General features: G+C 43.8%; 3 protein-coding genes and 1 non-coding gene across 6 annotated transcripts in view; 1 reads left to right on the top strand and 3 right to left on the bottom strand.

The window, feature by feature from the left end:
* Positions 1-5,405: 5,405 nt before the first annotated feature.
* Positions 5,406-29,632, bottom strand: KAT14 (lysine acetyltransferase 14). 2 transcript variants are annotated; one of them, XM_016211986.2, is made up of 10 exons: positions 29,372-29,632; positions 27,381-27,499; positions 26,513-26,634; positions 21,684-21,865; positions 19,306-19,725; positions 18,617-19,185; positions 12,816-12,952; positions 11,698-11,873; positions 10,185-10,375; positions 5,406-7,786 (listed from the first exon to the last, which is right to left on the bottom strand). In XM_016211986.2, exons 1-10 carry the CDS (start codon positions 29,628-29,630, stop codon positions 7,613-7,615), a joined length of 2,349 nt encoding a protein of 782 aa, XP_016067472.2. In that variant the 5' UTR covers positions 29,631-29,632; the 3' UTR covers positions 5,406-7,612. The 2 variants fall into 2 exon arrangements, with proteins under 2 accessions (XP_016067472.2, XP_016067474.2); XM_016211988.2 differs by having other exon boundaries at positions 19,306-19,722.
* On the bottom strand, positions 17,926-18,032 carry LOC148092730 (U6 spliceosomal RNA). The gene has a single exon (XR_015714866.1). It is a non-coding gene; the product is annotated as a U6 spliceosomal RNA (small nuclear RNA).
* Positions 29,633-29,937: 305 nt separating the features above from the next.
* On the bottom strand, positions 29,938-33,547 carry PET117 (PET117 cytochrome c oxidase chaperone). 2 transcript variants are annotated; one of them, XM_087818889.1, is made up of 2 exons: positions 33,447-33,547; positions 29,938-30,100 (listed from the first exon to the last, which is right to left on the bottom strand). In XM_087818889.1, the coding sequence occupies exons 1-2, from the start codon at positions 33,540-33,542 to the stop codon at positions 29,942-29,944; spliced, it is 255 nt and encodes an 84-aa protein (XP_087675015.1). In that variant the 5' UTR covers positions 33,543-33,547; the 3' UTR covers positions 29,938-29,941. The 2 variants fall into 2 exon arrangements, 1 of the variants encoding a protein (XP_087675015.1); XR_015714812.1 differs by lacking the exon at positions 33,447-33,547 and adding an exon at positions 33,069-33,440 and having other exon boundaries at positions 30,014-30,100.
* A 26,165-nt stretch (positions 33,548-59,712) lies between these two features.
* Positions 59,713-65,092, top strand: part of OVOL2 (ovo like zinc finger 2) — a 19,599-nt gene continuing 14,219 nt past the window's right edge. Inside the window, exons 1-2 of the mRNA XM_087819299.1 lie at positions 59,713-59,812; positions 60,472-60,692. Of these exons, the coding sequence (XP_087675425.1) occupies positions 59,713-59,812; positions 60,472-60,692 (321 nt within the window). The remainder of the gene's footprint in view (positions 59,813-60,471; positions 60,693-65,092) is intronic.

Genomic DNA, 65,092 nt, shown 5'->3' with positions numbered 1-65,092 from the left:
TTCGCACAATGAGAACACCCATCCTCCTGCTACACTCAGCAGCATGACTGAGTCTCACATACGTGGTGTGGAGCCCAAAAAGCCAGAGCTGGCAGAGTGCACGCCATGGGGTTCCATTTGCATCAAGTGTGACAACAGGCCGAGCTCTTCCGGGCAGTCGGATGTCCTCTCGGACAGCGGTTACGTTGGGGTTGGGAGTGACCAGGAAGGGCTAGTGTTAGGGTGTGTTCAGCTTGGAAATATTCATTACATTGTATACTTACAATACGCTTTTCTGAGTTTTTTCTCATAATTTTTTTTAGTGCAAAAATATATCACATAAAAACAAATGATTACAAAAGACCTGGCATAGTGGGAGGAGCTAACATTAGAATCATCAAATGGCCTACTTTCCCATAGACACTGAGCTGTCAAGGAGAGGTGAATCCTGGGTCTCACTGGCCCACAGCAAGTAGGTTCAGGTAGGGGAGCACCCCAAAGGCGTCTTTCTTGACACCATCCCAATTCCCAAATAAAACTGACCTGCCTCCTTAATACTCATAGTACATCCCATACAAAATCCGTTCCTTGCATTTATTTACTTAAACAAATACCCCTTCCTCTGCATTAATATTAATTCATTTAATCCTCATAACAACCTTTTGAGGAAGGTACTATTAGCATACACATTCTACAGATGAGGAAACTGAGGCACGGAGAGGTTAAAAAACTTGGCCACAGTCTCCCAGACAGTAAGTGGCAGAATGGTCAGGGAGGGTGAGGAAGGTCAGCGTGGCAGGTGGAGCGGGGCCCAGGGCATGGTGCAGGGGAAATGGCCTGTTGTGGAGAAGTTCAGCTCCCAGTGCTGAACCCGAGTGACCCCTGACCCTTGAGTTAGCCATCCTCAGGGCTGCAGAGAGGATGGGTGTCTCGGGACCCAGTAGAGACCCCACTGCCTGTCAGTGTCCAATCAGCATGTCAGAACGGAAACCTTCCTCCCCGGCCCGATCTCCTCCCCTGCTCCTGCCGGCTCTCCTGCGAAGTGGCATCCCCCAAAGCCCCTGCCCCTGGCTACTCCTCTTGCCCTCCAGTGCCACAGGGATTCAACTGCCAAGTCCAATATGGGCACCACCACCTGCTAGCCAAGAGATTTGGGCACATTACTGCTCTGAGCCCCAGTTCCTCCATCTGTAAGTGACAGGAAATGATCTTTGGATGGCTGGGCTTCAAGTGCTAATATTGGCATATAATAACAACTTGAACCAACCCTATCTCCTTGATCTCGCTCAGGTTTGGCCTCTGCCCATGTCCCAGCTGCTGGGTTCTCTCCTCATGAGGGCTGTGCTTGTCTGCTCACCAGTCCTCTGCCTCTGCCCTTCCCTTAGTCTGTTCACTCTGTGGCCAGGGTGGTTTTCCTAACTCCAGATATGACCCTGTCATTCCTCTGCTTAAAACTCCTTTCTGTGAAGCTTTATGCTTGTGGGAAATGAGCCACTGGGACCCAGAATGGAGAGAAGAGCCATTTGGAGCTGGTATATCCCTGTAGTAGAAGTAAACATGTAATTAACTTTTAGGAAAAGTAAAATTGTTACTTGCAGACAATGCAACTGTATATCTGAGAAACCCAAGAGAATCAACTGAAAACTTAATAGAAATAAGAACACTCAGTAATGCAAATTTAATATGCAAAAAAGCCCTACACTTTTTGATGTGCAAATAATCTGTTAGAATAATATAAGACAAATCCCATTTCCATTACTTACAAAAGACAGAATACCTAAGTATAAACTCAATTAAAATGAATTTATATGAACCAAAACTTTAAAGCATTAGCAAATAATCTTTTTTTTTTAATTGAATGAATAGCAAGATATATCCTACTTTCAAATAGGAAGAACTAATATATTTTTTCTCCCTAAATTTATCTAAAAAATTAATGCAAAGTGAATGAAAATATCTACTTTTTAATTAGACAAGATGATTCTAAAGTTCATGTGCAAGTAAAATATGCAAGAATAGTTGAGAAAATGCTACAAAAGAAAGCTAATAGGGAGAGACTATTCTTTCCAAATAATAAGAGGCATTATAGAACTATTCTTAAAGAAGCTTCAAATAGCATGTGACTGTACAGCTAGACCAATGGAACAAATTAGAGGGCCCAAAAATAGATCCAAATACATATGGAAAGGTGGCATTTCAAAGCAGTGGGGGGAAAAACGGATTACTCAATAAATGGCTTTGGGACAGCCGAGTGCCAGCTGGAGCCATACCTTACTCCTCACACCAAAGTCAATTCCAGATGGATGAAAGTACTTTTAAAAACATAAAAGTACCAGACACAGACAATAGCGTGGTGAGGGCCAAGGAAAGGGAGCGGGGACTGGGTGGAGCTTGGGGGGTGATATCTGCAATTGTCAACAATAAAACATTTTTTAAAAATCCCCATCTCGCCCGGCCGGGTGTGGCTCAGTGGTTGAGCATCAACCTAGGACCCAGGAGATCGCAGTTCGATTCCCAGGCAGGGCACATGCCCGGGTTGTGGGCTCGATCCCCAGCAGGGGGCGTGCAGGAGGCAGCCGATCAATGACTCTCATCATTGATGTTTCTCTCTCTCTCTCCCTCTCCCTTCCTCTTTCTGAAATCAATAAAGATATATTTTTTAAAAATCCCCATCGCGCCAGTCAATGGCCAGCCAACTACCAGAAGCCAAGCTCCCTAGTTGATCTGCAGCTGACCAGAGGCCCATGAGGGTGCCCAGAGGAGACCAAAAGGGCTGCCCAGCCCAAATTATTCACTCACCAAATCACAAGCAAATAGCTGGTGGCTGTATTAGGCCACAGGTTTGGGCATGGTTTTATGCAGAATTACGGTGGCAATAGTGACAGACCAGGATTGTATAACACAGTTGTGGAAGGAATTAAATGAGGTGGTCTATGTAAAAGTTTAGTTCCCTGCCTGACATGAGACAACATTCCATGAATGTTAACCACTATTCACGGCATAAGGCATTGTGTCCCATGTGAAGATCAAAACTATGATCTCAGCGAAATTATTTGTGCTAGAAGTTGACTCCACCTGAGCAGCCAACTGGCTGCTTCTGGACCATCTGTAGCCCCACCTACGGAAGCCTGGGCTCTGCCTAAAGTTTCTAGCAAAAGCTTTTTCAAGTATATAATTAGCAGGCCCCCGTGAACTAGCTGAGGAGGGATGTGTGGAGTTTGGTCAGCAGGTGGTAATGCTGGACTCGTCTGCCGTATAAAGATGAGGCATCTGCCGCAGGAGAGCAGACAGGTTTCTAGTCTGTTCGTGATGAAAGAGGAACGTGGTGTGGCCCGCTTCCTAGAGGATGCCTCCGTCCTGCTCTGGAAAATGCAGGCCTGCAAGCTACTGGACATGAGGAGTGAGCAGATGGCCTCTGCAGACCAGCCTTATTCCAACTGCAGAACTGTGAACATAGCAGACTGAGAAGAATTTGTGGTGCTCCTTGGCTATAACTGAGATTCTAATTTCAGAAGTGACTCACGGAGTATTCAGCACCAATACAATGGGTTACATGTACAAGGATGGTTTTTGATTCCTTGCTTGTAGTGGCCCCAAATGGGAAACTGCCGGAATATCCGTCAACAGGGGGGTCACTGAAGAAATTGTGATACTTATACACCTATGGAATGATCTGCAGCTCTGTTAAAAGTAAATTAGCCCGGCTTGTGTGACTCAGTGGTAGAGTGTTGACCTATGAACCAGGAGGTCAGGGTTTGATTCCCAGTCAGGGCACAGGCCTGGGTTCCAGGTTTTGGACTCAATCCCCAGTAGGGGATGTGCAGGAGGCAGACAATCAATGAACTGCATGGGTCCACTTAGTTCAAGGGTTTCACTGCATATCAGCTTCTGTGAGGATGGGCCTGACACGAGGTTTTGCAGCCAAGGCTGATTTACAGAGCGCCAGCCCCATTTCCACTGGAGTGTCCTCCATTCCCGAGGCAGCCACCATTAGAGCACCCGCCAGCCAGCAGGCGAAATGCTTCTATCACAGGTGCTGTTTTTAACAAACTAGGGAACATGGAGCAGAGCCGGCAAGTGGCAGGTGCGGGATTCAAGTCTAAACAGTCCAGGCCCAGCTTCTTATACCCACGCCACACATCTCTGATTCAAGTGACCAGAGAATTAGGAGAGAGGACAAATTTCTGTGAGGTTCAAAAGGGAGTCAGGCTGGAGAGACAGAAAGTCGCTGACTGCAGGGAGCCTGTCGAAGGAAGGGGTTCCTGGAGCCGTCGGTCTGCTGAGAATGCGGGCATTCCAGGGCCAGGGCACCTGAGGGTCCGCAACCCACGGTGGCTTCTTTGCTTCATGCAGGAAAGAATTCAAGTATAAGCCAGCACAGATTTTGAAGTGAAAGTGAGTTTATTAGTGAAGCAGTGAGACAGAAAAGCCCCCGTTTAGTAGAATTTGCTTCCTTTATTGAGGTTCATTTAATCAGGGGCAGGGGGTAGGGTATTTAATAAGGGGGAGGAATATAAAGGATCTTCCCGGGAAGGGGCGATTTCTCAGAGGAGCTCCGACAGCCATGGCAGCTGGCGTGGGGGGGGTGTTGTTTAGCATGCTAATATATAACAATGAGCGTATAATGAGGCTGGGGGGTACCGTTAGTTGAAATTAGTCTCCATGTTGGATTGAGCTGGTCTCTGTCAGTTTTAAGCCATGAATCCAGAGGAGGGAGTGGTCTCTCTTTTTGACAGTTCCTGTGGCCTTCATTGATTGCAATGGTTTCCTCACATACCCTATCCCAAGACCAGGCCTTCATGGATGAATGGGAGCAAATGAAAGAGGGAATCAGGCTGAACGGCTGGAGCAAAGGGTCCCCAGAGACAGAGAACAGATGCCCAATTTTTACTTACAGCCCTTTCTCCCAGGACTTGAAACAAGTATCACAGTTGGTTGAGGACCTGAGACCCTGGAAAAAGTGCTGCCAGATCTGACTGGGTTTATTGTTGCCTTGGTTCCTCCCTCCCTCCGGAGCCTCACCATCTCTCTTGTTAACAGTCATGAAAAAGACTTTTGAGGGACCTTCTCCAAAAATTCCCCAGATGGGACCAGCCATCTTAGACTCAGATGAGAATCACCACTTCAACTGTAGAAAGAACTCATAATTAAATGAGAAACACCAAGATACCCCAAGTCCCTTGAGATTAACAGACAAAGGATGCAATTTATAAAAGAAGAAATACTACTAAAAAACAAACTGGAAAATATTCAACCACACTAATAGTTGTGCTTTTTAAAAAAATATTTTTATTGATTTCAGGGAGAGAGATAGGAACATCGATGATGAGAGTCATTGATTGGCTGCCTCCTGCACGCCCCCTACTGGGGATCGAGCCCGAAACCCGGCATGTGCCCTGACAGGGAATCAAGTCCTGACCTCCTGGTTCATGGGTTGACGCTCAACCACTGAGCCACGCTGGCTGGGCTCTTTTTATCTTTTTTAATGTGGTTATCTTGCTGTTTCATCACCATTTGTTGAAAAGACATGTTTTCTCCACTATGTTGCCTCTGCTTTGTCGAAGATCAGTTGGTTATATTTATGGGGGTCTACTTCTGACTCCTCTGTTCTGCTCCATTGATCGATTTGTGTCCTTTCACCAGTACCGCAGTGTCCTGATTACTGTAACTCTATAGTACAGCACCGGCCCTCCAACTGTTCTTCGCCTTCAACATTGTGGTGGCTATTCTGGCTCTTCTGGGTCTTCACATAAACTTTAGAATCAATTGGTTGATATGCAAAAATAGTAACTTGCTGCAATTTTGAAATTGCATTGAATCTATAGATCAAGTTAGGAAGAAATGACATCTTGACAAAATTTTTTCTATTCACAAACAGGATAATTTCCCATTTATTTAGTTCTTTGACGTCTTTTTTTAGAGTTTTGTAATTTTCCTCATACAGATCTTGTATATGTTTTGTTAGATTTATGCCTAAATGCTTCATTTGGGGGGGGGGGGGTGTTAATGTAAATGGTATTGTGTTTTTAATTTCAAATTCCACTAGTTCATTGCGGGCAAATAGGAAAGGAACTGACTAAACTTGTATCCTGCAATCTTGCTCTTCACTTATTAGTTCCTTTTTTTCTACAGAATCATGTCATCTGCCAAAAAGAGTGTTTTATTATCTGTCCACTTTGTATACCTTCTATTTCACTTTCTTACTGCATTAGCTAGACCTTCTAGTACAGTGTTAAAGGAGGGGTGCAAGAGCACATCCCTGCTTTATTCCTGATCTTAGCTGGAAAGTTCTAGTTCCTCACTATTAAGCACGATGTTGAGGTTTCGGCCTTTTGCAGATAGTCTTTATCAAGTTCAGGAAGTTCCCCTCTACTTGTACTTTGCTTAATTTTTATCACAAATGGGTGTTTGATTTTGTGAAAGGCTTTTTCTGTATCATGTGATATGATGATGTGATTTCTTTAGCCTGTTGATGTAATGAATTACATGAATTGATTTTCTGATGTTGAGCCAATCTAGCATACCTGGAATACATCCCACTTGGTCATGGTGTATAACTGTTTAAATTGTTAGATTTGTTTTGCTAATATTTTGGTGAGGATTTTTACATCTATGTTTATGAGAAATATTGGTCTATAGCAGTGATTTTCAACCAGTGTGCCACAAGAAATCTTAAAACATACACTATCTGACTAGTCAGGGGCACTGACCTCTTTTCCATTAGACTGTCAAATAAAAAAATGACAACAGCCAACACCACTGGTCTTAATTAAAGAGAATTTGAAAACAACTGATTAGATTGAAGATCTGATTGTTATAAGGAAAGGTTTTTATTTGAGAATAGCTAATATTTTTGGAAATGCTCCTGCTTGATCCCAAAAAAGCTGATTAAGAGTCCATTTCCAACAACCCACACACCAAACAGCCTGATCCTGCAGACCACACAGGTCTGGCCATGGCACATCCATCCAGGCTGCGCAGCCACTCCAACACCAAACCAATTTCCCAGGAACAGGGAGGCTGAGGCCCTTCCCTCCCAGGCCAAGCCTCTGGTGGGAGGTGCTAACAGAATAGGTGAAGTAATGTGTAGGCACAAACATTTACTTCATTTTGACTGTGACCAAAGTCAGAGAGGGACAACAGAGCCTCAGTGACTTAGAAATCCTGCTGGGTTCAATGACCACACACCAAGGCTGGGAAAAGGTTGGCATCACTTTACGTAACCATCTCAGAATCTCTCATCCCAGGACACTGCAGGAATCTTGACCAGCAATCACATTTGCTCACCCTTTAAATCTGGACAGGTTCTCGCTCACCAAGAATGTCAGCTTAGATACTCCTCCACTTGCAAGCTGTCCGATGGAAGAAGACGCAGCATCTCTCAGCATTAGTTAACTGTGGAGCCCCAAGATGTGGGTTGAAGGCCTCTCCAGAAAAGGACTGGACAGAGATTTTGCTAACGGGCTAGTCACTGCTCACTCCACTGGCCACCTCTTTTCTCATCTCAGGTGAGAGTTGGAATGAATGTCTAATCGCAGAGATTAGAACTCACAGTGAAATGAGTCAGGTCTCTGTGAAGACCCCACTCTAACAGCACGTGTGTGTCTCTGTGAAGAGCTGTATTCAAGTCACATCAGCGTCGGAGCCTCAGAAAGAATGCATGTTTACACTCTGTGCTCTCCAACGGGTAATACTTATCATAAAAATCTAAAACATACTCCTCAGTCTTGAATCCAAACTTCTGGTACAGCAGCATGGCGGGGTTGCTTGCTGAGACGTGAAGGGTGACATCCTTGCCCATGCAGGTCTGCCAGGAGAGTGGAAAAATACAAGATGAAAGGAGAAAGCCAGAGGGAAAAATGAGTGGGTGAGAAACTCTTCTAAGTGTAGGTGGTTAAGTTTGGAAACCAGAGAAATCAGGGACTGAAGCTGGGAATCTGCAACACCTGGCAACAGCTGGAAACCGAGTGACACTGCGGCTGATCACAACACCCACTGAAGCATTCATCAGCACTAAGGAAGCTGATGATGGCAAGCTGAGTGTTCTTTTCTCTCTGAAGCAAAGGGCCGAGGGAGATATTTTATTGCCAACTGTATTATTTATAATTCAATTACATTTAAATATGTCAAACATATCTCTACCAAACACATGACAATCTTGAAGAAATAATGAACAAAGTTAAGTTCTGCCTTTAAAAACTAGATGTTAAATTATGTGACCAGATATGAAATATTAGGACTTTCATTTATTTATAAAACCTGAAGAATCTATACAGACCTTCAGAATCTTACAGTCCGCCTCCCATCCCTCCCAAACTGACAGAATTCACTTCTCAGAACTGAGGTTTCTATATTTGGCATCAGGCCAACCCTAGGGGAAGAGAGTAACAATCATTCTACCAGTACAAGGCAAGTCCTTAGATTCTTTAATTATTACTGCAGACTACAGTACCCCAAAGTAATATAAATGAAGAACTTGTTTTTATGAAGAAAGCACTGAAATACTGAAGTTGACAGGGTCCTTGAGATTTTATAGCCCGTGGTTCCACCAAGGCCCAACTGAAGAACTCTGTCAAAGGTAGATGGCTGCCTTCTCTCTTCTGAAGTCACACTGCATCTAGTATACCAAGGACACGGGCGTGTTCTGTGGTGAGGCTAGTATTCTCTCCACTGCAAACTGCACAGTCTGACCACGGCCATCACCAAGTGCAGGCCTGTGTAGTCATCCTGACTGTGTAGGACTGTGTCTGGGCCTGCGCTGTGTGGTCTGGCTCGGGGCTGGACACCCGCAAACAAAGATGAACGCTCTTCCTCCCACGCAGGAAATGCTCTGTGAGGCCTGACTGGGCCAGGCCTGTGCCCAGCACACACATCAAACTGTCCGCCTGCTCTCAGGCCCTTGCCAGTGAAGGGAAAGGCAGAAATCCTGCAGGCGGTCTGCTAGGGGAGAAGGGTGAGCACAGGGGAGGCCCCTTCTGTGGGTGCAGTGGGCGGAGAGAGCTGAGAGCGCCCCAGCTCAAGGCAGCACAAGCAGCACGGATTAACTGCTCAAAGAGCTGGGAAGAAAGCAACTTCTAGAGGACGGTCTCAAGGCTCTGGCCAACACTTGGGAATTATTGAGCAAGCTTCATTAAAAATTGGGAAAAAACCATTTTATCAACTCCATCCTCTACTTATAGATACGGAACAAGGACTGGTGGTTGCCAGAGGTGGGGGGGGGGGCAATGGAACCAAAAGGGACCAACTCCCAGTTATAAAATAAGTCGTGGGATGTAATGCACAGCCAGGCAAGTATAGCTAGTAACACTGTACTGCAGATTTGATAGTTGCTAAGAGTAAATCTTAAAAGTTCTCATCACAAGAAAAACAAATTTTTATAACTATGTACAGTGATGGATGGTAACTAACTTAATGTAGTGATCACTTTGCAGTGCATACAAAAATTGAATCCTTATGTTGTATACCTGAAACTAACATAATGTTGTATGTCAAGTATACCTCAATAAAAATAAAAATAAGTTCCAAACCAAAAAGGAATCTTGACCAGTAACACAAAATCGTACAGACCAGATGGTTTCTAAATAAAAGTTATCAGAAAAATTCTGGGCAGGGGAAAAAAATCCTTGCATGTTTTTCTGATGTTCGTATATAAATATATGGTCTATTTTCTTCAAAGGTGATACAGGTATATCAAAGGGTGAATTATAATCAATATTAGAATCAAGTCTTAGAAGGTTCATACCAGGCTATACAGTGATGGAAAAATGAAAAAAATCAAGAATTACAGAATATGTACTACTGATTGCTACAGCTTAGCTAAAGTGTCTTAAAAACACTTAAAAACTAAAAACCATAGTTCCACTTCCATGTGAGTCGTGGAGGTGCTGATTCTAAGAGTGGCAGCGTCACCAACATGGATCGTACAAGTGCTTCAGGCTTTCCCTCCGGTAGTTTCCCATTTTATTTACCTCGCATACTCACAAACGCGCTTCTTTAGAACTTGGACCTGTACAGCACTCTTATTTTAGAGAGGTGAGGATTTTTGTCTGTGTGTTTTAATAACCTCGCGAGTGATGGTGACGGGCTTCCTGCGCTCATATTGCACTGGGCTATGTTGGGAGGGCCCCGCTCAGACTCACGTCCCCTCCAATTCTCCCCAAAGAGCCAAGAAGCAAGTGGGTAGAAGATGAACCCAGACAACATACCTGGATCAGGTGATAAATCATGAAAGTTGCGATCCCTGCTCTTCTCCACTCAGGATGGACAAACAGAAATGAAATGTAAGCTTCATTGTACTTCACGTCGGGAACCATGAAGCCAAAAGCAATGATGACTTTTTTATACAGGACGACAACACTGAAGTCCGGGTACTGCAGGCACTCAGACAGGTCGATGCCTAAAGAAGAGAAACAATCGGAGATTCAGACTACGTGCCTCTTGGAATTATGAACACCAAGCTGTTCAGTCTGTACTTACAGCTACACCTGCGTGCTAAGAAAAAAACAGAATGAGACAAAGACACCACGCATTCAGATCATAAAGTTAAAAGTGAATTTTAGAATACACCAAATTTAACATCATCTTTTCTAAGTAGATATATTAAAAGAGGAGAGGCAGGACAGGGCGTGTAGCAGAGTGAACAGGGTCGGAACTGGACACACCCGGCTTTGACCCTCCTTCGCCACGCGTACTGGTGGGCACATCTCTAAGTGTCTCGGCCGCAGTTGCTACAGTATTTAAGATCAGAGTGTGCCTAGACCGCCTCACAGACTTGGGGTAAAGATCCCCTAAGAGGGGCCATATCACTGTATTCTTTACCTCAGACGTATTCAATTTATAAGCTCTTTTGTACAAATGCTACACTTCACAGTAAAAAGGTTAAATTAAAAATGAGCCCTTGTATAGCAAATGGAAGTCACCTAGTGTAGAGGCCGGAAGTAGTAAATGCTCCCAGAATGTTCCCGTCAGCCCCCATACCACTCCCAAAAGAGCAAACACAGCCCCACCACCACTCTCACTGTTGCACGATTATCAGACAATAAGGTGACAAAGTTCTCATCCTGATGAGTCTTATCTAACATCTGGAGGAAGCATTTCCCTTGTATTTCAAAGCCCAGTGGTCAAGCAGGTCCACAAAAAAATGTGTTTATATATAGCAATGAAAATGCGCTCCTTTAATTGATGTCTTTGGTCTTTAGAGACAGTGTATTAAGGCTGATAAAATGACAAATCATATTGGGTTAAAGTCTGTGAATGGGGTATTTGGCTTTTTAAAAACACCTTTTGGCTGTACTAGCATTCTCTAAGGAACAGTTAAATAAACAAAGCATACAGAATTATTAAGCAAAATCAAAAGTGTCTAAATGCCCTAGCTACTGGTCTGTGTATGGCTTATAGACATTACCTGGCATCTAAAAATACGTAGAAGCAAAAAAATTAAAAATAAAAATACATAGAAGCAAACAGGGTAAACCTTTTATTCTGGAAGCAGAGGCAAACAGAAGAGAAACAAACAAAAATGCTGTTTATAAATGAAGGCTTCTTCTTGATCTTAGGAAAGAAAGAGGTATTTCTATTTTAGCGTTTCTGTAATAGCAGAGACAAACTGAATAAAATTATGAGTAAAGATTTTAGGGTCACATGACATACACTAATTTTAAAAATCACTAAAGTTAACTACAGAAAACCAGTCTTCCCAGTGTGAGAAGGGGGACATACCAGGCCAGAAAAACTCCTGACACATGGAGTTTATCGTGGGGATGTGATTTGGCCGGACGTAGCAGTAATCGAGAGGTGCGTCGGGCTCTGGCGTCCAGTGAGGGTCACTCTTGTGCAGATGGGAGCGAATCTGTGACAGGAGTTGCAGTTTGGGTGGCTTTGTTTCATAATCGCGCCTCCAGCACCACAAAAAAGAAACAAATTCAAGTCAAAAAATACCCAGTTTTATTCCTAGCCATTTGATTCATGCAAACTCTGATCTTGAAATTTTGAACTAATTTGCACTACTTTATATGGCAACTAGCTTGATAACAGCTACAGAACTTTTTGGTATAAATTTAAAATTCACTCTTTCAACATTTGTCAGACCAAACCCCTCTGCACCCACCAGGAACTTTACTGGTCTAGTGAGCCTTATGAACACAGTGAGGAAACAGAAATGGAATCCTAATTAACCCTCTGAGTGCTCTGACCAAGACAGGCCAGGGCAGGGAGGATCCAACCCTGCCAGGGCAGCTGGGGAACCCCCCAAGACCGGGGAACCAGAGCAGGCTTGCACACTGCCTGCCCACATGTCTGCCTGGGAGGCAGTGCTATGCAGGGAGGATCAGGTGACCACGGAAGCTGCAGAGCAAGTATGGTCAACGAAGACCATGCACTCTGTCAATCACAGCCAAGACAGCGCTGGAGGCCGCTCTTGTCAGCTCGGCTTCACAGCACAGCCCAGACTCATCGCTAGAAACTGTCCCAACATCCAGTCCAGATTCAGGTCTGATTGAGACATCTCTCCTATTTTTTAATTTCACAGACTACTAAATATATAATATAACTTTAAAATTTTAAATAAAACAGTGAGTATGATAATCATAATGAAATCTAACAGAGTTAACCTAGCCTATCCTTGCTTTTTATGTTTTTATCAAAGGACCATCCTTTCTGCAAAAATGTACAGTTGAAACAAGTCAAGGCTGAGGCTAGACACAGAGCACAGACTCAGTCCTTGCTGCCTCCTGCTCACAGGTTTTGGTATTTCTTCACTCCAACAGAGGGAGACAGGGCAGAAGTCACAAACATTACTTCTCATGACACACTCAGCACCACAGCTTTTCTCCATATACCTGATGTATGGTTTCAAGATCCGAGAAGTGTAAGGACTAACAATACTCTGATCCACAGCCAAATCTTCTGATCCCACCAAACGATACAAAAACTTGGTGGTTTGGTGCCGAAATCCTTTCCTTGATGGCAAGGCAGTCTATGAGAAAGAAACACTGGTTACATAAAAACAAAACTATCCAAAAGATTGGTTTAGTTCCCACAGATAATTAGTACTTTTGACATTTTTATATATCAGAAAATAGGTCCTTTTTACATCACATATTTGAAAAGCTCATTTCTAAGAAAATTCATTGTATGAAATTAGATATGAAAAACTCATCCTGGTTGTCATAGTTTAGAATAATTAAAAAATGTTTAAGTTATTTAAAAATGTTTAAAGTCATTTAAGTGAGTGAAATGCAGGATTGAGCATGGAATTTACAGCTGCTATAGGTTTCATTTTACCTATATTACACCTTCAGCCCATTCATCAAATATTAACCAGTACTAGTATCATGAAGGTCACGTATACACAGGTTGGGTTTTAGGAGTAGTTCGTTAGCCAAACAGCCACAGGAGACAATTACTGCAGTATCTATATGTGGACTTCTTAAAATATGTCTATTCCATTGAGTAAATTTTACAAAAGTGAGACTGGTGTAGGTTATCGTCCCTAAAACAAATCGCAACAGTGGAGAGGCCCTGCCAGAGGTTCACTGAGGATGTAGTCTTTACTCCTTAGGCAGATGTCCTAACTGAACTGGTCCCAGGGGAGCCTGACTGGAGTCCTTTGCTCTCCAGTGAGCGCTGCTCCAGGGCCCTCAGTCATGCAGTAACAGAACATGTGCAATTAGGGTTTATAGCAAAGGCTCAAATGGAAGATTAAAAGGTACACTTATAAAGTAGTTTGCCAAGGGATGGATAAAGGTTAGAAACTTGAGTTGTTTTTGTGGAATCAGTTTGCTCTGAGCCTAGAAAATAACTTTGTTGGAAGAGAGCAAGAATTCCTTCTTTTATAATTTGCTCTCATTACTTTCCCAAACTGGACACCAAAACTTTCAAAAGCCATCTTTGAAATTCTTCCAGGACTTTAAAGTAAGTTTCAAAGTGAAATTGAAAGCTGTGGTATACAGTTTCCAAATATGGCCCCAACACTTCCTCCCAGGCCTCTGGGTACCAGCAGCTCCTCATATCATAAGGCAGAGTTTATGTCCCCTCCCCTTGAATCTGGTGGGCCTGTAACAGACCAATCAGAAAGAGGCAGAAGTAACATTCTGGCACTTCTGAGCCCAGGCCTTAAGGGGACTGGCAGCTTCTACTTTTTCCCCCTCTTTGAGTCCAGCTGCCATGGTGTCCAGGCTGGACCACTGAATGATGAGAGGCCACCGAGACAGGCTTTGGAGGAAGAGAAGCCATCCTGTTCATTCCAGTCCAGATCCAGCTCTCAGCTAAATGCAGCCACTGAAGAACCACCCAGCTGAGCCCAGTCAACCCAGAGAATTAGCAGAAATATTCAGTAGTCATTGTTTTAAGCCACCAAGTTTGGGGATGCTTTATAACACAGCAATAGACAACTACTGAAACACCAGCCACTGAACCACTAGCCCACGAAATACTATCTAGTCAGTGTCTCAAGATGAGTTCCGTAGAACCCTACAGATGTTATACAGCACCCCAGCTTCTTTCCACTGCCACTGCTTCCTCCCAAATCTAAACCACCCTCAGCTTCTGTCCAGATCACACCACTGCCTCTTATCAGTCTGCTTGCCACTCTTACCCCTTATCACCCATTCTCTACACAGAGCCATAGTCTCCTTTTAAAACTAATTAAATTCACCTCCCTTGATGGAAGCGCCTATCTGGCTTCCCATTGTATATTCATAATACAATTCAAACTCCTTGCCGTGACCTGCAGGATCTGGCCCTGTTACCTCTGTGGCCTCATCTCCCATCATTCCCTTCCTCTGTCATCACTATATTCCAGCCTCAGACACCAAATTGACTCCTGCCTTAGGTCCTATGCCTGAGTCTTCTCCCTGAACCTTCCTCAGCCTGGCTCTTCTTTGTGGATCAGAACTTGGTTCAAGTGTTACCTCTACAGAAAGGCACTCCTTAACTACCCCATCCGAAGAGTGCTGCTGCCCTCGGCTCCTCTACTCCACCTGAGAGGAGCAAACTCCCTGTCTGTTAAGGGAGTTAAGGACTGTCACCTCCCTGCTCACTGATGGCAGCTCCACAAGGGTGGTGAACCCTGTCTGTCCTAATTCACTGCAGTATCACCCGATTCAACAGTGCTTGGCAAATATGAAGTATTCAACTTAATGTTAGTTGAATGACAAATTGGTGGGGGGGAAAGTCCTAAAGTTAAATAAGTTTGGAAGATGTTAAATGAGCTTTTCCAAAATTCTGGTTCTAAACAAATTGGGAGTTAGGTGGGCTGCAGAGTCCCTTCCCAAACCTAATCTGGGAGAGGCCAAAAAACGAGAGGGAAGACGAACACAAAGACTGTGAGAAACCCCAAGGAATATCAAAGGTGGCTGGGTACAGGTGAGGCGGTAATGGGCAGTCTAGAGCAGAGAAAAGCTCTGCACCACCATGGGGATGGGAGTGTTTACTGATTAGGCCACTTCCTCTGCTCTGGATGGATCTCTGACCAGCAACTCTGCCAGGAAGCATCAACCAGAGAGGTGAAATCAGAGCAGTGCTGGTGGAGGGTAGACACCCTCGGGACAGTCCTGAGCATTCGATAGCCCCAGGCAATGACAGCAGAGGGAGGTGTAAAGGAGCACAGGAGGAGATGCCCTGGGAGTTTCTGAGATGAGGTTGCCTGATTGTGGAAAAAGATGAGGATGGTAAGTGGTTGAACGCAGAGCCTCACATTTTACAAAAGTTGCCAGGAGGGCAACAAGCCAGAAACCAGTCTTTTGCCCCTCCCTCCAGGTGTACACTGCCAGCAAAGGGAGCTGGTAAGACTAAGGGAATGTGCATTCACAGGGGAAAAAATCAAGACTTAAATAAGAAGAGCAAAACAAAACAACAAAAGATAAAGTATACGAATTGTGCTGGGAAAGGCAGAAATGATCAGACTGGCAAGAATTTTTTTAAAGCACAATAAACAGTCTTCAGGGAAATGTAAATCAAAACTACAAGATACCACTTGATATCCACTAAGATGACTATAATAAAAAAGACAGATAATAAGTATGGGTAAGAACGTGTGGAGAAATCGGTATCTTCACCCAATGCTGGTGCAAATGTAAAATAGTGTAGCCATTCTGGGAACAGTCCGCAGTTCTTCAAAAAGTTAAACATGATGTTACCATTTGACTGGGCAATTCCACTCCTAGGTATGTACCCCAAAGTAAAAATGTATGTCCACACAAAAACTTGTACACAAATGTTCACAGCATTATTCATAATAGCCAAAAGGTGCAAACAACCCAAATGCCCATCAGCTGATGGACGGATAAACAAAACGCAGTATATCCATATAATGGAATATTACTTAGCCACAAAAAGTAACAAAGTACTAATATCTGCTACAATATGGTTGAGTCTTGAAAAAATTATGCAAGTGAAAGAAAGCATTCAAAAAGACTACATATTATGCAAATTCCATTTATGTAAAATGTCCAGAATAGGGAAATCTACAGAGACAGAAAACAGATTAATAGAGGCTGGGTGTGGGATGGCTGGGCAGAAACAGCTAAAGTTTGGGTTTCTTTTTAGGATGAAGAAAATGTTCTAAAATTGATTATGGTTATAGTTACACAACGCTGTGACCATATTATAACCACTGAATTGTACACTTTAAATGGGTAAACTGTATGGTATGTGAGTTGTACCTCAATAAAGCTATTTTTAAAAAAGCAGAATAAAAAGGTTCCAAGGTAATAAAGGAGCCTGGAAACATGAAGCATCTCATTCATTATCATATATTAAATACAAGATCACTGAAATAAAGCACTCAGTGAATGATGCTAAGGACAGGTTAAGGATCTCTTCAAAAAGACAAAGGAAGGGATAAAGAAAAGAAGTAATGGTGTCAATATCCATGTTAGGATTCCAGGAGAGGAAATAACATAAAGGAGGAATCTATTTAAAGAAGCAATGATGAAGAATTTCCCAGATTAAAGAAGCATAGAAGATAACTTCCAGTTTCCAGTCCAACATCTAAGTAGATTACATCCTAACAAGTAAAAAGTTGAGCAAACTGAAAATCAACAACTTCTTAGATCCATCACAGAATTGAGGTCACAGGGCAAACCACTGCCCCCAGAATTGGAGAGACAGACAGGAGGATACAGAAAATCACAACTTATCAGAGCAGAAACCCATGAACAGAAAGCTCTGGGAACAAGTGCCAGGTAGAAAAACAGAAGCTGCAATTGAGAAATTGCCAGAGGCTTGGTGTGGACAAATCAGAGAGAAAAATCTCCAGGGGGAGGGTCACACATTTTTGTGTTTTACTTCCCAGAGCTCTACCAGGTTCTCATGGTAAAGATCAAAGAAAAATTGCCTCATGTTTAGCAAGGGGAAGGAAAAAGTATCCATTTTGAAATACATTAGAGTACAATGTACTCTGCTCTTTTTAACAAGGCCTGCTCTTAACAGAGACCATTTTGCCAGAGCCTAACCTACTGGCTTTTTTCAAAAGTATCTTGTTAGAAACATTTTCCCCCAGTTTTATTGAGAAATAACTGACCTACATCACTGCCTAAGTTTAAGGTGTACAACATGATGGTTTGATACACATTTACTGTTAAATAATTGTCACAATAAGTTCAACTAACATCCATCTTCTCACATAGGTATAAAAAGAAAAAATGTTTTCCTTGTGATGAGAATTCTTCAGATTTACTCTGTTAACAACTTTCCTATGTAATCCTATATAGCAGTGTTAGCTATAGTTATCGTGTTGTATATTACATTCCTAGTACTTATTTATCTTATACCTGGAAATCTGTACCTTTTGACCACCTTCCTCCAATGCCCCCTCCTCCCACCCTCTGCCTCTGGTAATCACAAGTCCGATCTTTCTGTCTATGAGTTGTTATTTTTAATTCCACATATAAGTGAGATCATACAGTATCTCTCTGTCTCTGTGACTTATTTCACTCAACGTGCCTTAAAAATACGGACCGCTTTGCCAATTTGCATACCATCCCTGCGCAGGAGCCATGCTAATCTTCTCTGTATCGTTCCAGTTTTAGCATATGTGCAGCCAAAGTGAGCACGTTGGGATTTTATCAGAGCCTAACCAACCTGTGGAAAGGGAAATACCCAACTGCAGCTTCCTCTAGCCATTCCATCCCTACTAGCTGGGGAGGGAAAACTGAGAAGCTCTTGTGAAATTCACAGCCCAGGGACACATGCTCACTAAAAGACAGATAAAAGGATCTTAACTCACAGCAGTTAAGATCCTAAATCCCACCTCAACTCCCTGCTGCCGGTGGGCTGCCCTCCCACAGAAGCCTGGAGGTCCGTTCTCTAGACCAGGTGTAACGGCCTCTGGACAGGACAGCGCATAGTCCTGACGTATGAATACAGCACAACGCCATGGTACTAAAGCACTGCTCTCAAGAATCCAAGGGTGGGGGTGGGAGGAGAGTTGGGGAAAAGTACTCAGGGTCTACATAAAAATTGCTGGGCTTTATTTTTTTTAACTGTTCAGTGTGAATACCCCTTCATACATCCGTGTTTTTCCCTCTTTGGGCATTCAAGGCAGAACCTCCCAAAATTACTCAGGACTTTAAGAGTCACAGCATAATTGTGTCCACTCCATGGGGCTCCCGCCCCGAGAGTTTGAGTGCTAACTCACCTGGTAGCGGTCAAGGATTCTGAAGTCCTGGCAGGTGGTTCTGTATGTGGCTTGGCCAGCCGGAAGTCTGGAAACTCCTCCTTCTTTGGCTCCATAAATCCCATCGACTAACAGAAGAGCAGCATTAACAACTTGATCCAAGTCAAAAAGTGGTAATCCCCTATCCCTTTTTGCTTGTCTGACAATCAGTTTACGCTTCAGTCTCCGAGCTTCTGGTGTCATGGCAACGGCACTGGGACAAGCTTCCAGCCTCTTCAGGAGCAGCTTCTCCTCATAGATGCTCACAGGGGTGTACTTGGGCCCTTTAGGTTTCCTGTCCTTCTCCAGCTGTGGCTTCCTCTTTTCTCGAGCCCTTGTTTGCAAAGATGTGTTGGAATCTGTGTCTTCACTGTCAATGTCCATCCTGTCGGGTTTCTCCTCCTCACTCTCTACCTCCTGCTTTATCTGTTCGGGTCCTCTGACCTTCTTCCTGCCCCCAACCATGGTCCCAGAAGCTGCTGACCCAGCAGGGGGCGGGACGTACTCCATCCCTGGGTCTATGACTCCATCACCTTCCATCTCGTCGTCATCTGTGCAGAGTACAAAACAGGACAGAAGAAATGCAGAGCATACTATGTGCAAGGTGAAACATACACTTTTATATCATGGGCCATACATAAAATAAAAGACCCATGGAAGGCGAGTCTTACCGTGAAACAAGGCCTGTGGTGGCATCACATCTGGAATCAGATCTGCTTCCGAAAGCAAGCTGGGCGTGGCCGAGTGAGAGGCAGGGGTCCCAGGGGCAGAGAAGTCCAGAGATGGAGAAGGAGATGGGCTTGTCAGCGGAGTTCGGTCAGAGGAGCTCAAGGATGAAAAGTCAATCACTTCTCCTTTTTCTAGAATCACGTCAGGCCTGCGGCCTCGGCTTATGAACTTTACAGGGGTCGAAGAAGTGCTCCTGTCAAGAAAGCCAGCAGCTTCCTTCTGTGCTCTTCTAATGTCTTTCGCTTCCTGGGTACGAGACCTTTTTTCTTTTAATTCCATGGCTGACTCCACAGGATTGCGACTCGCCCGTTTTCTAAGTCCTTCAACAGTAATAATGGGATCTAAAGCTGGTTTGGAGGCTGCTGGAAAAGAATAAATACCTAAATTTTTGAATAAGCATTAAACTTTAGTTTCTTTTGCTAATTTATTATTGTAAACCTTCTACCACATTCAAAATTGAGAAATGTTCGCCCTGGCCAGTGTGGTTCAGTTGGTTGAGCATTGTCCTGTGCACCAAAAGGTTTCCCGGTTCGATTCCTGGTCAAGGCACATGCCTAGGTGGTGGGTTCAGTCCTGGACCGTATGGAAGGCAACCAATCGATGTTTCTCACATTGATGTTTCTCTCTCTCCCTCTCTCTTCCTCTCTCTCTAAAACCAATAAAAACATATTTTTTTAAAAAAAGAGAGAAATGTTCAATGGATGCCTTACATGAGGACTTAGATATCTCTTAACAAGAAAAAAAAATTATGATGTAAATTTAAACAATTAAATACTATCTTTCATCTATTGGAATTGGTAAACATTGAAAGTTTGATAATGCTCAGCAAGCGTATGGGGAAATAAACATTTTCATGCCAGGATGTATTACCCTATTACAACTTTTTGGAGGGTAACCTGGCAATACTGATTAAAGTTTTGAATGAGCATGCATTTGTTACAGCAATATGCTCCCAGGAACTTATCATACAAAAATGTGCACATATACACAAATGTGTACAATTGTAATACTGTTTAAAATAACAAGAGAGATTACAGTTTAGTAACTGTTACTCTCTCTCCCAACTAGGAGTGGTTGATACCTCCCTACTCCATGTGATTTGAAAATAAAAATTAAACAACAAAAGGTTCTAGAAATAACCGAAATGTCCATCAACAGGAGTTTAATAAATGATCAGATGGAATGCAATGAAATAAAAGAAACTAGGGCAGAGTTGCATGTACTGCTCTGGACAGACACAAGGTATACTGGGAAGCAGGGGCAAGGAGAATAAGTACTGTGGATCCATGTACAGGTTTCCTTTGAAAAAGTAAGAAAGTGCTTAACTGTGCAGAACAGATTTCTAAATGGATTCACATGAGTCACTGTGGTTAACCAGGGAGTGAAACTGCAGGGCAGGGTAGGTGCAGAGGAGCAGCTTCCAGACCTTATACCCTTCAACCCTATTTGACTTTTTCCCCCAATTATAGTTTTTTAAATGTAAAAACTCATTAAAAACTTTTTAGATAAAAAAAATCAGATCAGTGTGTGACAGTAAATAATTAGTTCTTTTTAAAGTGTGAAAATGGGCCTGGCTGGTGTGGCTCAGTGGTTGAGCATCACCCTGTACACCAGGAGGTCGCTGGTTCGATTCTCAGCTGGGGCACATGCCTGGGACTGAGGGCTCGATCCCCAGTGGGGGGGCGTGTGGGAGACAGCCGATTGATGTTTCTCCCTCATCAATGTTTCTATCTCTCTCCTTCTCCCTTCCTCTCTCTCTAAAAATCAATGAAAAAAATATTTGAAAGTGTGAAAATAGTATCATGGTTAGACTACAAAAAAACAAACAGTCCTCGTTACTTAGAGATTACACACTGAAATGTTTACAGTGCAGTGGTGATGCCTAGAGTTGCTCTAAAAAATCCAAGGGTGGAGACGGGTAGAGGGCTGGGGGAAGTACTCAGTCAGGGTCTAGATAAAAGGAGATTGCCAGCAGTTAACCGCTGAAGTGAGGGGAAAGGCACATGGGGATTCATTATATTCCTCTCTTCACATTTGCATATGTTTAAAATTTTCCACAATAAAAAGTTTAAAAACAAAATCAGATTGAAAAGAGAGAGCGTTTCAGATAGCAAAGGAAATTTATAAAACTGGTAACTTGATCAGGAAATTATCATATTTTTATATAGTTCTTTATGGTATATAAAAAGATATGTCACAATAAAGCTGCCAAGCAGAGCTGCTCCCCAGGCTACGGCTGGTAGAAGTGGGGCTGCCTCCTCAGCTCCCACTTGACGGCTTCGGTCTGGGCAGCACGCCGATGCTGCCCTCGTGACGGTACCTTTCACTTTCAAAGTCGAGGCGGACAACTTTTCTCCTTCGGGTTTCATTGTCGGGGGCTTGTTGTGAACAAGTTTCCACCATCCTGGTTCTCCGAACTCCTGAGCACCCGAACGGAAGTACATAGGACTTCCCACGCTGAGGCAACCCGCTACTGTGCTCCACCACGTCGAAGTCTTTTTCCTAGAGAGTCCCAGAATTTAAAAATTATTGGTTTCTTAAATCCTATAATTATATAGAAAATACACTCTACGAATACTCTATGACTCATAGCCTATGATATGCTACGAACCTGCAATCTTTGAAGGGACATAAGTCAAGAGAGAGGCTCTGAAGTCTGTCTGGCTTCAAATCCTGGCTCTACCACCTTCTAGCTGCCTGTTTCTTCATTTTTAAATTAGGATCATAGAACTTACCTATTTAATCCTCACTAGGTTGCTGTGAGGATTAAATAATTCAGAAAGCTCATAAAACATTTCTCATCACAATCATCATGAGTTCTACAAGTAAATTTTAATTAAACTTGAGTTGCTTTTACATGTGAATTTTTTTTTTTAATATATCTTTATTGATTTCAGAGAGAGGAAAGGAGAGGGAGGGAGAGAGAAACATCAATGATGAGAGAGTCATTGATCGGCTGCCTCCTGCACGCCCCTGACTGGGGATCGAGCCCACAACCCGGGCATGTGCCCTAACCGGGAATCGAAACTCGATCTCCTGGATCCTAAGTCGATGCTCAACCACTGAGCCACGCCCGGCCGGGCTATATGTGAGTTAAATACAGCTCTCGAGAAGGCAACAGGAGAATCATTAGCCCTGGTAAATAGTTCATTTCACCCAAGGTACCAGATGCATCTCTCAGTCTGTTCCTATTGGCCTTTACATAGTAGAGTGGGAATAAAACTATATTGTATGTTCCATGAACTTTGAGGGAGTAACTGGCAAAAAAAAAAGAGCACGCATTTCAAAATAACTACACAAGAATGTATGTAACAAAAAATTTTAAGTATGTTAAATGTCAACTATTCAGGTTCCTGTTGAAAATTCTTTCAAAGGCAACTGTTCTATTTCCCTGAAAACGTAAGTCAATTACCAGAAATCCTTTCATAACGAGGCCAGTCTAACAATTCAAAAATATTGCTTGGAGGCAAAAGGAAAAAGTATTCTTAGGAACAAAGATGTACTAGGAGACACAGAAAAATAAAAAAATAAAAACTTTAATAGGTATAAGCACCGTCTGTGATGGGGCAATAACACCTTAGCTTCTCCTGGCAAGGTTTTGGTCCCAGAGCACTCTAACTCCTTTGGTCTTTTCCACTCCTAACTTTTTCTAACCTTTCCAAGCCCTCTCCTCTTGCCCAAAGAATATGTCCAAGGGGGAAGTCATTCTACTTGCTTTCTCACACATTGAGTATGTCAGTCCAGCTGGTGGTATCCCACAGGTCCCTTAGGCTCTGTTCACTTCTCTTTAATCTTTTTCCTCAGACTTGATCATTCCCATTGGCCTAGCCTAAAGTTCACTGAATCTTTCTTCTGCCTGTTCAAATTTGCCTTTGAATCCCTCCAGTGACTATTTCATTGCAGTTATTGTACTTTCCAGCTCCACAATTTCTTTTTTGGACAATAAACTGCTGTTAATTTTAATCAATTTCAACTTTCCCTGGAACTTGCAAGCCTTCAACAGACTCCAAAAATCTAAAATAGTTACATCAGACAGATTCTGCAATTCCAGTTGTTGTCTAGGTAGGGAGAAAGATTTCTGGTGCTTCCGACTCTGCCATCTTCCCAGAATCCTCATATAATTAAAAAAATTTTAAATACTAAGAATGTGTTGTCTTATATACCTTGAAATATAAGATCTACTGATTTTAAGATACATCATTTTATGAACAAGAAAGAAAACTATCAAATTTTGACACACCATCACTTGTAAGATATATCCAGCTGTCAAGAGAAATCAAAATTTGAAATATTGTGCATCTTAAAATCAACGAAATATGGTAATAGAATAAAGTATTCAAACTATTCTCCACTAGTCAAAGTTATGCCTTCTCTAAGAATTCAAGACTAGGACTGTAAAAGCAAGTTAAATGACCACACACACAATGGCAATTAAACTAGTAACTAATAAAGCTTTTGTGTAGTTTTTAATTTGTTTCTATAATGGTACATAAAGTTACTTAGGTTAGCCCTAAATAATCTTTTATACACTTAAACTTTAATAAAAATTAAAAGCATAAAAGCAAACCTGTAAATATCGGAAAGAAAATGTATTCAAATTTAGAACTTCATTGCACAGTATACTATTCTCTTAGCTCTTTTTTTTTTAATTTATTGCTTTTAGAGAGGGAGGAAGGGAAGAGGGAGAGAGTGAAAAAGAGAGAAACACTGATGTGAGAGAGATAGATCAATTGGTTGCCTCCTGCATGCCCTTTGACCAGGGATCGAACCTGCAACCTAGATATGTACCCTGACTGGGAATCGAAATGGTGACCTTCCCGTGCATAGGACGCTTCAACCAACTGAGCCACAGCAGCCAGGGCTATTCTCTTGCTCTTATAGCAAATGAGAAATCGTTATTATTGTTAGGAATATAAAATGTTCTGTGGATAACAGAATTTAAATCTTAGTAGCTGTGAAAAAAGTTTGACTAAATGCTCTTTGCAGCCTGGTTCTCTGGGGTGTAGTGATTGTGTGTATGTTCACACACAGCGACAGCTGAGGGCATGGGGACCACATCAGGGAGCACTTTCAGGTGACTTTCCAATCCCTGATGTTTAAAGCAGAGTTCCCAGAGGAAAGGTTAGCACTGGGCAAGAAACTGTCAAAAATCACAGAGTAATTTTTAATTCTTTCACTCCTTCTGGTTAGGTCAAAGAGAAAGTTTGTTGCTTGAAATTCTAACACATGTAGCCTCCCCTTTTGATCAAGAAAGAGGGTCTCAGATTGCCTCTACAGGCCATGGGCTCCAGCTACAACCTAATGGCATTGTTTTATTTTTAGTGCATTTATGTTTATAGTTTCATTATATTTATGGCAAATAATATGAGTTTTTCACTTACCAGGGTGGTGGGAAGTTTCTTTTTAAAGTGAATGTATTTTTTTAAAGTGACTTAATTTAAATAAATAAATAAATGATAATTCAAGTGATACATTATTATGGCCCAAACCATTAGTCTCGTGGTTAAAATACACAGCAGCTGAAAAGTAATTAATGCCTTTCAGTAGACATATTAGAAAGAACAGGCTCTAGAAATGAACAAATGAAACGGAACAACTTCTGTTAATGGCAATAGCCTTAAAAACAGGCAATTTAAATCCAATTTCTTCCACAAGACAATCCATTAAACAGAACAGTATTGAGAGATCATGAAAACATTCCAAGATCTAATTTTATCAGTTTTTTTCCTTTCTTGTCCTTTATAAATGGGATGTATTAAGTTCCACAAATAGTGCTAAATCATTGAACTAAAACAACAGATTTCTTTTCTTTAAGAAAGAGAACCAATTATACTGTCAATTCTTTTCTTAGTACCACTAAAATACTCAAGAACAAAATAACTCCTTTTGTAAAAATGTACCGAATCTACTCTATTTTCCCCTCACAGCAAGCTTTCATAAGGTCACCCCCCCCCCCTTTCAAATGCCTTCCCTGACTTCCCAGCAACATTAGCCCTGGCCAGTGTGGCTCCACTGGCTGGAGCATCGTCCTGTGCACCCGAAGGTCAGGGCACATGCCCAGGATGTGGATTCAATTCCCAGTTGGGGCGCATACAGGAGGCTACCGACTGACGTTTCTCTCACATTAACGTTTCTTTTCTCTCTCTCTCTCTCTCTCTTCCTCCCTCTCTAAAAAAACAAAAAACAAAAACAAAAAACACACACACTGATGGTCTCAATGTCTGTGCACTGGCATACCTAGTCTGATGAACCAAAGCAGCCACCACAGAGGAGTGCACTCAGCAGCAAAAAAGGCATTAAAATGAAAAGGGGAATGAATGAATAAGCCACATGAGTATTAATGTACCTAGACTTTGCTAAACACTTTGTAATACCAAAAAGTATAAAAGTGTTCCTTCCATTTAATAAAACAAATACTAAAAACATAAGCCTCTGTTAATGAAGAGCAGTATCAACAGGTACAGTCAACAACTGCCATTATTTTTCTTCTGATAAGGCACCGATTTTAAAAGGAGAACGATAATGCTGTCTCCTCCAATTAAACAGTTACTTATCCCACTATTAAACAGCCTCACTTAATCAAACTATTGTTAACAGTCTACGAATCCCTTCAAAATCTCTTAATGTTCAGGAGAAACCAATAGTTTCCTCTGCAAGTAGGATGAGTGACTACACTTTTAATAGTACATACTTCTACTTTGATTTTCATAAACAAGTTTTTTAACTTTAAAAAGGGACATTTTCTGTATTAAAAAATTCTCTGTAATTGCCACAAGCAAATGCATACTCTAATTCTCTAGAGCAGCGATTTTCAGCCAGTGTGCTGTAAGAATTTTGAAGACATGCAATACCTGACTTCAGTCAGGGGCACTGACCTCTTTTCCCTTAGGTTGTCAAATAAAAACATGACAACAGCCAGCACACTAGCCATCCAGTGTGAACAAATCAAAATTATACCTTTTCTTTTTTTGTCAGATGGGCAAAAAAATGCATTTTGGTGTACCACAGAATTGTAGTAGTTTATATGCCATGAGATGAAAAGGTTGAAAACTGCTGCTCTAGGGGGGCTGAATTAGGCCAGTTCAAATCTTACTTTCTTCTTTCTTTACATCTTTGTTCAAGGATAAGATTTTTAAAAAATCACGTTACCTATTTCCTAGTAAAAAAGTCCAATGTTTCTCAATAAAAGCGCAGATATCCTCTTTCCACCTGAAATAACCTTGACGGCCACTTCCCTCCAGAGACAAGTTGTACATTGCCAACATGACAACCTGAAACACAAACGAAACAAGGGCTGGGAGAGAGGCATGGTTAAGTGTGTTCATCTTTAAGGGGGAAAGTGTTTTGTATTCTGGGTAGTAACGCTGGAGAACGGAGGGGAAAAAGAATATCACCTTGGAATGTTCTCAGCATAGACTTTTACTTCCCTTTTTGCTCAGATGAGTATCACTAATCCACTTAATTATGTGCGGTTTTTCTTTACATGTTACATATGCAGGGGTGATGTGTGGTTGAACTGATTATGATAAATAACCACTGTCCCGGTCAAACCCCCAAGCCTGTACCCCTCCATCTCACACAGCACAGAACAAGTGTTAACCACTGGCCATCAAAAGGCCTCCAGGTATCTACTCCAGCCAGCATTTTGACTGACAGTGCTAACTTTATTGAATATTTTGGAAGTCACCCGTTCCTGTATACTTTCCCCCTTTCATGTGCCCTCACATTGCCTTGTCAGAGAAATGTGAACCTCATTTTCAATTAAAATCAGTTTGGTTTATATAAAAATGATATGGTGTGAAGTTTTCAGGAATCTCAAACCCAATTCATCAAGTTAGCAGTGAGTACCAAGAACTCCTTTCCCTGCACATTCAGTGTATAATTTTCAAGGCGGGGGCAGGGGGTGTGACTCTCCAAACAGCTCAAAAGCTCATGTAAGTTCCTCTTTCTCTACATATTCAATAACTCCCTTGGGGGACCAATCTCATGAATTCTACAGGAAGAGCCTTTTACTCACTTGCTGCCATGTTAGCTTCAGCCTTTCATATTGCTCCTTGCCATCTTCTGAGCAATCGGAACAAGTAAACCTAAAAAAATTATCACCCTTAAGGTAACTGAGCTGTTCCCTCAGCTGACCTAGGAGAAAAACAAAAAGGTGTATCATAGGTTTATCTAGAGCAGGAGAACTCAAAGGTTTAATTAGTTTTCAACCAGACTTTCCAAGTTTCCCATGTTGTTTTTCCTTTTTTTTCAGCCAGCCCACGATAGGAGGCGGGGAAGGAAAGAGATTTTTATTCTTCCAACATCAACAGTATGCCCACTGATTGCTGGTTCCCTAACTTTTATAAAATACTGGGAAAAGCAGGTATTACTGCTCACTGGATTTTCCAGCTGCTAACATTCCTGACTCCTATAGGTCTCTTCACACATTCTTTCAAAAAATATCTGAGCTGCCACCGAGTATCAGGCCCTGGGATAGGAACTGGGATACGCCCAAGACGGGCATAGTACCTGCTCTTAGCATTTACAGATTCTGTAAGGGAAACATGAGGAAATAGGTAATCACATGAGCACAGTGGTTCTCCATCTTCACTGTACATCAGAATTACCCAGGGAGTTTTTGGTTTTGTTTTTAATATGCCTTGGCCTACCCCACGTGAAATGACTGTTTCCAAGGTGGGGCCTGGGTCTGCATTTTTACAAGTCCCCCAGATGACACATGCTCTGTAACACATGGAAACCACTGCAGCAGTTAAGGCCAATGCAAGGGCACATAAAAGTGGTGCTGGACCCCTATTGGGAAGATAGGAGAGCTAGAAAAAGTGGGTTCTACAGGATGACTAGAATTGGCCAGGGGAAGAGAGATGCTTGTGTGTATGGGGAAGGGCATGGAGGTTAGAGATGCACATTTCAAACAATTAAAATGTCCTAAGTCTCAGGGATAAGAAAGACTTGTTTGTAGAGATTAAAAGCTCATCCTAACAGCAAAATCCTGTTTATGTGTGAGGATAAGAGGATACTAGAGAGAGAGGCTAAAGAAGTTAGGGGCACAATCATAAGGGGCAGTTTAAAAATGTATCCTGTCAGGACAGGGAGAAAGCCACTGAGATTTTCAGGCAGGACCCCGAATTAATAAGCAGAAAGAGACAGCTCACAAACAAAAACTACCTAATATGTAATAAATTCTAGGTTTGTTTTTCTATAAAAGTTATGTATTAGTACTATTAATCTGAACAATTGAATCTTCAACATTTCCACATACCAGATAATGACCCACTTCACAATTATATGTATATAAATATTTCTCTGACCTAGTTACAAATTCTATTATGCAAAGAATTCCTCTAGTACATATGTCTTTACTGGTCTCTGCCTAAAAGAGAAATCCTGTTTTGGTAAGACTCACGATGACTGCCAAAGCACTCTCCCTTGAGGACTAGAAAGCTAGCAGTTGAAAAGACTGAGTTGAAAAACTAAAGTATCAGGGAAGCACAGGTGAATTTATCTCCTGCGAGCAGATCAAAGAGGCCAACAAGGAGAGAACAAGAATGTTCCTAGGAAAAAACAGCACAAAACAATCTGCTAATCCTGGCCTTACTTCAGCATCCAAAAGCAGGAGTTATCCATATAAGTTAAATATTAAGAGTATTTTTTATGAACTTGAACTTTAATTCTACACTGGGCCTAGAATTTGGTCCCAAAATCCTAACATAGCCTTGTTAGAAAAATTTGGCTAATTCTTTAAGTAACACAGGACTTCCAATTTTCTAATCTTTATTGAGTCACGATCAAAAACGTTATTTTAACAACGTGATAAATGTTGACAGTAATTTTTATTAGTATAAATGTGTCTGTTTTATATAAATTTGTAGTTAATCAACTAAACTAAAAATAAATATAATAATTATCCTTTTATTTAGGTATATTTTACATTCATGTTTCTTTCACAGGTTAGAAAAACCAACCACATAGAAACTGACAAATCAAAGGAATCAAGAAGCTCCTTACTGGCCGGTATCCATTTTTGGCATTTGTCACAGAAGTAGGACAGCTGCTCTTCCATCCAGGACACATCTCCTTCGTCACTGTTGAGGGAATCCCCACTCTGATCATGAGACAAGTCCACTGATGCCTGGTCCTCTGATTCAACAATCAGGAGAGTCTCTCCTTCCACTTCACCCTCCTCCAGTCCTTCTGAGGTAGATGTTCTTGTGGCTTCATCATCATGGCGACTTATCAAACTTCCTAGGTGGATGTTACTATCCATCTCTTCTTTCTCACAGGGCCAGATGTGCTTTTCTTAACAATCCTAACTTCTGGACACCACGCTTAAAGGGGCTTTTATCAGGACTATACAAACAGAAACTCTTCAGAAGAGTGTCTGCCCACTTCTCTACTCAGATATAATGAACTTTTAAAGCAATAATTTAAAATACATAATCCATTGTCCTTTTACTTGACTGAGTTTAAAAGGACAGTGACCAATGAAAGGTTGAAGATCTTGCTAAGCTATTCTCCGTGGACACACTCACATGCACACACACATTCAACAGTATCTGTCCCACCAATAATTCACATTCATTTCATGTTATGTTTTTTGAGATCCTTTGCCAATAACATCTTCTCTCTTTCTGCTTCAAGTTGCTCAGTCAAAATAATCTGTTCTCCCAAAAGACGAATGTTTTCTTTTTTCCGATTCTGCCTCTCAATGTCTCTGATCACTCCGTCACGAAGCCTCTAAAAATGTAAGAAACAGATTTCAGTAACACCCTGAACAGGTGGTTCCCATCCTTGTGCCATTCAAATCCAAATAACAGTGTTACCAAAATACACTTAGAACTTTCAGACTCCAAATACCCAATTACTATTTTAACTTTCTCTATAAATGTAAAATGTAATAAAGAAAACATCAAATTAATCTGGTAATGTGCTATAATGTTATCACTTAAATGACTACTTACCATATTTTAAGAAATTCCTGTACATTTAGTATAGAAAACTTAATTGGAAATAACAATTAAATATGAAAAACTGCCACTATGTTGATTTTTTAAAGTTTAATTGAGCCCTAGACAGTTTGGCTCAGTAGTTAGAGCGTCAGCCTGAGGACTGAAGGGTCTCAGGTTCTATTCTGGCCAAGGGCATGTACCTCAGTTGTAGGCTGAATCCCTGGCCCCAGTCAGGGTGTGTGTGGGAGACAACCAATCAATGTGTCTCTCTCACATCCATGTTTCTCTCTCTCTCCCTCCCATTCTCTCTGAAAAGCAATGGAAAAAATATCCTCAAGTGAGGATTTAAAAAAAAGTAAATTGACATACGACAGTTTAAAAATTTGATAGCAATTACTACAGTAACTCTGTGAACTACCTCCCTGTTAGCAGTTTATCCTGACTGAATAATAAACATCAAAGAAAAAGAGATTACTAAAATATGAACAAGCTGTAAGGTACATGCAAAAAAGTAAAAAACCAGGGTCTATTATATAAAGAAAAAAAATAAAAATTATACAGAATTACTAATCAATTACATAACAGAAAGAAAAAAAAAGAATTCTACTACCAGAGGAAAAAATAAAGGCCCATCAATGGTAGTTACTTTGATAAGCACTAAAGACACAAAGTTCCAGAACACAGACCTGACATCTAAGATGAGCTTTTTTAAGCACCAATCCAGTCATGACAAATAACTAACATTTTATAGTTACAGGTCACAAAATGCTCTAATGTTTCTAACAGCAGCCTTGTGAGGCAGAATTAATGGGGATAGGTCCACGGGTGTGAGTATGCTTTTTTTAAATTATTATTATTAGGTATATTTAAACCTATTTTTTATTTTTACTTATTTTTTAAATATATCTTTATTGATTTCAGAGAGAGGAAAGGAGAGGGAGAGAGAGACGGAAACATCAGTGATGACAACGTCACTGATCGAGCCTGCATCCCAGGCATGTGCCCTGACTGGTAATCGAACCCCCGATCGCCTGGATCTTAGGTCGATGCTCAACCGCTGAGCCACGCCCCGCCAGGCTTATTAGGTCTATTTAAAAGACTCACCAAGTATCTACATGCTGGACCTCCTCCAGGCCTAGAGCTTCATTCCCTATTACGGGGGACGTAGAGTCCTGAGACTAGTAACTCAACTGAAAACCAACTTTCTTGACCCCTGAACCCTTGAAAGACCTCTAGAGACAAGAAATGGAGGTGCTCACTCACTCCTCCCTCCCCAATTCTTCCTATCCTGCGCTCCTCACACCAGGACGTACCTACACACCCATCCCACCCCCCAAAACCCTCACCTTCTGCTGCAATCACTCCACACCGGCTGAGAGCCTACCCTGCCTTTTTGGAGACTTCACCACATGCTTAGGATCTTTGCTCTTCACCCATCATTTGCTACCTTCCTGCAAGTTTCAATGTGTATGCTGACTGCCTCCCACATCTTTCCTGTGACTTAAGGAAACCACCTTACGAACCACCCCCCTTACTAACCACTAAGACCTCTCCACTATTCTAAATCTAAAACCTGGAACCCTGGCTCCTCCTGTAAGTACTACTTGTTTTGCTGGGTTCCCGTGAGGATTAAGGGTAATGTATATAAAGTGCTTAGCACAGTGTCTGGTATGTGGTAGGCAGTCAAGAAACAATAGTCACTTTATTTCTTGCTTCCTTGGACATACCCACCTTGTCAATTCCTTGGCCAACTCTATCCCACTGCTAGAAAGTGAGCCCACAATGAACGATTGTACGTAAGATAACCACAGGCTATCCTGGTCAATCCTTTCTTCCTCTCTAACTTCCAAATACCTAAATCTCCCAGTTCGTCCACTCTCTCTAACACGGCGGCTTCTTGAGCCTGGCTGCATGCTAGAATCCCCCGGGGTCGCTCTGAAAACATACCCAAGCAGGATCGCCATCCCCAAGAGATTCTGATTTCCTAGATTCGGAGTAGAGCCCAACCTCAGCTGTGTTGTAAAAACTTTCCAGGAACATCGAGTTAACGTGCTAGCTAGGTTTCAGATCCACCTGACACTCTGAAAGGCAGTTCTCTGACCTCACAGCTACATCTGGCAGACCATTCTCTACTGCCATCTCCACTTTTCTTAGGAATCACCGTCTTTTTTCCTTCTTAGGAGGAAGATTCCTGCCTCTACTACAAAAGCTACCCCACGAGGACACCCCCCCCCCCCAAATCTCTGGTCTCTTCCATGCCCTTTCATCATTAATCATCCCCTTCCCTCCTCCCCACAACTCTCGCATCTTCGCAGGCTTCCCGTCCTCTGATTTATTTCCACGGGCTGTGAACGCCGAGGACAAAGACCTCGCGTGCTTCACATCCGAACACCGAGCACACGGCTCAGGCCTGCGCAAGACGTGACTTCACTACCGACTCAGGCCATCACTTCCACCCTCGGCGCCCGGGGCGCCCCCGCCGCCCGCACCGAGGCGCCCCCGAGAGCTCGCCGACGACCCCCGGCCGCACAGCGACCGGCCACTAAACGCCCGCTCACTGGAATAAGAAAGAAAAATACGAGCCGAGAGACACCGAGCGGACGGTCAGTCCGGCGACCGGTGTGTCACGGCATTTCTGTAAGCTAAGTACCCCAAAAAAAGGAAACGTGGAGGCTGGTATCGCTAACGTCCCTAGAATCCAGTTTCACGGCAAACTTAAGAAAACAGAACCGCACACAGGCACCTCGCCGAGTTACCTGGGCCACAGGCCCGAAGGCGCGTGCGGGGAAGCTTCTAAACCGCGGGATCGAGTCTTATTAGCATTGGGCCTGGGGTGGGCCCCCAGCCGGCAGCCTGCGGGACGCACCCCAGGGGAACCCCTTCCCCTCCTCCGCGTCCCCACGGTCCCAGGGACAAACGGGCTGTGACTGAAAGACCGGGCCGCCGACCACCCCCTCGCGCGGGGAGGGCGCGGGGAGCGCGGCCTGGCCTCCAGGGCGCGCGCGGCCGGGGTCCCGCAGCGCTCAGAGGACGCGAGGGAAGGGAAGCCGGGGCCCCCGGGCGACCACGCGGACACCCGAGGGCCCGAGGCCGCCGCCACGCGGGCCCCGAAGGGGCCGTCACGTGACACCGACCTGCTGGTCCTGCCGCTGCTTCAGATGCACGCCGGCCACGGTGGCCACCGTCAGCACCACCGAGAGGCCCAGCGCCACCTTCGAGCTCCTCGACATCCCCGCGCCCGCCGCGGCCGCCCCTCCGCCCCCGCGAGGCCCCCGGGGCGCCGGCGCGCGTGCGCGGCCGCGGGGGCGGAGCCAGACCCGACGCCCCGAAGGCAGAGCTGCAGCCGCCGTGAGCGCCGCCGCCGCCGCCGCCAGGCGCGAGCAATCGAGGGCCGAGCGGCGCCGCGGCCCGGGGGCTAGTGCGGGTTCGGGTGGGGCCTGGGGGGCGGAGGGCGCCCCGCCTGCTCTGCGGACGGCCGGGGTAGAGCACCCCCAGTGCACGTGCTAGAGAGGAGCCCAGCACCTCGCCGGGGTGGCGTGGAGGGTTCCAGCCTGAGCCGCTGCTTTTCAGCCCCTCCCCGGGGCCTGGGGGCGCTCCCGCCGGGGCGCGCTGCAGACGGGGTGCTCTGCCCGACACCGGCTTCTGCAAACCAGGCCCTCATTGTCCCTTTGACCGGGAGGTGCCACCGGGAGGTACAACATAGTTATATGTTGTAGACCGTCACCTGCTTTCACCTGGCCGCCCCGGGGTGACTGGGCAGGGTCTGATTTTTTTTTAAATGGAAAAGTCTTCTGGCTAGAGAGCGTGCTAACGGGACGGCGACACCTCCTCCTTGCCTCCTGAGAGGGAAAGAGCTGGTTACCTCCTGCCCCTGTAGCCCTCAAGGGGTCACATTTACGCCCTTAGAGCCTCCGCTCCCGCCGTTTGTAGGACGGGATTCCTGGGCCACATCACTAGGAGCATAAACGGTGGAATGAAGGAGTGCTTCGAGGATAGCTTGAGGGACTGTCCAAGGCCTAGACCGACGTTTGGCTCTCTCATGAAGAGGTATTGTCATTAAGTTGTCTTTTCTTACTAGAATTCACAGAGAACAAACTTCTTCCTGTGGAAACAGCTTTGTAAATTGTGCCTCAGTAAAGCTGGAAACAAAAGAAAATTTAGATATGTTTAAAGCACCAAGGAGAAAAAAAGTATTTTCATATATACACACAGAAGAAGAAAAAAATGAAGTTCTGATACATGCTATAACATAGATGAACCATGATGCCTTGAAAACATTATGCTAAATAAAAGAATGTAGTCACAAAAGACCAGGTATTGTATGATTCCATTTATATAAAGTGTCCAGAACAGGCAGTTCCATAGAGACAGAAAGTAGAACACTGGTTGCCAGGGGCTGGAGGGTGAGCGGATGGGATGAGAGATGGGGACTGCTAATGGATTTCATCTTGGGGTAATGAAAATGTTCTAGAATTAAATCATGGTGGTGGGTGCACAACTCTGTGAAGCTACTAGAAACCACTGAATTGTATGCTTTCAAAGGGTAAATCTTATGGTATATTATTTTAATAAAGCTGTTAAACAAATGGGAAAAAAGAAAGCTGTTTATATACATCAACTCATTCCATCTTCACAATAATCCTATAAAATACATGCTGTTAGTATCCCCATTTTTCAGGTGAGGAAAGTGAGTCACAGAAAGGTAGATAACTTGCCCAGAGGCCATACGCTATAGAGCAACCTGATTGGTTTTTAGTTTTGTTTTCAAAAGACATAAAAGATTAAATTTGCCTGGTTTAAACATTTAAAACAGAGAACATATATCTTTAGTCAGTAGATACCAGGATAATGTGTATATTTAGAATCTTCCAATTCCATATTTAGCTACTTAAAAAAAAAAGGGAGGGGAGAGGCTAGAGAGGGAGGGCGATATGAGAAGATACCTGGATGGGAGAGGAGAGAGAAACAGAAGAGAGCAGAAAAATGGACAGGGCCTCTAAGCAGGCTCTGAGGGAACAGCATTTGCCTCGTGGGGATGTTCCCTTGAAAGGACGTCTGAGACACATGCCCATTCATGTGGCCCTTTGCAGCTCTGTTTTGGGATCTTCCATGCCTCCCTTTAGTAGGAGAGCCCTGCAGCCCTTCCTCAGGATACTGTTCTCAGAAATTGGCCTCTTTGAGCCAAACTCTGCTGCAACAAAGAGATGTGAAGCAGGACTTCTGGCTTCACTCAGAGGACACTCCCTTAGGTTTTGAGGCCTCAGTTTCCTCCTTTGTACAGTGGGGACAGTGATATGTCCCATTCCTCCTTGGCTTACTGGTTGAGATGATTAATTAGTAGCATGACTCCACCCAGGTCAGCATGTGGTGATAATGCATGTCCCAGTGTCCTAGCCAGTGAGTCTCCAGTGGCCTCTCCATGAGTCGTAGTACTCACTATCCAGGGGGCAGGGAGAGGACTCCTGTCACCACCATTGGGGGCAGTGGCCCTGAATCCTTGTCCTCACAAATTTAGGAGATGTCTGTTTGCTTGCAGCTAAATGGGCCTTTTGGTGACATCCCAGCATGAGCACTCTCACCTCTCAACGGTGCTTGCCCACACTTGCGGATTCGAGTTTCTTTGTTGTTTCCAAATACTTGGTGTGACTGAGTTATTTCAGATTCAAAATCCAGTCACATTGTCAGAAAAAATGTCAGCATTACCATTGTTAATGGAAGAAAAGAGCTGTTAGATCCTTTCAATATAATTCCTGACTGCTGTAAATTTATAAATCATTGTTAAAAAAACAATGGCTTTAACTGACAATAGCATGTGTTGACAAAGTCGTGGAACAGCTGGAACGCTCTGTACTCCTGGTGGGAGTGTCATTCGAGCCACTTTAGTTGTATTTGCTGGAGATGAACCGGTTCAAACCCTATGACTCAGTAACTACACCCCTAAATCCAAGTCCAACAGAACTGCACATATGTGAGCACCAAAAGACATGTGCAATTTTATCTATATAAATCCCACTTACAGAAGTAAGCATGGCGGTCACCTTGTTGAGAGAGCTGAGAGAGTACTCGCTGGGAGAAGGCAAATGGGACTTCTGGATGCTGGTATCATTCTGGTGCTTGATCTGGTGGCTGGTACTCGGTGTGTGTGAAAATTAATCAAGTGGCACACACATTTTGTGCTCATATCTATACACATGACCGATTTCTTTGCAAAATCCTATGTAAAGTTATGAACTGAAAAAATGGTTTAACATTTTATCGTTACTTCTTGCACCAAGAAAGTTTTTTCTCCGTGGTAACTATCAGGAATTGAAGAGATTATCATTTAAAACATCTTGATCAGGAATTATGTGCAGACATTTTAAACATAAAACTTGATATTAAAAAGTTAGACTCAGAGAAGCAAGCTCTAGTTTTTTTCTTTTAAATGGTGCCAACTTAATTACAGTTTTATTTACAACATGGCGGCTTCCACTTTATAATGCAGTGCTTATGAAGTGCATCATTATTTCCTTTCCCTGTGTCTAGTATTTCGTTAAATTAAATTAGACATGTTATCAGAAAATTTTATACAAATTTAATATTTAAATCTGCCACAAGTTTTTATTTTTCTTCTAATAATTTATAGTATAGATTTTTTGTTTTTATTTTTATAAGAATATTATATAAAGAAAATGTGAATAATTATTATCCACAAACTCCATTATCTAAGTTCCTCAAGTTATTCCCAGTGAGCTATACAAATACCCCTTTTTTAATGTTTATCAGGGTGGGACAAAGGTTAAGAAGCATGATTAATTTAACACAAATTTCTTTTTAGGCCAGAACTTCTAAACCTGTGTATCTGCCTTTACTCTATTCTAGTGTCTTAGTATCCTGAGATCACATCAGCTTCCATCCCTCTCAGCTTTAGACTGGCCCAGATGTGACCAGAGTGACCACTGCGCTCCTGGAGGGGACAATGGTGTTACATTCACAGCTCCTGTCCCTTCAGTGTCAGTTCTGATGGGAGCTGGAGAAGGGGCTAGTGGTGACATTAAAACAGGAAGCCTTAGAAGCAAATCAGCTCAAACTCAGGTGTATTGGAGGTCTGGGAGCTTCAGGATACCCCACCCTCAATGAGTTGTTTCCAAAAGTTGAAGTCATTTTGAAATTCATTGCTTGCATGATAATCTTCTTATGTAAAATCACTGGGAGGTATAACCTCTGCCATCAGATTGAACTTACTTTCTAAGACAAAAATATGAAGCCGACTTTCTTAAAAACATCTCAGTGGCTCCCCATTTCTATAGGTTAAAGCCCCAAACTCTTTGGAATAGCATTCTACCCTACGCCTTTCGTCCCTTCAGCCTCTTCTAAGTAAGAGAAAACATCAAAAAGGCGGCTTGGAGAATAACCAAGAAATGAAAAGTAAGTGGAGGGGAGTACAGTCATCTCCCCATGTTTGATCAACATGGTCACCTAATGCTCGTTCCACCCTCACTCAGACAAGGGTGCGACTTGAAAAATGCCTTCACCACTGAGTGTGTGGTTTGGCTTGTGTTATGTGGGCTTGAATCAGGGCCAGGTCCTCACCGCTATTATGGGAGAGCTGGTTTCCAAGTCACTTCTGTCTTAGAAAACATTAATCAGAAGTACTCTAGTGGGAGGTATTAATGGGAACACATCGGTAGGTTTAAAGTGAAATAGGTGGTGGGCACCACACTAATAGGTGAGGGCAGAGACATAAAACAATGAATTAGAAGGTTGCATGGGACAGGGCTAAGAAAGAAAGGAGGCCCAGAGGGGCGGTTTGTTTGGGAATAAGGTGGAGGCTGTCAGCTGAATTTACGGCAGTGACCAACTTTTGTGCAAATGTTACAATCTCAGCACCCAATAATTGCAGAAATAGCACACCACCTGGCACCCCGTAATGCACCATTATGACTATTTAAAAAGCAAATATGGAGCCCTGCACTGAGCTCTACAGGTGGCTAATACAACGGGTTCCCATCAGTCATCTTCAGGTTTAGGTTCTAAAGTCATGAAGATTCTCCCCTATGTTTTTTCCTAAGAATTTTTATTAGAGTTCTTACACTTAGGTCTTTAATTCATTTTTATAAATGGTATAGGATAATATTACAACTTCATTCTTTTGCATGTGGGATATCCAATTTTCTCAGCAACATTTGTGGAAAAGACTATCTATTCCCCAATTTTCTCAACATCATTTGTTGTGAACTTGACACCCTTGTTGGGAATCATTGACCCTAGGTGTGGTGGGTTATTTCTGGCCTTTCTGTTCTGCTCCATTGGTCTATATGTCTGTCCTTATGCCAAAAAGAGCCACACTGTGTTGATTACTGTAGGTTTACAGTAAGTTTTGAAATCAGAGCATCTGAGTCCTCCAATTTTGCTCTTATTTGTCAAAATTATTCTGGCTATTCTGGATCCCTTGATATTGCATATGGCTGTTAGGACTGGTTTTTCTATTTCTGTGAAGAATGCCATTTGGATTTTGATAGGGATTACATAGAACCTGCAGATCACTTTGGGTAATATTGTCACCTTAACAATATTAAAGCTTCTGATTCATAAACAGGAGATGTTTTTCCATTTATTTATGTCTTCTGTAATTTTTTTAGCAATGTTTTGAGCTTCCAATTTCCTCCTTTGTTAAGTTTATTTGTAAGTCATTTTATTATTTTTGATGCTACTGTAAGTGGAATTGTTTTCTTAATTCCTTTCTCGAATTGTTCATTGTTCATACATAGAAACGCAACTGACTTTCGTATCTTGATTTTGCATCCTGCAGGTTTGCTAAATTTATTAGCTCTGTTTTATTTTGTGTGGAATCTTCAGGGGTTTCTACATATAAAATCATGTTATCTGTGAACAGAGATAATTCTACTTCTTTCCTCCCAATTTAGATGCCTTTTCTTTTTCTTGCCTAATTGCTGTTGGCTAGGACTTCAGTACTATATTGAATAGAAATGGCAAAAGTGGGCATCCTTGTCTTGTTCTGAATCTTAGAGGAAAAGCTTTCTGCCTTCACCATTGAATATTATGTTAACTATGGGTTTTCATATATGGCCTTTATTGTGTTGGGGAAGTTTCCTTCTATTTCTAGTTTATTAATTTTTTAATCAATAAAGGGTGTTTAAAATGTCAAATGCTTTGTCTGTAGCAATTGAGATGCTCATGTAGGTTTTTCCTTTATTAATGTGGTATGTTACATTGATTGATTTTCATATATTGAATCAAGTTTGCATTCCAGAAATAAATCTCACTTAGTCAAAGCACATAATCTTTTTTAATGTGCTGCTGAACTCAATTTGCTAGTATTTTATTGGGGATATTTGTGTCAATATTCATCAGGGATATTGGTCTGCAAATTTTTTTCCTTGTAATGCCTTTGTCTGGTTTTGATATCCGGGTAATGCTGGCCTCCTAGAGTGAGTTAGAAAGTATTCCTTCTTCTTTCATTTTTAGCGGAGTTTGGGAAGGATTAGTGTTTACTCTTCTTTAAATGTTTGGTAGAATTTACCAGTGAAGCCATCTGGTCCAGGGCATTTCTTTGTTGGGAGGCCTTGATTACTGAGTTGATCTCCTTAATATAAATCTATTCAGATTTTCTATTTTTTCATAATTTAGTTTTGCTAGGTTGTGTGTTTCTAGGAATTTGTCTATTTCATCTAGTTTATCCAACTTATTAGCATATAAACATTCATAGTATACTCTTATAATCATTTTTTATTTCTGTATAATTAGTAGTGATATCCCCACTTTCATTTCTGATTTTAATGGTTTGAGTCTTCTATCTCTTTTTCTTAGTCAATCTAACTAAAGATTTGGACTGATCTGTATGAAGAAACAACTTTTGTTTTTTCCTGATTTTTTATTCTTTATTTATCCCTGCCTTAATCTTTCTTATTTCCTTCTTTCTTCTAGGTTTGGGTTTAGTTTGCTCTTCTTTTCAGTGTAAGGTTAGATTGTTAATTTGAGACCTTTCTTCTTTTTTAAATGTATACCTTTACAACTATAAATTTCATTCTTAGCACTGCTTTCAATGAATCCCTTACATTTTGGTATGTTGTATTTTTGTTTTCATTTATCTCAGGTATTTTCTAATTGCCCTTGTGACTTTTCCTCTTTGACACATTGGTTTTTTATTGTTTAATGTACACATATTTGTGGATTTTCCAGTTTTCTTTTTGTTATTTATTTTTCGCTTCATTCCACTGTGGTCATAAAAGATACTTTGTATGATTTCAATCTTTTAAAATTCATGAAGACTTGTATTGTAGCATAGCATACGATCTTTTGGAGAATGTTCAGGAAGTCACTTAAGAAAAATGTATGTTGTGCTGTTGTAAGGTGGAGTGTGATATGTCTGTTTGGTCTAATGGTTTATAGTGTTGTTAAAGTCCTCTGTTTCCCTATTGGTCTATTATTGTTGAAGGTAATGTGTTGAAGTCTCCTCCTATGACATAAAGTTCATGGTCAGTGAACTATTTTAATTTTTCCCTCTCCTCAACCAAGATTGATACTGCTCATACTTGGGAGTCTCTCTTCATTTCCTCGTACTCCCCAAGCTCACTGATAGATTGATTCTACAAATAAAAATTCTCTGGTGATTTCTCATTAAGTCCAGTCTTCATTCTTCATTCATTCATACATTCATTCAACAAATATTTGCTTGGTGCCTATCATGTGCCGAGTACTGTTTTAGGTATTTAGGTATTTGTTCATAAATGTATATGAACAAAATGGAGAAAAAACTTGCCTTAAGGGATTCTTGTGGAGAAAATATATAATGCAAATAAACATGAATAGATAGCTTGTATTATGTGTTAGAAAGTGTTAAGAAAAGCAGAGCAGGGTAGGAGGATTAGTAGTACCAGTGAGGGGAGAAGGTCAGATTATGAGTAACATGATCGGGGTAGGCCTCTTGACTTTTGAGCAAAGATGTGAAGGAGCTGAAAAAGGAGCCATGTGGGCATCTGAAAGAGAAGTGTTCCAGACAGAGGGAACAGCAGGTGTAAAGGCTCCGAGGAGGATCATGCCTGATATATTTGGATCATAACAAGGACCATGTGGCTAGGGTGGAATGGTCAGGGTAAAGAATGATAAGAGAGGGGATCAGAAAGGTAATGGTGGAGCCAAATCATTTAGTGCCCTGTAGAACACGGGAAGGATGTTGGCTTCTATTCTAAATGGAATGGGGGCCATTGCAGGGTTTTCAGAAGACAGCTGGCACAGTCTGATTTATCATTTAAGACATCACTCTGGCAGCTGGGTAAAGAATAGACCGTGGGGGGGTTCAGGATGCTATTTCAGTAACCCAGAGAAGAAATGGTGGTAGCTTGCTCCTGGGTGGCAGCAGCAGAGATGATAGGAGGGTGAATTCTAGGTATGTTTTAAAGATAGAACTAACAAAATTTGCACATGAGTGGGGTGTGGGGTATGAGAAAGGGACCATTGAGGGTGACTGCAAGGTGTTTGGATTGAGCAGTTAGAAGAATCAGGTCACTGTCCACTGAAATGGGAAAGGTTGTGGATACAGGACCTTGTGGGCAAAGGTCAATGGGTCAACATTCACATAGTAAATGTGAATTGTCTACTTAGACATCTCAAAGGCAATGTTGAGTAAGCATTTTAATACACAAGCCTGGAATTTAAGATTGAGGTCTGTTTGGATATATAAATTTGAGAGTTTTTATAGACATGGCATTTGAGATCATATGATTGGATAACATCACCAAGGAAATAAGTGTAGAAAAAAACCAAAGACAGAGTCATGGGCACTCCAGCATGAAGTGGTTGAAGATGAAGAACCAGCAAAGGTGCCCGGCCGGCATGGCTCAAAGGCTGAGCATCGACCTAGGATCCAGAAGATCGCGGTTTGATTCCCGGTCCGGGCACAGGCCCCCATTGCGGGCTCGAACCCCAGTCGGGGGCATGCAGGAGGCAGCCAATCAATGACTCTCATCATTGATGTTTCTATCTCTCTCTCTCCCTCTCCCTTCCTCTCTCTGAAATTAATAAAGTCATATTAAAAAATAAAATTTAAAAAAGAACCAGCAAAGATGCCTGAAGAGAATGGCCAGTGAAGTGGAAAGAAAACCAAGAGACAAGATGTCCCAAGAGTTGGGGAAGGAGAAGAGAGTTATCAACTGCGTCAACTGCTAACAGTTCTAGAAAGAGGAGGGCTGAGATTTCTCCCTTAGAAATCCAGGATTTCTCCATGTGGAGGTTCTTGGCAATCATGAAAAGGACTATTTTGGGCGTTTTCTCTGTGGGTGTGAAAGCCAGATTGGAGTGGATTTCAGAGAGAACTCAGAAAGAAACTGAAGATAGTAACACAGACAACCTTCAGAGGAGTTTAGTTGCAACGTGAAGACATTGCATAGTAGATGAAAGTTAAAGTGATATTAAGAGAATCTTCTGTTTTGCTTTGTTGCTTAAGGCATGAGCAACAACAGCATATTTCTGTCCAGATGAGAGTGACCCAGTAGGGAAGGGAACACTGGAGTGATTTCTTTGGATAAGCGAGAAAGGAAGGGATCTGATGTACAGGGAGAGGCCCTGGCTTCATGTACGAGCATGAATAGTATTTAGAGCACCTGTGGTAACGGAGCGTGTGAGCGCAGATGATAAGGCACATTAGATGTGGCCGTGGGAGTGTGTGGAAGCTACAGGCTAAGCCCGTCGGTTGGGGCTGAAGGTGAGAAGGAGGGGTGGGCTGTCTGAGGAGAAAGGGGGAGGTATGAAACAGCCCCCTGGGAGAATAGGAGCAAACGGACAGGGGAAGTAGAGGATGACTCCTGGGCAGCATGAGCCCCAACGGAAGCTCTTGACAGTGATTTAAAGAGTTTTTGCCCAGCTTGTTCTGCTCCATGGGCACAAACCAGATCAGGTGGAAAGGTGGATTTGGTCAGTTTTGAGGTTTTGCTAAATAAAGTAAGTGATACTGCAGCATTTGGTTATAGCTTTCTCTGATCTACTAAGTCCATTCCCACTGTCTCCTTTCTGTCTTTCACAGTGGTGTTGACATCACTTGTCTGCATGTTATCGCTTTTCCTGTTTTCTGTGTCCTAACAGGGTTTGCTTGTGTTTTGTTTTGTTTTGTTTTGTTTTAATCCCTATGTGGTTATTTTAGTGGATTTAGGGGTGAGTGGGGATAAATACATGTGTTCAATCCCTACATGGTCTCCCTCTCTGAGTGGTAGGAACCCAAGATGACTCAATCCTTTTCAGAACCCTTGCAACATCCTATAACTTAATTGTGGCAAAAAAATAGAAATGAACTCTAGCTAGTTTATATACACACATATATGAAGCGTGATGAGGTTTTAAAATAATTGAAGGGAGAGTTAAATGGCCAAGACATAAGGAGGGAAGAAGTTAGACAGTCTTCACAATGTTCACAGATCTCTCTTTGATCTAGAGTAGTGCTGTCCAAGGAACCAAATGTGAGCCACAGATGTCATTTTACATTTTCTGGTACCATATCACAAAATAAAGGAAAGAAAAGAAAAAATAAACAGGTAAAATTAATTTTCGTATATTTTATTTGACCCAATATATTATCCTTTCAACATGTAATCAATAGACAGATTTATTGAGATATTTTACATTATGCTTTTTGAACTAAGTCCTTAAGATCTGGTAATTTTACCGTACATCTTAATTCTGATCAGCCACATATCAAGGATAGGCTGATGTATTTGGGGGCTTGGAAAAAGACAAATGTAAAAATCATATCAGAATGTCAGGCAAACCTAGCATGTAAATAACCTTAAATAAGTGAGTCAAGGTTTAGCATTTTTCTTACAAGGAACAAACTTACATTTTTATTTGGAAACTTTTTCTGAAGAACATGAAGGCATAAGATAAAGCAAGCATAAATCAAACTAACATGGGGACAAAAAAGAAGGAACAGTATGTTCCCAGAAAGTTCTAGGAGAAGCTAAATGGCACACAAACCCCTCACTCCTCTCATCATTCTGGTATGAATTCTGATCCATATTTTTGCATAGGCCATGTAAAATTTTTCCTTTAGAAGTGGTCTGTAGTAAGGTCTAATCTTTTCCCAAAGGTGATATTATAGGTCCTTTTAAAAACCTAACCTGGGCCTGGCCGGCATGGCTCAGTGGTTGAGCATCAACCTAGGATCCAGGAGACCACAGTTCGATTCCCGGTCAGGGCACATGCCTGGGTTGTGGGCTCCGATCAATGACTCTCTCTCATCACTGATGTTTCTGTCTCTCTCACCCTCTCCCTTCCTCTCTCTGAAATCAATAAAAATATATTAAAACCAAAAATCAAACACACACACACACACAAAACAGGTAATCTGGAATTTGGTGCATTCCAAATAACATCATCCCCCTTGTTAGCGACAGCAAATATTTACTGAGGGCAGAGACCAAGTCTTGGCTCTCTTGGGTTGACAGAGCCTAGCATGGTGCCCTGTCCATGTTTGTCAAGTGAAGATAGGAAGCCTGCTTTCAAGGAACCAACATCCCACAGTGAAGTTCAGCACTTTTGTACATCACCTAGACATACACAAAGCAGATGAAGAGAATTCCTTAGATTTGGTAAGCATTGTAAAACACTGGGGTATCACTTATACAAGTCCAAGCACAAATCTGCAGTATAGAGCTCAATGAACTCTTACAAATGAATATGTCCATGAAGTCCCCGCCCAGATCAAGAGAGAGCACATTTCTAGTGCCCCACAGTGTATCCTTACGTCCCCTCCCAGTCACCATCCTGCTTGCATCATCTTAGATTCCTCTTGCCTGTTTTTGAACATTATATAAATGGGATCATACAATGTGGTCTCTCTTGTGGTCTGGCCTCTTTCACTTAATATTCTGTGGGATTCATGCATCCTGTCGCACATATCAGTAGTTCTTTTTCGGTGCTGAGCAAGGTTTCTTAGTATAAACATATCACGATGCACATGCCTATTCTCCTGAATGGACACTTTAGCCTGTCATAAATAAAGTGCTATGAACATTTGTACACATATCTTTTTTAAACATTATTTTTATCCACTTAATGACTTTTTGGTGTACCATTCATGAGTTTTAACATGTGTATAGATGTATACAACCACCAAACAATTAAGATACAGTCTCATCACCCCAAGAACTCCCTACTAGGCCTCACCCCTAATCCCTGACAATCACCAATGCAGTCTCCATCACTACAGCTTTGTCTTTTTGAGAATGTCATATAGATGGAATTGTACAGTATGTAATAACCATTGGAGGCTGGCTTCTTCCACTCAAATTCCTTTAATACCCATCAATAGTACATTCTGCTTGTTTTTTTTTATCCTCACTTGATGATATTTTTTCCATTGCTTTTCAGAGAGAGGGGAAGGGAGAGAGAGAGAGAAACATCGATGTGAGAGAGACACAGTCATTGATTGCCTCTTGCACGCACCTGACTGGAGCCAAGGATCGAGCCTGCAACCGAGGTACGTGCCCTTGGCTGGAATTGAACCCTGGACCCTTCAGCCCAAAGGCCAACGCTCTAACCACTGAGCCAAGCTGGCCAGGGCAGTACATTCCTTTTTACTGCTGACATCATTACAAGTTTTTTGGTGGACATGGCACTCCCTTCTACTGGCTACACCGTTTTTTAGCTTTTTAAATTATTATGTATTGGTTTCTTAGTGGTTAGATAATCATACAGTTTACATAGTGTTCCCCTCGATATTTCCAGTACCCCAACTGGCACCACACAGAGTTGTCACAGCTATCGGGTACACTTTCAGGAGGGCAATTGCTTGGTCATTGTTTCGTCATATGTAGTAGGTACTTTAGTAGGTACAGCCAAATATTTATCCTAAGTGGTTGAGCAGCAAAGTAAGAGAGTTCTGACTGCTCCCTGTCTTCACCAGCATTTGGAAAACATCCTGGTCAGTGTGACTGTACATTTTAGTTGTTGTCATAGGTGTGTATGCAAGGCAGATTTTCAGGTTTGTCATAAATCATGGAAAGAATTAGTCATCTTTAGCAGCAGATGCGATTGGTGCCCTGCCCAGAACCCCTGGGATCCCTTTTACTGTCCCACGGCTGCCGCAGGTGCTGTTGCTAACAGCTCACACCTGCAGCTTTATCCAGCCCTGGTCTTTGGGCCATTAGAGCTGCCCCACAGTTTTCATTCCCCCCTCCCCCGCCCCAGGCCTCAAACACACTGGGGTGGTCACAGGCAATGCTGGCTGTTATGGGGTACAAAAGCCCAGTTCCCCTGCCTCAAGGCAGACATTCACAATGTTGCAATTTATACTTTTGAGCCCCCCAGAGATCAGGCTGAGAGTGACTTCACCTGAAACCACATCCTTGTTTGGTTTTTCCCCCTGCGGAGTCCGGCTCCCCTCACTCCCTTAAAGGGTTTTCCTGCGAGCACCGCCCCAATAAAGGAATTAGACAAGAACTCCCATTTTCCACTCTGCTTCTAAGGAACCTCACCCCACACAGCTTTGCAGGATCTATTTCTCTATCCTGCTTAAGCTCCTCTTGAATGTGATGGTTTCTCAGACTTTCCTTATTTTTTATGACACTGTCGGTTTTGAGGAGTACACGTGGGTATTTTATAAAACGTCCCTCACTTGGAATGTATATGAGGTTTTTGTCCAGATTAGGGTTATGGGTGTGCAGGAGGAAGACCACAGAGGTAAAGTGCGGCTCTCATCACGTCTTAGCCACGGTGTGTGTTAGCCCCACGACTTATCACTGCGGATGCCGATCTCGAGAGATTGTTTGTCAGGTTTCTCCACTCAAGTTACTCCTGTGTTTCACCTGTTCCATACTGTCCTCACTGAAGGAGCAGAGAGTTTTGTTTCACCTCCCAAGGAGGGTGTGGTGGGCAGAATGCTCTCCCCAGAGATGCCCATGTCCTAACCCCCAAACCTGTCCATATATGACACAGCCAAGAGGAATTAGGGGGTGACAGATGGGGAGAGACAGGAAGAATCTAGGATGACTTTTAGGTGTCTTGCTGGGCTGCTAAATAATTGCCATTTATTGCCTAATTCAATGTATTGAGTTAGGAATTCCCCTAATTCCTTTATTGGGGAAGTCTGGCGCAGGGATATGGGGAAGGAGAGATTTAGAGAACATCGAGGCTTTTTTCAGACTTACTGGGACTTTTAGGAGACATTCGGATGCAGATACCATGTAAACAACTGGATCCGGGGGAATCTGGAACCTTAAGGAAGGTGTGGGTTGTACATCTGACTTTGAAGGTCATGAAATTTAACACTGATGAGTAAGACCTCGACCTCGGTGGTAAAGAATGCAGATGGGAGGTGAAGGGCTGAGGAAGCCCTGAGAACAAAAGCCAAGCTGTGGGGGTTGCAGGGGAGGAAGAGTGAACAGAAAGTTAGAAAGTGTAGGTACATATTGTACTTCGGCTCTCAGCTCCACATGATTATCAGAATCACCTGCAGGGCTTTTAAAACCTACAGTTCTGAGCCCAGAGTTTCTGACTCAGTAGGCAGGTCTAGGATGGTGCCTGGGAATTTGCATTTCTAAAAGATTCCTGGAGGATGCCTCTAGCCCCAGGACCACTGCCAGTGACTAAGCACAGTAGGGATACTGAGACAGATTCTAGCCCCCCCCCCCCCCAGCAGTGGAAGACACTTCCACCAAACCCCCTCCCTCCCTTCCCCACTCTCCTTCACTGGGGCCTTTCCTGGCCTCACAGCTCTCCAAATTCCTCCAGGTTCCCTCTCCATTTTCTCAGGCATATCCCCTAATGTCCTGCTTGTTTAATCCCTTCCTAGTGCCCGCATCTTAGACAATCTAGACTAACGCATATTACCCACTTAATACTCATCTTCAAATAAGTCATCATTAAATAAATGTATTTTAAAAGGAAATTTTACAGCAGTACTAGAAACAGAAGCCAATATCACTTGTCATAAACAGAGGGAAAGCTGAAAATAGATACATAGACCTACAAAATGATGTTGTTAAATGTCAGCCAGGTACCCACTGCTTGCCTACCAGAGAATGAAAGTCTGAAGTTGGCTTGCTCATTGAAAGGAGTTTAGTGAGTGTTAGGAAGGTGTTAAAGATCTATTAGCAATAAGCTAGGACTTTCTCCTAGACCTAATCAGAAGGATCAAAACAGAATTAAAAAGCCCTGGCCAGTGTTGCTCAGTGGTTAGAGCATCGGCTGGTGCACTGAAGAGTCAAGGGTTCGATTCCCAGTCAAGGGCCTGTGCTTGGCTTGCAGGTTCAATCCCGTCCCCAGTCAGGGTGAAAGTGGAGGCAACCAATCAATGTGTCTCTCTCACATCGATGTTTCTCTCTCTCTCTCTCCCCCTCTCTCCTTCCCTTTCACTCTCTCTAAAAATCAATGGAAGAAATATCCTTGGGTGAAAACTCACCAAAAAAGAAAAAAGAAACAATGAAAAAGAGAGTAATTTTCTCACTTGGGGCCCCCATGTTAACATTTAGCATAGACCAGTAAATATGCCTCAGTCTCAGAGCCTTGCATTGTGGACAGGCAACAATGATGAGTTCATTGTTGAGAAGCCTTGTGGTAGGAAAATTATTAAGATATTAATTTATGCCTGGCAGGGCGTGGCTCAGAGGTTGAGCATCGACTTAGAATCCAGGAGATCGCGGTTTGACTCCCAGTCAGGGCACATGCCCGCGGGTTGTGGGCTTGATCCCAGTGGGGGGCATGCAGGAGGCAGCCCATCAATGACTCTCTCATCATTGATGTTTCTATCTCTCTCTCTCCCTCTCTCTTCCTCTATCTGAAATCAATATACATATATATGTGTATATATATATATATATATATATATATATATATATTAAAGATATTAACTTGTGTTCTGTCCTAGCAGTACCAATCAGTAGATGTTCCTTCAGACTTTCTTGTCTTTGGGAGGTCTAGGAACAAAGTTCTGAAGGCACGCTCTTGCCATCTTCAAAGAGAACCTAAACTCATGCATGAGGAAGACACAGATGGGTTGCAGGAGCTTGGGGAGAGCAGGGGGTTCCAAAGCTGGGGAGGGGCACAGAGACTCAAGGCTCAGAGAGCAGTGAGGATTCTGTTGCCCTTTGCCAGGGGCAGAATCTAAAGGGGAAGGGGAAGAAGGTATCTGCATGGCAGACCCACCACGCTGGGATGGGACCTTGGAGTCAAAGTAAAGGAAATAAAATAACGTGATGTTCACACATCTGAGTCTGTGGATCCGGGTTCATATACACCTACAGTAGAAGCATCTCAAGAAGATTAGACCAGTAACTCAGAATGGTAATCAACTCGCTCTCAATTTACATTGATTTTTTTTACATTGATATTTATCTATTTACATCTATCTATTTACATTGATACCTTTATGGTACCCAAGTGGTGGAGATTTATTGCTCCATGTGTATGCGCTTAATTTACAGACCCACACCTCCTGTCTCATAGGCGTAAGCTAAAAAGTAATTGTGGTCTGGTGGCCTTTGGAGAACCAGCTGGTAGTTCATTGGGAAAGAACACAATGTCTTTCCCATGAGTCAAGGGAGAGCAAAATATTGAACAAGTCCCATTTTACAGGTATTTAGTTAAACTGTTGATAGCAAGTGAGCAAGCACAACTCCAACTGGCTTAAGCAAGTAAGAGGATTTCTTTGACCACTCCAGTGGTAGGTTTGCTTCAGGCAGGGCTAGATCCAGTACTGACATGAGATCTCTTATTTTCTCCACCTCCTGGCTTTGTTTTCCTCTGTGGTGGCATCATGCTCAAGCAGCTGCTGGTGGCAAAGTTGGCGGCCTGCTCAGAGCCTGTATCACATTCTCTCTCACCCTCCAGGGAAAGGGGAGTCTAAGCAACAGCTCCTCTCCAGTGCCGATTCAGTTTGGATCTCACGCCCGTCCTTGAAGCAATCGCTGTGGCCAGGTTGGAGGTTCCGAATGCCCACCTCCCTCGGGAGGGGAGTCAGCCTGTCCAGAGCTGCGGCCCAGCTCCTGGAAGATGGGGAATGGATGCTGGAGGGCAGGTGAAGACACCAGGTGTCCTCCTCAGGGAGACTGCTCTTCCCCAGACAGGTGTCCCCAGGAGCAGGAAGAGCTTGTTAGTGCGGAGGAGACTGAATTTTGTCCTGGGAAAATTCTGAGTGTGTTTACAGACCTAGTAACCCTTAGGCCCGGGGCTCCCCCATATGGCACATCAGAGGTCGACTAGGGGCCCTGATGGACACATTGCTGGTTTCTGCCGAGCTCACGATGTATATTCTCGGCATCCTGGTGCAGCCCTAACGAGGGGCTTGAGACAGGGGTTCACGACCTTTCTGTTTGCTTACGCACCTGTGATATGGGTATAAAAAGAGTATTTCTCTCCCATGAAGTGTTGCTTTGTGAAGCAATCTGTGCATCATGGAAAGCATTCGATTAAGACTGGTCACGGTTATTTGAACAATGGGAAAATGCTTTCTACAAGCATGTTCACAAACATGGTCCCATTTGATTCTCTGAGAGGTAGGTAAAAGACACATAGTCTCATTTTAGGAATGAAAACACTGAGGCTCAGAGAATTTTAATGATTTTGCCACATCTCTAGGGTTTGTCAGTGGCAGAGCCATGTTTCAAAGCCAACTCATTGGCCTCTCAGTGCTACCTCCCTGTACCCCCAAATCGCAAGACTGACCAAGAAAATGTGGGGGTGCCTAAGGATAGCCTTCCAGAATGATACAGGCTCTTTTTGTGTGTGTAGTTTTTTAAAAGTTATTTTTTAATTTTTCAAATACAATTTACTTTCAGTATTATTTTGTATTGGTTTCAGGTGTACAGCATAGTGGATAGACAATTATATACTTTACAAAGTGTTCCCCCAATATTTCCAGGACCCACCTGGCACCGTACAGAGTTATCGCAATATTATTGACTATATTCCCTGCGCTGTACTTTACACCCCATGGCTGTTCTCTAACTACCAATCTGTACTTTTAATCCCTTCACCTTTCACCCAATTCCCCAAGCCCCCTCCCCTCTGGCAACCACCAGCCTGCTCTGTGTGTCTACGAGTCTGTTTCAGTGACACAGGCTCTTCATGCCAGCCATTACTAGTCCAGACCAGCACTGTACAATAGAATGACAGTGCAAACCACAATTATAATGCTAAAATTCCTAGCAGCCACATTAAAAAGTAAAAAAACCCCAAAATCCTGAAATTGATCTTAATAATATATTTTAACACAATATATCCAAAATATTGTTTCACATGTAACTCAACATACAAAACTATTAATGAAATATTTTGCAATCTTTTTTTGTTGTTGTAGTAAGTCTTCACAATCCAGTGTATATTTTACACTTAGAGCACATCTCCATTCAGAGCATCCCCGTCTCAGGTGTTCAGTAGCCACGTATGATTAGGCATAAATCTAGGGCACCTGCAAAGCAGGGGCATGAAAGAAAGGGGCTGAGGGGAGAAAGAGATTTGCTTCGATGTCTAACCAGAACCTTGCAGATTAGTCTGTAAAAAAGACATTTAAAATAAGCATATATATTTTGTGGTTTAGTATTGCTTTTATTTTGAATTATATAGGGTGGGAATGGTGGGATGCCAAATATTGTCCTTGATCAGGAGACAGTGCCATTTGCCGAATAGATGACCGAAGATGTGGCAAAGGAACCCACTCTAGCCAGCTTAATCAGAATGCCTTAAATCAGAAAAGGAATCTATTAAAGAATGTTAGGTAGCTCATGAAATCTCCAGGAGACCAGAGAAGCAGTCTCTGAAGGGAGCAGCGGGAAGCGATGCTCAGATTGCAGTTCCCGGCTTCTCCAGTGGGGTTCCGCCGCCCGAGTCTCCCCGGCCGCCCAGCCTTCCCGCCGGGCCTGTGGGCACATCCCAGCCCAGAACCCGGGCCCAGGCTGGCACCCAGAGCAAGGAAGTCTAGGAAAGCACTTTTCTGTGTCCCTTGTGAGGAAGTGAGGCTCATAAGGGGAAATTGTCCAAAAATAAAGGTGAGGAAAGGGTTCCTCAAGCATGGCCCGTATCCACTATACCAACTGATTTGTTTTCTTATTTAAAAATTTTTGTGAAATATATAACATCGACAAGACTAACTATAATATGTATACGTGGTAAAATAATAATTATTCTTACCCTCCAGGTTAAGAAATTCAGCATCACCAGTACAGTAGTCCCAAAGGAGATAATTTCCAAGACCCCCAGTGGATGCCAGAAACTGCAGATAGTACTGAACTATACACACACACACATATATATAATTTTTTTTCCTATACATATATACCTTTTCACATAAAGAAAGCACTTTACCGTTTCTCTTTGGCATATCCCAATTGCCAGCATCATTACTTTTGCGCTCTGGGGCCATTATTAAGTAAAATAAGGGTCACCTGAACACAAGCACTGTGCTACCAAGAGAGTGGCTCTGATAACCCAGCCGGCTATTAAGTGATTACAGGGTAGAGAGAGCATATTACAGGGAGACACTGAACAAAGGGGCGATTCACGCCTCGGGCAGGAGTAACATTTCATCATGCTCCTCAGGACAGTGAGTAATCTAAAACTTATGAATTGTTTATTTCTGGAATTTTCCACTTAATATTTTCAAACTGTGGTTGACCACAGGTGACTAAAATCGTGGAAAGTAAAACCGCGGATAAGAGGGGGGACTACTTGCTTTGAAATCCCCATTCGTTCCTCCCTAATTATGCACCTGTTCCTCTCCCCAAGCGATCACCACTATCCTGACTTTATATCAGTCATTTCCTTGTTTTGCCTATGTTTTTTAAAAAATTGAGATATAATTGACCTATAATATTGCATTAGTTTTAGGTGTATATGTGTATGATACAAAATAATTACCACAAGTTTTCTTTTTTAAAATTGATTTTCAGAGAGAGAGGAAGGTAGAGGGAGAGAGAGAAACAGTGTGGAAAGGAAACCTCACTTGGCTGCCTCCTGCACACCCCCTACTGGGGGTTGAGCCCACAACCCGGGCATGTGCCCTGACTGGGAATCAAACCGGCAGCCTTTCTATGCATGGGATGACGCCCAACCAACTGAGCCACACCGGCCAGGGCTACCACAAGTTTTTTTAACATCCACCATTAGACATAACTGCAATTCTTGTCTTGTGTTGAGAACTTTTAAGATCTACTCTCCTAGCGACTTTCAATTTTTTTAAATTAAACTTTTTATTTTGAGATAATGCGCATTGACATGCAGTTGTGTTCCCTCCATCAAGGCTTTCCCATTGTAAAAATCAACCCATGACTGCATACACAGCAACAAATCGATGTTTCTCTCTCTCTCCCTTTTTTTACAGAACTAGAGTACGGTATCACCAGCAGGGTCTTGGCACTGAGATGATCCACAGGTCTTATTCAGATTTACCCAGTTTTACTTATATTCATTGTGTGTGTGTGTGTGTGTATTTAGTTCTATGCAATCGTATCACGCGTAGGTTCGTGTATCATCTACCACAGATGCTGAATGGTTCCATCACCACAAAGATCCTTCATGTTTCCCTTTTATAATTCTGAACTTTAAAAAACTATATTATTGATTTTAGAGAGAGAGGAAGGGAGAGAGAGAAACATCGATTTGTTGATATTTATGCATTCATTGGTTGATTCTTGTATGTGCCCTGACCAGGGATCGAACCCCCAACCTTGGGGTATTGGGACAACACTCTAACCAACTGAGCTACCCAGCTAGGGCTATAATTCTTAACTTCTGACAGCCACTACTCTTTGCTCTATTTTAATTATTTTGTCATTTCAAGAATGTTATTTAAATGGAATTTTACAATATGTAACCTTTGAGATTGCTTTTTTACTCAGTACAGCTCTCTATACATTTCTCCAAGTTGCTGCTTGTTGCCTAATGGTTCTAATATATGGATTTATACTCCTAAACAAGGTAGGGTTTACTTTTTTTTTAGTTATCACTTTTTTAAAATTTATTTTTGCTGTTGAGGGTATTACATATGTCCCCCATTTGCTCCCCATTTGCTCCCCTCCTCTGGGCTCCTGCCCCACCCAGGCCTTCACAGAACTATTGTCTGTGTCCAGGGGCTGTGCATATGTGAGTATAAATTCTTTGGTTAATCTCTTCCTGCCCCACCCCTTCCCTCTGAATTCTGTCAGTCAGTTGCATGCTTCCATATCTCTGGACCTATATGTTCATCAGTTTATTTTGTTCATTAGATTCGACATCTAAGTGAGATCGTGCGATATTTGTCCTTCTCTGACCGGCTTATTTTGCTTAGCATAATAAGGTAGTGTTTACTTTGACCTGTTTTTAACAATAATTTGAATTTTATAGTACAATTCTTCTGTAGCTTGGTTTTTTCATTCAACAATATGTTTTTGAGATTACCTTTGTTAATATGTGTGGCTGTGGGCCATTCATTTTCACCGTATAGATTTATTACCATATATTAATCCAATCAGTTATTGATGGGCATTTTGGTTGTGTTGAGGTTTTAATTTTATTTATTTATTTATTTATTTATTTATTTATTTATTTATTTATTTATTTAGTGTGAGGAATGAATATTTTTGTCCATGAGTCTTGGTACAAAATTCAAGACTTTTTCTCTAGATTACAAAAATTGAAGTGGAATTTCTGGCTCATTTAATACGTGTATGTTCGATTTTACTAGATAAAGTCAAACTCTTTTCCAAACTGTTTGACTCAATCTACATGCCCATTAGTAGTGTGTGAACAGTCTTATTGCTCCTTACCCTCATCAACACTTAGTACTGTCAAACTTTAAAGTTTTGCCAGTCTGGTAAACATGAAGTAGTATTTCTTTGTTGTTTTGATTTGCATTTTCCTGTTTATTAAGGAGACTGAGCATCTTTTTTATGTGTTGATGGGCCGTTCATGTTTCTTCTCCTGGGAAATGCCCGTTCGTGTCTTTTGAAGTTTTCCTACTGAAGTTGCCGTTTTCTTATTCATTTATACGAGTGCTTTACGTATCCCAGGTTCTAGTCATGTATAACATGAATGTGTTGCAAAAAGGTTTTCTCAGTTTGTTGTTTCGCTTATTCTCTTCATTGTGTCTTTTGAGAGTCATTTTTAATTTTTCTGTAGTCATATTTATCAATTTTTTTTATGGTTTGTTTTTTGTGTCTCAAGAAATTCTCCTTTATCTTATGGTCATAAAGATATTTTTCTACATTTTCTTTCTTTCTTTCTTATACGCACATTTAAATGTTTAATCCACCAGCAATTGATATGTGTGTGCATTATTTAATTTCCCTTCCCCCCCAAGCGGATAACCTAGTGTTTCAGTTCCACATCCACATTGTTGAGTGGCACATCTTTCCCCACTGCTCTGCAGTGTCCTTTTTCATAAATCAGATGTCCACACAGGTGTGGGCCTGTTTCTGTCCTAGTGGTTTAGCGGGGCACCAATGGCACACTCTTTTCATTACTATTGATATCTGACGGAGTGAGTCCCCACACCTTGATGTTCTTCAGGAATGTTTGGTTGTTCTTTCATATAAACTTCAGAACGAGTTTGTCAAGCCCCACAAAAATATCTTTTTTTCAAGTGTTTTTAAGAGATGCATTAAATTTACGGATGAATTTGGAGGATTTTAACTTCTTTTTCATTCAGAGTCTTCTAATCGATGAACATGGTACATTTCCCATTGATCAGTGTCTTCTTTAATGTCTTCTAATAGAAATTTTTCTAATCTAATCTACAAAGAGCTTGCACAGTATTTAAAAATTTTTATTTGAAAGCATTTTGAATTTTGGGTGCAGTTTTAGGTCATTTTTTTTGTTAGACTTTAAATTTTTCTTACTGTTACTGACATGCAGAAATACAATTGACACACACCATGACACACTCAGATTTTTCTATACAATCTTGCTAAACTCTCTTATTAATTCTAATAATTTATCTATATATTCTCTCGAGTTTTTCACATAGACAATCATGTTAACTACAAATAATGAAAGTTTTGTATTTTCTGTTATAATCCTTCTATCTTTCTTTCTTTTTTGTCTTATCATAAGGAAGCCAGTCTAACGTTGAAAGGAGTGATGAGAGGGGGCTGCTTTGTCTTGTTCTGAGGTGCTGTCTCCACAGGTGAATTTAGTTTGTGAAAATTTATCTGTGTACTTATGATTTATGCAGTTTTTCTAACACTATGTTATACCCTGATAAAAAGTTTTTTAAAAATTTGGGAACCCTGGAGAGCATTATGCTAAGTGAAGTAAGCCAGTCAGAGAAAGACAAGTGCCAAATGATTTCCCTTATATGTGGAATTTAATGAACAAACTGAACTACAAGCAAGACAGAAAGGGACTCAGAGCAGGCAGACAGCTCTGGTGCGTGTGCAGGGGGGCGGGGGAGTGTTGGTGTTGGTGTTGGTGGGTGGTGGGTGGTGGAGGGCTTGCGGAGAAAAGAAAAGAAGAGAGAGAACTCATGGACGTGGACAGCAGTGGGGAGATGGCGGGGGTGGGAGGGTTGGGCGGTGTTGAGGTGGAACATAGGGGGGATAAGCGGTGATGAAAAAATTAAATTAAATTAAAAAAAATTAGGAATATTTCCCAGCATCCTAACCTTTTCTTATAACTGTATGCTCTAAGGATGCCACTGCGCAGGTTTGTACCTGTCTATTCTCAACCTGACTATACATTAACTGGAGAAAACAAACCTTAAGTGAGAACACCAATGGATGCTTTTATGCATTTGAAGAACTACCAGGGAGACGGGGCCCAGGCACAGTCTCCGCAGAGCCTGAGGGCAAAATGGGGAGGGGAGATGAAGACACAGGGAAACAGATTTCCATAAAGCACAAGGAAAAGCTTTCTAACATCATTGTCTAATCAGAGAATAGTCTGCCTTTTTAACAAATGAGCTCCCCAGCACTGGAATATTCTAACAGGACTGGGTACACACCTGCCAAGGATAGTACTCGGGGCCATCTCCTCTCCCCAGCAGTGGGTGGGGAGTGGGCCATGTCATGCCTTCTGTCTTCCAGCTGCAAGCTTTGAGATTTTTTAAAGAACTGGGTTTATTTCTTATGCCACTTTTAGGGAGTGCTCTACGAACTCCTCTCACAATATTTAGAAAACTAACTTTACAAATGGATAAAAGTCAACAGAGGCAAAACTGGTTCTTTGAAAATGTTAATAACACCGATACACCCTTCTCAAGTCCCATCAAGAAACAGAAAAATAACACACTGTAATTCTTTTTGCTCAGAAACACCCAGCAAATATCGTATAGGCGCATCCAACCATCGTTGAATAAAAGTGCAGTTTCAGCCGTGTTCCTTTTCATCCCCAATTCCCTAAAAGTTTCAGGTTTCGAGGTGTCTAGCTTTATATCTCAATATTCTACACTCTTTTCAAACAATGGCCAAAGTGATGCCGTCACTCGATGGCTTTGAAACCCAGTAAAAGAAAAAAACGGGCTCTGTCCATGGGGTTGACGTTTTTCTGTAAAATAAGGAATTCTGAACAAAGTGAAGTCTTAAAGATCTTTGAGATGAGGAATACTTCCGATTTTGTAGTTTTGCTTTATTCTTACTTTCATTTAACCACGCTCTTCCTTACTAGCAAATCTCCAGTTTGTCGGCAGATACAAATACATTCGCAGAGTCTCCCAGAAGCGGCCCCGTCGGCCTCGGAGCTGAGAAGGAACCCGCGTTTCCTTAGGGCGCCCTGCAAACGTCTTCCTTCCCCACCCACCCCCGGCCCTGCCGCTCAGGTCAAAGTCTGTTTCCATTCTTGGTAGTTGTCGCGGAAAATCTGCAGCCCAGAGAGGGCGACCCCTGCAGGGCAGACCCCGAGGCGCCGCGCGTCTCCTCCCTCCGCAGCCGCCCGAGCTGCGCCCCCTGGACTCTCAGCCAGACTCGCCGGCCGCGCGCAGAAATCCGTTAGCAGGCGGCCGTGTCCCCAAGGCCACCTCGGGGCGGGAGAGACGCGAAACCGCCCTGTGCGTTCCGCCGGCCGGCGGGCTGGGCGCGTAGCGGCTCAGGTTACAGACAGGTGAGTCTGGCGATGGGCGAACTGGGGGCGCCGGGGAAGCCCTGGCCGCACGCGCCCCCGCAGCCCCCGGAGCTGGCACGCGCCTGAGCACCCCCTGGAGGGGTGCGCGGGCCACAGCTGTGGAGGCGGAGCTGCGCTTCCCCGGGCGCACGCGAGCGGGGGCGGAGGGAGGCGAGCGCCCCCCCAGCGCGGGCGGGACCGCTCTTCGCTACTTGGTATCTTTCTCCCCCGCCCCCTCCAGGTCTGAAGGCAGACAGGACAATCCCAAACCCAAAACAAATACCGGCTCTGCAGCCACCTCCCCGCTGGGGCGGTTAGGGGGATGTAGCCTTTACTGGCTTCCTGAAAAGGCATTGCCCAGCCTCAGAATTGGGGGAGCGGGCGGTTAGGGGAGGCAATCATGGCAGTGGGCGAGGGTAAGAAATTCTCGTTTCGGAGATGGGTTTGCCTAGCCTGCAGTTGGCTTCTGTTTCCATTGTGTTATAACTTGGGGTGATGGTGCTCTTGGGGTGCAAGGTCTTGGGGTGTAAGCTGCTTTGGTGGGACAAGCCGACTTGGTTTTCTTGCATCGTTCGGTACGAAATAATGTGTTCTAAAGGTGCTGGATTTTAAAATTTATTATTACCGTGTTTATTTGGTGGGACTGTTGTAGTTCATGGGAGCTTAGCCCCCCAAGCCCCCCCTTTCCCAGATCACGGCCCTGGGCAGTCTCCCCACAGCCTCCCCCTCCGCCCGCCAGGGGTTCCACAAGTCCCGGGGTGACCCACAAGGTCCAGCGGAGCCGAGCCACTTTCCGGCTTGCTAGTCGGAGACAAAAACTCTCGGGGGGCCGTGTGAGGGGGGCCGTTCCCAGGGGGCCCCAACACTCGGGAGGGATGCCCGGGGACGCGGGCCTAGGGTTTACCCCAGAGGTGGCCCCAGGTTCCTGGGATGGGGAATGGTGTTGGGGGTTGATCGCAAAACGCTCTCCCCTTTTTAAAAAGGGGAGGGGGGAGAATCAGACGTTAAATTCTTTTGCAAACATTCATGCCCGAGGAAGGGCTGGAACAGGCAGCCCCGGCCGCCGGAACCGGTCGGACAGGTAGCGAGCTTGTTGACACCGTTATGTTGCAGGGCGCATGCTCACTCCCAAGTTTCCTGGTGCCTTTTCTATCCACCTTATGAAACTTTTTCCTCGGCGTGGTCTCACCCGCGACTGGAGGCATAGGTGTCGCCGAGCCGGGAGGCCGGGAGTCGCCGGGAGCGCGGGGGAGAGGCCGGGGCAGCGCGGCGGGGGCGGAGGGGGAGGCCGGCCGGGCGGGGCGGGGGGCTCCGGCCGCCCGCTGCGGGGACCCAGCCATCGCCGCCGCCCCTCGCTGGGAGCGGCCGGGAAGAGGGGCCCGCAGTTCGGGGAGGGGCCCCGCCATGCCCAAAGTCTTCCTGGTAAAGAGGAGGAGCCCGGGGGTCTCGGTGCGCAGCTGGGATGAGCTCCCGGACGAGGAGAGGGCAGACACCTACATCCCAGGTGAGCAGGGCGCGGGGCCCCGGCCTGGGCGCGGGGTGCCCGGGGTGAGGGCAGCGGTGACCGCGTCCCCTCGGCTCGGCGGCTGGCGCTGGGCTCCCCACCCCCAGCTTCCTCTTCCAGGGGGGCCGTAGGGGGTCTCTGAGGTGCGGGAGGACCGCGGGCGAGAGGCTGGGAAAGCCGCGGCAGCGTGCTCCCCCTTCCCCCTAGTGGGCGCCTGTAATTGCCTGGCGGCGGGACCGTTGGCCGCGGCGGGGGCGAGGTGGTCCAGAGGCGGGTGGGGCTGAAGGCCCGCGGGGGCTCCCCCCGCCCGGCGCCTTCAGGGGTCACACCGGGACCCGGGACCCCCTCTGGGACCGGGTAGGTAGGTATCAGCCCCCTCCACCCCCATCCCGGGTAGAGGAAACTTGGCGCGCGGGGTCCCTCAGTTCCTCGCGGGCGTCCCTCAGTTCCCCTGGGGGTTCCCCCCAGAACCCCGAGCTCTCTCGGGAGGTCGAGCCGGGGGCTCGCTCGCCCACCCCCTCGGCGTTGCCCACTTGGCGTGATGCCCAGGTCCGGGGCGGGGCGGGGCGGCGGCGGCACCGCCCGCAGGTCAAACTACCTCGGGCGCCCAGGCCTGACGCCGCGTGTCTGTGTGTCCCGGCTCGCCCCCCCCCCCCCAGTGGGCCTGGACCGGCTGCTCTGCGACCCCCCCGAGGACTGCCGCAGCGACGGCGGCAGCAGCAGCGGCGGCGGCAGCAGCAGCGCGGGGGAGCCTGGAGGCACCGAGAGCAACTCGTCCCCGCGCGCCGCCGAGCGCGAAACCCTGGAGCCTGGGGACGCCGAGGGCCCCGGCGGACACCTGGCGGCGAAGCAGCGCCCGGTCGCCAGGTCGAAAATCAAGGTACGGTGCCGACTCTGCCCCCGCCGCCACCTGCACCACGCCCTGGCGTCGGGCTCCCGGGGCCGGCGCCCCTCCCTGCCGCGCCCGCGGGCGCACCCGGGCACCCGGGCACTCGGCGCGTCGGCCGCGCGGCTCCTGCACCTGCCCCTGGGCTGGGGCCAGGGCGCCTCCTCGGCCGGCCGGCCGGCCGGGCGCCCAGCCGCTGAGCCCCCCAAGGCCACTCTCCCAGCCCGCACAGCCCGCGGGCGGCCCCCGGAACTACCCGAGAGGCTCGGGCGCAGCTCCTCCCTCCCCCAGTGCGCGGAGCCCTAAGTACGATCGGGCCGTCGGGGTTCCAGCGGTCGGGCAGGAGGGGCCCGGGCACCGGAACTCCACCCTCTGGGGCGCTGAGTGAATTCTAAATTTCACGCTTTCTTTCGTTCTGGAGACAGTGGCGGCAGCTTGGCACACAGTGAGCCTCTCGCAACAGCGGTTCCCAGTGCCAGTTATGGAGCGCCCGTTAGACACGAGGTCTGGGCTGGGCACTTTAAATTTGTCCTGCCTCTCAAGTTTTCTTGAATTAAAATGATGGATAAATGAGTTCAACTGTAAATTGCCTCAGTGGGTTGGAGTATTTGTTCCCCTGCGTCGTCGCGCTTCAGCCTACTCCCCCCTCCCCCCAGTCTTCTAGAATGGTAGGCGGCATCTTCTCCGGACCCTCCTCTGCGCTTAGGTGATTGCCTGCTCAAGCCTATCGGCTACCCCCTAGGTGGCCCATTCCACTGCCTCACAGCCAGCTGGAGTCAGGGAGTGGTGTTTTAGGGATCACATGAACCCAGTTCCCAGCCGCGTGGGCCAGAATGTGACCCTTTGCAGGCTCCAGGCCCTCGGTGGAGGTGATCATTTTGGGGCGTTCCTACAGCCCCGCTGCCCTGGAGGGGGTAGGAAGGCTGGGGAGGAGGAACCCTAGCGTTTGCTACATTAGTTTTTCCGGGAGAGGCCAGCTCTCCCCTCTCTATATTCTTGCCTCCAGGGGCTTGGCTTGGGGTTGGGGTGCTAGGGAAGTAGATCCCTAGCGTTTGCTGTGGATTAGGAAAGTCTCCGTTACTTTTCCTGGGAGAAACCACCCCTTCCCCTATGCATTTTTCTGATTCCTAGCACTTAGGGCTTGGCTGGAGGTGGGCTGGGGTGCATTTGGTTATGAATTGAGGCTAGAGGTCTGCGCTGGAATCCTTAGGAAAGACGTTTTCAAGGATGCTACCGACTAGGGCCTGCTGCTTCGTGTTAAAGGTTCTGCAGAGGTTCAAAATCAGCAAACCTGAGGCTTCTGTGGGCCAGATGGGGTTAAATGGGAGGGCTCAGTTTGCCTGAGGCTGGTAGCTCTTCCCTCCAGGAAATTCTACAAAGTGTCCCACTTGCATATTTATCACCTGGGTGGAAGGACAATTGCAACGTTGTTTTGGAATGGATTGTAGACAGTTTGCCCCTGGATGCCCAGATTACCCTTGAGAGAAAGTGGCAGAGGAAGAATAGTCAGTCCCTTTACCAACATTTTAGGAGATCTTTCTTTGCTGCCCCAGGCGAACAGCGCCATGGCTTAAGGGAATGAATAAACCAATTTTATTTCCATGATCGCTGCCTACGTGCTGCCCCAGGGATGGGGGTGGGGCATAGAGTTTGCCCCTCCACTGTTAACTCCAGTTAACTGGAGGAGTGTTTGTTTACTGAGGACAGTCTGATTCCTTCTTCCTCTCAGCTTCCACCCATACTAGGAGACATCTTGGCTTTAAGATGCTTCGAGCCTCCAGAACTATTAGTCGTGATATTGGCCATTTTCAATTGACTGGCCAAAATGCTTGTGATTTAGCACATTGTAGAACTCGTTGTAGAGTTCTATGCAAAGCACACTGAACTCTACGAATTAGTTTTCTAACCAGAATTGAAAAGCCTCTCAAGGATGAGGCCCATACACAATGCATTGTTGTAATGACTTAGTTTCAATGACTTGAGACACTTGGCAGTTGGCTAGTAGGACCAGAGGAAGGGCTAGTGTGATTGGCAAAGAAAAGCAGCATCACATCTAACAGTATGGAGTGAGTGCCTGCTGTGTACCGGGCAGCCAGGAGAATAATGCCCCCACCCTAGTGTTCCAGAATCGTCTGACAGTAATGGTTAAGCCTCTAGGCTCTGGCTTTGTCACTTCTTAGCTGGGTGAGCTTGGGCAAATTGCTGATCCCTCTCTGCGTCAGTTTCCTTTCTTTAAAATGGGGATACTAATGATACTTATAGAGTTGTAAAGATAAATGAGTTAAGAGTGGAAGATGTAGGTGCCCAGTAACACTAACTAGAATTATTTGGGTTGGTGGGGAGACTCAGATATTAATTATTAACTCTACTACAGGAATGTGAATGCTAACCCAGAAGCACAAGCAAAGATGTGATAAATTCTGAGCAGGAGAAGGTTTCTTAGAGTGGATTTGAGGCCTATGGAGAAGGGGAGAAGCAGACTTTAGGGTGGTATGGGCTCAGCCCTAAACATGAGAAAGGACTCAGCCGTGTTGGCTGCAGGATGGGGAACTATTGGGGTCAGAAAAAGTTGAAGGGACTAGACATGTAGCTAGTATGGGGGGGATGGTAAAGAGGCTTAGCCAAGAAGTGTGGAAGTTCTCTTGGGACTGGGGGAGGGGCTCTGGACAGTTTTTGAGAAGGAAAACCTCAGTTGGGTCTATATTATCAGCTGTGGTTGGGGATATGTGATCTGTTCTGAGCTTCAGTTCCCTGATGTGTACAATGGAACGATCCTCTCAGAAGTGTTGTATAGATTAAATGAGATAATGGGTGCAAGATGCAGCACTTTTGGTGCATGTATAAAGTGCCCAGAAAGTTAGCTGACAATGACTTATAGCAGTATTTTTTTGCCTACAGTAGGGACATGGGATTTGCTAACCGGATTGCACTGATCAGTGGATCTGGACAGGAGTCATAGGTGCCAGTTAAGTAAGTGTGTTTTTTTTCCAGCCTAGCAGTCTTTTGACCGTGCGCCTTAGGGTAGGTTATGAAATTGTTTCTTTACTGCTGAGGATTCTGTCATTTACAAAACAGATTGGGGTGGGGAAATGATGTACCTCTGGGAAAGTGTTCATGCCAGAGGTCAGGTTGCTTTAAGTCCCTTTTGCGCTGGACCCATCTGCAGGTCTTTAGCTGTGGACTAGAGACACCCCCTCACCCAACCCCAATCACCACTATCCTTCCAAGGCTTATCAGAAACAAAGTAACTCTGAGGTTAAATCAGTTAGTTGGCTGATAGTCATTCCTGACTCAGAGTGGCTGGTGGGACCCCCGTGAAGGATGATGGACTAAGAGGTGAATGTCTTCTTACTCTGTCCCATTCTTTTCTCTCTTCCTTGTGGTTTCTCCCAAGGACTCTTCAAAGGGATTGAGTTTAGAATTCCTTCAAAAGTATTCCTGGCCTTTTCCCTGGCTCTGTAGCCCTAGTCTTCCAGTAGTGATAGGTGTATGAATGTGGAGTCATCTTTTTCTTGTTCCATCATTTTTTATTATGGAGATTTTCAAAGGCAGAGCATCTGTCACCTGGCTCTGACAGCAATGAACCCATAGCCAGTCCTGCCATCCATCCCCCATCCACCCTCTGACACTGTTTTGAGACAGATCTCAGCCATCATAAATATTTTAGAATGTGTCTCTAATAGATAAAGACCAAAATACATGATTAGACTCACATTAACAGTGGTGTTCATGTTGCTAATTGTCTTATAAATTCATACTTTTTTTTTCAGTTTACTGAATCAAGTCCACATAATGTTCAGGCATTGTAATTGATTGATATACCTTTCAAGTCTTTTAATTTGTATGTTTTTCCTCCCTCTCTTTTTTAGTTAATTGTTGAAGAGATGGCTAATTTGTTTGGTAGAGTCCAGCAATCTGGATTTTGCAGACTGCATCACCATGGTATCTAATGCTCCTTACTCCCCTATGTTTTCTCTAAATGGTAGCTGGATCTGCAGTTGCACTGTCCAAAATGGTAGTCATGGTAACATGTAACTACTTAAATTTAAATTAAGTCAAGTTAAGTAAAACTAAAAGTTAAATTCTTCAGTCGCACCCATATTTCAAGTGCTCGGTAGTCGTGTGTGACTAATACCTACTGTATTGGACAGTGCAGATTAGAACATTTCTATCATCACAGAAACTTGTATTGGACAATACTGCTCTAGATGCTTGATCAGGTTTATTTTAGCTAAAATCCATCACAGCAAGGGGTGTCTGTTTCCATCAAGAAGTACATAATGTTTGGTCATCTCTTTGTGATGTTAGCAGCCATTGATGCTCAAGGTCTAAATATTTTTGGTTATTAGGGTTTGCAGAACAGGAATATTCTAATTCTGTTCCTTATTTATTAG

The sequence above is a fragment of the Miniopterus natalensis genome, chromosome 7, assembly GCF_054644295.1.
Source record: "Miniopterus natalensis isolate mMinNat1 chromosome 7, mMinNat1.hap1, whole genome shotgun sequence".
Lineage (NCBI taxonomy): Eukaryota > Metazoa > Chordata > Mammalia > Chiroptera > Miniopteridae > Miniopterus > Miniopterus natalensis.
Note: the sequence above shows the minus strand (reverse complement) of the source record. Positions and strands in the feature narration are given on the sequence as shown.

What these genes read in the sequence shown, in the direction of transcription:
- KAT14 (XM_016211986.2), bottom strand. Translation starts at nt 29,630, where the DNA reads ATGGATAGTAACATCCACCTAGGAAGTTTGATAAGTCGCCATGATGAT. An exon ending in ACCACAGGCCTTGTTTCACG is followed by an intron (nt 19,186 to 19,305) that starts GTAAGACTCGCC and finishes TACTCTGCACAG; the next exon opens with ATGACGACGAGATGGAAGGT. An exon ending in TCAGGAGTTTTTCTGGCCTG is followed by an intron (nt 10,376 to 11,697) that starts GTATGTCCCCCT and finishes TCTCTTCTTTAG; the next exon opens with GCATCGACCTGTCTGAGTGC.
- PET117 (XM_087818889.1), bottom strand. Translation starts at nt 33,542, where the DNA reads ATGTCGAGGAGCTCGAAGGTGGCGCTGGGCCTCTCGGTGGTGCTGACG. An exon ending in AGCAGCGGCAGGACCAGCAG is followed by an intron (nt 30,101 to 33,446) that starts GTCGGTGTCACG and finishes TTACATTTTTAG; the next exon opens with AGGCTTCGTGACGGAGTGAT.